This window comes from Lolium rigidum, chromosome 6 (genome assembly GCF_022539505.1).
Source record: "Lolium rigidum isolate FL_2022 chromosome 6, APGP_CSIRO_Lrig_0.1, whole genome shotgun sequence".
NCBI lineage: Eukaryota > Viridiplantae > Streptophyta > Magnoliopsida > Poales > Poaceae > Lolium > Lolium rigidum.
The window spans coordinates 161165419-161237128 of record NC_061513.1 but is presented as its reverse complement, the minus strand read 5'-3'; the positions used below and the strand labels follow the sequence as shown (position 1 = coordinate 161237128).

General features: G+C 44.4%; 5 protein-coding genes and 1 pseudogene across 5 annotated transcripts in view; 1 reads left to right on the top strand and 5 right to left on the bottom strand.

The window, feature by feature from the left end:
• Window positions 1-19233: 19233 nt before the first annotated feature.
• On the bottom strand, window positions 19234-21348 carry LOC124668022 (WRKY transcription factor 71-like). Its single transcript, XM_047205226.1, has 3 exons — window positions 20773-21348; window positions 19930-20079; window positions 19234-19860 (listed from the first exon to the last, which is right to left on the bottom strand). The coding sequence occupies exons 1-3, from the start codon at window positions 21285-21287 to the stop codon at window positions 19491-19493; spliced, it is 1035 nt and encodes a 344-aa protein (XP_047061182.1). The 5' UTR covers window positions 21288-21348; the 3' UTR covers window positions 19234-19490.
• Window positions 21349-28286: 6938 nt separating this feature from the next.
• LOC124665573 (mitochondrial import receptor subunit TOM7-1-like) lies at window positions 28287-28859 on the top strand. Its single transcript, XM_047202972.1, has one exon. It carries the CDS (start codon window positions 28374-28376, stop codon window positions 28617-28619), a length of 246 nt encoding a protein of 81 aa, XP_047058928.1. The 5' UTR covers window positions 28287-28373; the 3' UTR covers window positions 28620-28859.
• A 2755-nt stretch (window positions 28860-31614) lies between these two features.
• Window positions 31615-41478, bottom strand: LOC124659574 (beta-adaptin-like protein A). The gene is made up of 11 exons (XM_047197423.1): window positions 41392-41478; window positions 40783-41299; window positions 36935-37059; window positions 36658-36856; window positions 36030-36258; window positions 35770-35936; window positions 35461-35670; window positions 34617-34727; window positions 34341-34517; window positions 32750-33193; window positions 31615-32302 (listed from the first exon to the last, which is right to left on the bottom strand). Exons 1-11 carry the CDS (start codon window positions 41445-41447, stop codon window positions 32012-32014), a joined length of 2526 nt encoding a protein of 841 aa, XP_047053379.1. The 5' UTR covers window positions 41448-41478; the 3' UTR covers window positions 31615-32011.
• A 2906-nt stretch (window positions 41479-44384) lies between these two features.
• On the bottom strand, window positions 44385-45197 carry LOC124667062 (avenin-E-like). Its single transcript, XM_047204393.1, has 2 exons — window positions 45008-45197; window positions 44385-44776 (listed from the first exon to the last, which is right to left on the bottom strand). Exons 1-2 carry the CDS (start codon window positions 45195-45197, stop codon window positions 44385-44387), a joined length of 582 nt encoding a protein of 193 aa, XP_047060349.1.
• Window positions 45198-60945: 15748 nt separating this feature from the next.
• Window positions 60946-61594, bottom strand: LOC124663480 (annotated as a pseudogene).
• A 7517-nt stretch (window positions 61595-69111) lies between these two features.
• LOC124663479 (gamma-gliadin B-like) overlaps window positions 69112-71710 on the bottom strand; it is a 3266-nt gene continuing 667 nt past the window's right edge. Inside the window, exons 1-3 of the mRNA XM_047201177.1 lie at window positions 71639-71710; window positions 69772-69801; window positions 69112-69530 (exon numbers count right to left, since the gene is read on the bottom strand). The exon at window positions 71639-71710 is cut by the window's right edge and continues 667 nt beyond it. Of these exons, the coding sequence (XP_047057133.1) occupies window positions 69112-69530; window positions 69772-69801; window positions 71639-71710 (521 nt within the window). The remainder of the gene's footprint in view (window positions 69531-69771; window positions 69802-71638) is intronic.

Here is a 71710-nt window from a genome sequence, read left to right as displayed (position 1 = left end):
AGGTGGACTACTCTCCCTTGATCATGGTGATGATGATGAAGACGTTGGAGAAGGTGGCGATCCCTCTGGCAGTGATCACGACGGAGTTTCCCCCTCCAATCTTCTCTGGTGCAGCCTCCATTTTCGTGTTTATGTCTTTTTGTGGCTCTTTTCTCACGAGAACTCTTTGGGGTCATATATATAGTGATTTTTAGGTTAAAATACGTCGGTGGGCGAAAATATGACGCGATTTGGACGATCGACGGTTGAAAGAGTGCAGGTGGCGGGCGCGCCATGTGGGCTCTTTTGGGCCTCATGCCCTTCCAGGCGAGATTCTAGTGCCCAGGGTGCTTCTCCCGATGAAAAAATGACGCTCCAAAAATTTCAGGTCAATTTTACTACGTATAGGTCTCTGAAAGTGAAAAATACACAAAACAGGGTTTTTTGTTCTGCAGAGTTATAAACCAAATAAAGGGGATCATTTGTAAATCCTCATAAATCAATGTAAAACTTGGTATTATCACCATATATGTTTCAAATATGTGGGAATTCAATATAATAAAGGAAAAGTTCTTGTATGCATTTTATATGCATCAACCATAAGCTTGGGGGTGCCCAAGGCACTCCACTGGACTCAACTTAAAACTGTCAGTTTGCACACCCCTAAACCTTATTTTTGAGCAACATTGAATGATTGCAAAAAACTTGCAATGTCCTTTATTAGTTTTGTTTCTAGTTTTGCTTTGAAATAAATAAATCCATCATGACAAATTCCTTGCATTCTTACAAAAGAGCTACTGAAATAAATTATCATATTATTGAATAAAAACAAGTTGCATATTATTAAAAGATGAAGAGGGATGCAAATTAAAAACCTGAAATTTATATTGTGCATAGTACTGTTAGTTTCAAATGCTTTATTGAGTGATGATTTTATATGTGCCTTATTTAGTGATGCTTATTACTAGTATACATAGATGCTTAATTTAATTGCAATTGTTTGATTATGAATGAATAGCAATATGGATACTATTGCAGGCTTCTAGATGTCTTGCTAGCCAAAAAAATGAATTCTCACACAAGCATAGACCTGTTTCCAATTCCACTCAAACCCAAATGGCTATCATATCTACATACATATCTCTTGATATTCCAAGTATAATATGTGTGTTATGCCTCCAACCATTTCAAATATTCCTTTTTCTGTTATTTAAAGCTCATAGGGAAAGTAAGGTGTGGAAGGAAAACACCACTATGCACGGCATGGGTTTGACTAATTATGAGTAACCTTAAGCATATTTACATGGGGATGTCTTTCAACATTGCACTATTATGGTTATTTACCTTGAAGTTGATTGTCATTTCTTGTGGGTTCATTGACGGTTATCTCTTGCGAAATGAAAGGGATTGTCAAGTTAAGGACTAGAGTATACATATTTGTTAGAGAAGAGCAACATGTCACTAACTAGAAGCCATGCCTACATGGTGAAAGTTTCAGCACGAGCATATTCAAAATAGGAAGAATGAAAAGAAAAGGAATATTTACATTTGAAAAAAGAAGTCATAAAATAAAAAAAAGATATATGTATGGAAAAAAGTTAGAGAGGATGCTCAGAAGACTGTTGTCCTTGTTGTCCTAGTATGGATCGCTTAAAATGGTACTTTTTTTAGTTGATTTTGCGTTTTTTACAGGCGGCACGGAGGTACCCCATTCTAATATTTGGTTAAAAAAATATGTGAAAGGTCTATTGACTATCTAAAGTTGAGTAGCAAGAGGTGTAATCCTTAGCACCAGGAGGGTGGGGCAATATTTACTTATAAGAGGTCAAACACATGAATCATAGATATCTCTAAAACAAAGAGATGCATGGTATCCCATCCTTATGAGTATAGTTGACATGAATTGCATATCTCAAAATCTCTCTTTTTGCTCTCTTTACGTTTTGTTTTTATGTAGGACTAGCACATATATTCCCTACTTACTTTTTGTGTTCAAGAGTCAAGAGTATCGAAAGAATCAAAAGATAGGACACTGAGTCTTCCAAAAAATTCTATAGGATTCTCCTAAGCATGCTTTATGGTTCATAATACTTGCCATTCGTGTTTCTTACAATGCAATTTATTGTTATGCATGCTTTGTAGAATGTAAGAAATATCACTCTATACTTCATATTTCTTATTGTCATTCTTTATTGACTGAACCTTGTAAGACTTTGCATGATTACATATAAGTAATGCAATAAACTCCAATGTTCATGTTAGCTTTATCACCTTTATACTCGAGGACGAGCATAGGTTAAGCTTGGGGATCGATGTTGATGCATATAAAGTGCATACATGAACTTTGCACTTTATTGCCACATGTTACCACCTATTTGCATATTATATAATGTTATTTGCATGTTTTATATTGTTTTCGAGGATTCTCTAAACAATCCCGCTCCTCCGGTTCTAACTCTGTCTGGCAGAAAACGCCTCTTAGGTCAAGGGGCTGGAAACTAGAGCAGGTGGCGCGCGCACCACCTTAGGGCGCACCACTTATGCTCGTTTCCACCTTTTCCGTCCGATTCGCTTCAACTTGTGCCCACGGACTTCTTTTGACCTAAAAACCACTATATGTACGACCCCCATGGTCTCGTCGAAGCTACGGCGGTGGAGATCAGAAATACATAAAAAGAGAGTCAGCAGGCCACCATCGACGGAGATCGGAGGGGGGGAACGCTATCGGAATCGCCTCCGGTGGACTCCTCCCCACTCTAGTGTGATCATCTTCATCAACACCATCATCTCTATCACCATCTTTAGCAGCACCATCTTCATGTACCCCTTGAAATCTTGGCAAACATGATGTGTGATGCAATATATTGTTTTCCCATGATCTATTATATCTCTATGTTTATGTTTGAGTAGTGACTTGTTCTTGGCAATTGTTATATAGTTTTTTGTTTGTTACATACAAGTATATGTTATCTTCTATGATGATCTTTTGTACTGATATATGAGTGCACACATATGTTGGGGAATGCATGAGGTTATCACCGTTGCATGATGATAGGAGGAGGGACAGCTGGAGCTTGACAGAAACCATGTCCCAATTCTTAGATTCATGTTCTATTAATTCATGGTTAGTCAACGGGGTATAACTATGGGGACCTTTAAACTTATAGCGGTGGTTGGATTTTATGTCTTAATAATTCCCTTATTTGTTCTTAATTGGCCTTGGGATCAATCACTAGTGGTGTAATTGCTCATGTTTATGGTTACACCTACCTATGGCTCCTCTCTAGAAGAAACTATAAAAATACTATCTTTGTGATTCACTAATTATGACAACCACACAAATGAAGTAGCAAATTGCTAGAACACTTACTCCCTTGAGTTACTCCACTTCACTTCATCTCACTGTACTTTACTGCAATTTACTTTTCTTGCATTAGTTTTACTCATTGCATTTTAATTTCAGCACATATAGTTTTATAGTACAAACCTCTCCATCCACACACAAACACACTATAGATCCTAGCTTTGCATAGAAGGCCATATAAGTGGGTTATAGGGATTTAGAGAATAGATAGTTCCAGGAGGATCCTAGCGGCGATCGTAGCAAAAGCAAGGAAGGCGGGTCACATTGAATGGGTGGTGGACCATCTCATTCCAGGGGGAGTGACGCATCTGTAGTATGTGGATGACACTATGGTCCTGATCAAACCGACATTCTTTGGGATCGTGAACCTCAAGACCATTCTCTTGTGTTTTTAGGACATGTTAGGACTCAAGAACAATTTCGATAAGAGCGAGGCGGTGGTCAGAGGGGTGAACACGGAAGCTCAGCATACAATGGTTGATTTGTCAACTTCAAGTTGTGTAGCTTCCCCATCAAGTAGGCTTCTAGTTAGCGACAAGCCGCTTAGGGTGGCGGACTGGAGCTTCCTCCCGGAGAAAGTGGGTCATAGGGTTGACCCATGGCAGGGCCTGTTCCTGGCCTCGGCAAGCAGACTGGAGCTGACCAACTCATGCCTCTCGAGCTTGCCCCTGTATGCCATGAGCGTGTACATGCTTCATGATGGTACTCACAAGGCAATGGATAAACCCCGCTCCCGCTTATTCTGGGAAGGAACCGGGAACAATCGTAAGTATCACATGTTTGACTAGGCAACAGTGTGTAGACCTAAAGCATTCGGCGGTTTGGGGATCCTGAACACAAAATCCATGAACATTGTGCTCATGCTTAAATGAATTTGGAAGCTTTATCAGAATGTGGAAGGACTATGGGCAGACCTCGTTCGCGCTAAATACCTGCATGGTTGGGATCTCTTCTCTAATGAGGTGCCGGCACACGGTTCCCAATTATGGAATGCCTTACAAAAGATCAAATGGTATTTTAAATTGAGGGGCAAGCATAGGATGGGTAACGGGAGAAACACCTACTTCTAGCTTGACTGGTGGATGGGACCAGGGCCACTACATGCTAGATTCCCCCGTCTATTTTCTTGTTGCGCTATGTCCACGATGACGGTACTAGATGCACGTGTCTTGGATGGGTATCCGGGGGAGTGGCGCATCCGTTTTCGGCTCCGGATAGGGTTGGTAGATCGGGTTGAATGTGATAACCTGTGTAGGGAGGTGTAGGCCCTGCCGCTCTCCACCCTCCAGGATTCGATCTCGTGGTCCCTTGAGCCCTGTTGGATGTTTACCCCTAGATCGGTCTATCTGGCCCTATCGCAGGGAGCGACGGTGACTTGTTTCAAGGAGGTATGGAAGACTCGGGTTCCCCCAAAGATTAAGATCATCATGTGCTAGCTGATCAGAGGCAGGCACCCTTCGGGCGAGCAAATTTCCAAGAGGCATGGCCCCTCAAATGGGCTTTGCTCCCTATGCCTCGAAATGGAGGACTGCAACCACATCTTCTTATCTTGCCCCATGGTGAGGCTTATGTGGTCTGGAGCTAGGGAACTCCTACACTGTGATTGGAACCCTGCAGGGGTAGGGGACTTTCTTCCGCTTTCCCATGTCCTCTTCAGCCCCTTCCATAGGCTAGTTTTGTTTACCTTTACGGCACAATGCTGGACTTTGTGGAATGTGAAACAAAATTGCTATTGAAGGCAACTTAATTGGGAACTCAGGTGATGTCTTTTATAAAATGCTTATATATATGCAGCAGTGGAGGGTTCTGGTCAGACAGAGGGGCAGGGAGATGCTGGACGTGGCGGCGGCCGACGTCAGGAGGCTGTACGCACGGGCCACGACTGAGCAGGAGAGATCCCCAACCCCTATGCACTAGGACTTCGCCTTGTGGGTGGTGTGTGTGCTTTGTACCGTGTGTGTGTTTGTTTCGAACTTGATCCAGGGGTGATCGAAACTTGGTTATGTGGGGTGTGTGTCTAGACATGATGATGTATCACTATGTTTGATGACGTGGGTGGCTTTATTTATAAAGCCGGGCCAGAGGGCCTTATGTTTAAAAAGACCCCACGACGTCTGCTCACGCCGCCTGAAAAAAAACTATGACGCCCACCAGCGGCGAATCTCGCACAAAATCAGTGGGGTGCCAAGCTTATAAACTTCCCTTTTATGCATTTTATTTAGACAATATTTTTCGTTTTGTGCCTTATATTTAGTCACTATTAGTTCAAGTAATACTAGATAAAAGAAGTTTTATGCATTTGGAGGGGGTGCCATGGCGCCCATGGACCCCCCCCCCCTAGATACGCCAGTAACGCCCACTCTACCTTGGAGGCAAGGTGCTACAAGAGGTCAAGGCACCCTGACAACTACGACAACGCTCGATACACCATAGGCGCTCTTTGCTGAGTGTGTGTCGCTCGAGCGAGGACACAAGCGATTCGCTAAGCGGATACTCACTACCCAGTACCCCGATACATCATGGATCTATGGAATTGAGAATTATAAGGGCGAAATCTTCCCTGGAACCTCGATCTCTTAGTATCTTACTATTTGCATGGTGGTCGGAAGGTACAAAGATGTATCCATATGATGTTTCCCCCTCTGTCCGACAAATTCGGCTCACGCATAGCTAGAGAGCTCCCCCACCCCCCCACACACCCAATAAAACATCCATTGCTCTTACGACTTGATTGGATACCCAATGGAACTTAGTATACTGCATCCAAGAGCCATAGGAGTCTCTCTCAACTATGTTAAGTGCTTCTCGAGGAAGCACTTAGCATAGTCGAGAAGGACTCTTCTCGGAGTGTCCGATTCGAGCATCATCGTCGCTTTATCCAAAGGCTGCAAAGACACTTGGTTGTGCCAACAACTCGTCATAGTCACTCGTAGGCACCGCCTGGGCGCTATTTAAGACTGCCAACAAGTATGGCACCGCATACGAAGCCCTCAAAAGCATGACCCCGAGCGAAAAGATCCTCCCAGACGCTTAAGCCGGAAAGGGTTGAACATGATACGAAGATAGGGGCGGTACAAAGAAGAAGAAGCCACGCATCAACGACAAGGACATGAATAGGAAAATGAAAAGGGGGAGCGTGGCGTCCTTGGGAAGCACCGTCACCAAGTTGATCTATTCCCCTCCTCCCATATAAAGAAAGGCCTCCTCCTCTCTCAAACACACAAGTCCATGTGTTGGCTCCTCCCCCTCGCCCACCCCATGGAGTTCTCCGCATAGACGTTGTAAGGTTGTACCACTCTTGCCGTTACCGCAATGCCCTAGATGGTCGAATGTTGACCTATTGAACCGTTGTATGCATGGATATCGGGGAGGAGTCGACCTTTAGATCCTTGGAGGGAGAAGGACTAAGACCTCGCGGCTGGGAGGGATACACACCAAGATGCGAGGGTCGTCGCGTTCAAAATCTTCATCGAGTTCTTCCGATTTTTCTCGGTGAGTTTACATCTAGATCAAATCTCTTTATTGCATCATCTTGATTGATTGTTCGTGTAACACGATTTCTTTTTGTTTTCTACGCACACAACCCAACAGATTGATGGAGATGCACTTTGGGATTGCATGTTGTTTATTGGGCCAATAGCTCCTATGCGACACAGTTGAGTGAAATTCTCCACGGTGCGATGTTGTTGGCTCAAATAGCTACCATGCGTCGTTTTTTATGCTTCAAATAGCTCGCATGCGATAGGCAGCTGACGCGGGTTAAGAAACTTAGTTAGGATGCGATTAGGTTAGGACAAGTGAGGGTTATAACAAGTGGGGTCCACCTGGTCCATGTACGGCAGAGTCAACCGTTCACGAGTGAGGGTCCCGCATGTCTCAACGGTCTGCTCGACTCGCACGTGGTGAACTGGGAACGGCGGCGAGCGGCGGCGCCCTGGGCTTCTTCTCCGACAGCGGCCCTTTTTCATCTCAGCGGCGGCGGAGCGTCTATCTCGGCGGCAGCGGAGCTATTGCAGGTGAGTAATTGCAAAACCCTAGTCTCATACCCCTGGATCTTGGCCTGATTTTCTTTTTTGTTGCCGATTTAGAATCTGCGTATCTGGGCGGATCGAGAGGAGCGCGGGCTGAATCGGATGGAGGGACGAGACTGTGCTTCAAATCGGTAATACGCCCCTTCTTTTAATGTTATCGTTATCGATTTGGGGCCGATTGGGGATCAATTGCTTACGCCGCCGCTGCCCACCATTGACAGGGGAGATGCTCGCGCCCGATTCTGCCAGCGACATTCGCAATTAGAGTCGAATTTTTTCCATGTAAAGCCAAGTTGAGTGATGGAAGCGTCCAAGACATTGCAAATAGCACCGTGAGGTTGGCTCTTGATCTTGAAGATGTTGATCCGCAGGAATTGGAGGGAAAGGAGGAGGAGGCCGTGCGCAATCTGGTGGAGAAGATAGGGGAGAAGATTGTTTGGGGTCCGTAACAAGAGGTGTCTCGTGCTACGGTTTGACAACTATAAGGGTGAATATGTGAGAATTGAAGATGGAGAATCTATGGTTGCTGAAATTGATCGTCAAGAAGGGTGGGAAAGCAATCAAGTAAGTTTTCATGCAGAGCTTATTGATCTACAAACAAATTCTAGAGTAGGTTATGTGCCATCAAAGATGGCTGCACAGATGCAAGATGATGAGTGGGCTTCACAAAGGAGGGGGCAGATGTTGGCATTGCTCATCGAACCGACAATACTAGCTGAAGATATAGGGGCCGATGCGAGATGCGAGAGGAGGGAAACCATGGTGCTCAAAAGATTGTTGTTGACTCGGAATGTAGTAGAGTTAAATGAAAAAACAGATTTAGTCATTGCACCAATATCCGACATTGAAATGGCCAAAATGTTTGGCATTCCAGTTGATGATAGAGATGAAGGCCGTGCAACCGAGGATGACAGTTCTTTGCCTCGCGATGGTAACACAAATGCAGGCCGTGGAAATGAGGATGAAGAAGACCCGATAAGACAAAGCTGCAGATGATGTGGATGATGCAAATGACAATGAGCCGGTCTCGTTTGTATGAAAAAGAGAACCCAAGTAGTTGAGGTTGGAAAGTTGTGGCCAAATATGAATGAGTTTAGGATGTCTTTTAGGACCTATGCAGATGAAAAAGAGTTTGATGCCAAGACTATGTGGACCGATAGGAAGAAATTTTATGCTAGGTGCAAAGGCTATGATGGTGGTGGAAATCCATGCAAATGGTACATATCTGCCGTACTACAACCCGATGGCAAGACAGATCAGTGGTAAATCAAATACCAAACCAAGCATACATGTATGACCACTTCACAGAGAGTTTCAAATATGACAAACCAGCTTTGGATTACGTAGAAGATTACTCCTATTTTAGCAAAAACTCCAAACACTACCGCAAAAAGGCTTAAAGTGGACTTGGAGAAGCTATACCCCATCAAACTGAAATATACCACGAGTTTGGAAGGCAAAACAAAGGGCAATGAAATCATTGTATGGTGACCGGGCAAATACATTTAGGATGTTGTATAGCTTTAAAGCCGAGGTGGAGAAGAGGTCACTCGGAAGTGTGGTGGAGATAGATACGGAGGTTACAGAGGATGGCGATGTTTACTTCAAACAAGTTTTTATGTGTTTGAAGCCTTGCATAGATGGATTCAAAGCAGGATGTCGTCCATATTTGAGCATAGACTCTTCTTTTTTGACTCGGCAAGTGGAATGGTCGGCTTGGCCGCATGCAATGCTTTGGATGGACACAACTGGATGTTCCCAATTGCAATTGGACCGTTTCAATCGGAGACAGAGGCAAGCCGGACATGGTTCATGATGCAACCGAAAAGATGCATAGGGCCGTTTCACCTTTGGCCATCCACACGGATGCATGTAAAGGGCTGGAAAATGCCGTAAAAAATGTTTTCCCCTATGCCGAGCGAGAGAGTGCTTTGGACATATGTGGATGAATCTGATAAAAAAATTTAGAGGAGATGAATTTGGGCGCATGTGGCCAGCAGCAAGAGCTTACTGGACTACGTACACATTCCTACCACCTTGGTAAGATCATGGAAGCTTATGCCGACAATGAATTTGCCTCCTGGTTGAACACATACCATTCTCTATTGTGGTACGAGATCAGGTTTTAATACCGCAATAAAATGTGATCACATCAATAACAACTTGGCGTAAAGTTTCAACAATAAAGTGAAAGATTTAAAAGATTTGCCTCGTGCATGACATGGTGGACCAAATAAGGATCATGATCATGCGTTTGTGGGACTTGAGAGGAAGACTTGGTGATATGTTGGAAGGGGACAAGCTTCCAGACAGTGGTACAGACAGGTGGTCAACAAGAGTAGAAACCTTTCACATCTATCCGCTGAGAAATCCTCCTTATTTGATGCTGAAGTTAAATATGCAAGGAGTGTAAAGAGGCATGTGGTAAACATTGAGTTGCAGGAGTGCACTTGCCTAGAGTGGCAACACACCGGAAAACCATGTGAGCATGCCATAATTTTTTTGGCATCTAAACCCAGGTTAAATATGCACCCATATTTGCATGAGTATTACTCAGGACAAAAGTTTAAGGCTGCATATGCAACTCCAATTCCAGCCTTGATCGACCAATCTCAGTGGCCCGAGGTGGATATAGAATTTACACCGTGTCCCCCTCTCGAGTAAAAGAAAGGTCGGGAGGCCCAAACAGAGCAGTATACAAAGCTTGGTTTGAGAAGGGGGTTGTAGTAAGAAGGGGAAAAAGGAAAAACCAGAAAAGCCTAAAAGGGCTCAAAAAGGTAACAAAAACAGTGCAAGTTGTGTGAGGAACTTGGGCATAGAATTGGTTCCCCAAAATGCCGTTACACTCTCGTACAACCAAAGTATGTTAATGTTAATTCTCCAATTTATGTACCTTGTTTCATTTGCTTATTTCAGTATCTAATTTATATCCTTGTTCAGGAGGAAGCGTGGAGAAAAAGCCCCACCTCTTGTTGTTGAACAAGTGTCGGCCAATGAAAAAGCCAAGACTCAATGGCTATAGAAAGAAAAGAAACAAGCTTGGTCAATGCACCAGTGCTGATGAACCTGTTTCGCAGCTACTTCGTTGCCTCAACCAGATTTGACTATTGAGTTGCCGCATGAACCTCGTTCCGGAGGTTATGATGAATTCCGAACCTGTTCTAGAGGTTGTGCTCAATTCCGAAGCTCAGGAGGTTATGCCCGATGTGCCTGTGGCTGCCGATGTGCCCGTGCCTCGGGAGGTTATGCCTGTGCCGCGATTTTCCTATGGCTGCCGATGTGCTTGTGCCCGTGCCGGATGTGCAAAAGATGAGGGGGCCTAGTGGTTGCGGCAAAAAGTTCAGGAGTATGAACAAACTATGCTATGGTACTCGCAATGAGAAGTGGTAGGAAGAAGCGAAGAAATAGTTTGATGTAATGGTTTTAAACTTATGTGCTATGGTGTGGAAACTTATTATTTGTAATTTGAATAGATTTCAAATTTGAACCAATTTCAAATTTGAACCAAATTTGAAAGTTGACATCATTTTTGATGTTGCAATGCTATTTGAATGTTATGCACTAGTTTATGCACTAGTTTGTTATAACTTGTTAATCAATTGGACAATTTTGTGGAGTAACTCATTTTCATCACTTTAATGAAAGATGTGTTCAAAAACGGCCTCCGGTGAGGGTAAACGACCCCATTTCTAAGCAACTTTTTTTTCAACCTTGTCTAAATCATCTTATGTTACTTGAGTTGTTGCTAGATGATATAAGAAGACAATGTGAGCAGGATTCATATTTTTTTGAATTTTTTTGAATTTTTTATCCTCATTTCAAATCTAGTCAAAGCTATGGTTTGACTAGCATTAAAACATGGTCAAAACACAAAATTGAGAAATGAAGCATGGATCCTTCTTATTTACACCTAAATGAACCTATTTCCAAGTTTTGGTTCCATTCCATGATTCAAAGTTCAAACCCTTCTCTCAAATCCTCGACTTCGTACTGCAGCAGTTCAAGATATCACACTCGTACACATGATTTTTTCGTTACAATGTATCTACACCATGTTTATCAACTTGAGTTGTTGCTAGATGATATAAGAAGACAATGTGAGCAGGATTCATATTTTTTTGAATTTTTTTGAATTTTTTATCCTCATTTCAAATCTGGTCAAAGCTATGGTTTGACTAGCATTAAAACATGGTCAAAACACAAAATTGAGAAATGAAGCATGGATCCTTCTTACTTACACCTAAATGAACCTATTTCCAAGTTTTGGTTCCATTCCATGATTCAAAGTTCAAACCCTTCTCTCAAATCCTCGACTTCGTACTGCAGAAGTTCAAGATATCACATTGTACACATGATTTTTTCGTTACAATGTATCTACACCATGTTTATCAACTTGAGTTGTTGCTATATGATATAAGAAGACAATGTGAGCAGGAATCATATTTTTTTGAATTTTTTTGAATTTTTTATCCTCATTTCAAATCTGGTCAAAGCTATGGTTTGACTAGCATTAAAACATGGTCAAAACACAAAATTGAGAAATGAAGCATGGATCCTTCTTACTTACACCTAAATGAACCTATTTCCAAGTTTTGGTTCCATTCCATGATTCAAAGTTCAAACCCTTCTCTCAAATCCTCGACTTTGTACGGCAGAGTTCAAGATATCACACTGTACACATGATTTTTTCGTTACAATGTATCTACACCATGTTTATCAACTTGAGTTGTTGCTAGATGATATAAGAAGACAATGTGAGCAGGATTCATATTTTTTTGAATTTTTTTGAATTTTTTATCCTCATTTCAAATCCGGTCAAAGCTATGGTTTGACTAGCATTAAAACATGGTCAAAACACAAAATTGAGAAATGAAGCATGGATCCTTCTTACTTACACCTAAATGAACCTATTTCCAAGTTTTGGTTCCATTCCATGATTCAAAGTTCAAACCCTTCTCTCAAATCCTCGACTTCGTACGGCAGAGTTCAAGATATCACACTGTACACATGATTTTTTCGTTACAATGTATCTACACCATGTTTATCAACTTGAGTTGTTGCTAGATGATATAAGAAGACAATGTGAGCAGGATTCATATTTTTTTGAATTTTTTTGAATTTTTTATCCTCATTTCAAATCTGCTGGCCAGCTAACCCTAACGACCAATCCGGACCGTCAGCTAACTCGAGGACCAACCGCATTCGTCCGATCCGTGCTTCTAGAAGGATTCCGCGCTGGCTGGCGAGCGTGATCCGTGGGAGGACTAGTTCTCGAATCTGATTGGCTGCCATCTATTCTCTGTTTGGGCTGAGCTCGGATCCTTTTGACCGCCGGGCCGAATCGTGTCGCCTCCCGGAGAGCTCCGCGCCCGACCGAGCCATCGAGCGTAACGCCCACGTCGGCATGCATGTCCCATGCAGCGTCGCAGCACAGCTATTGTCTTGTAGAGTGCAGCCTCCTAGTCTCAGCCTTGCCACTCCTTTTAAAGAGTACACATAAAATACTAGGGGAGCAACGGTAAAACCAACGGTAACAAAACTTACTTTATTTTATTCAACTAATTATCGTCCGTCATAACAAAACTGATTTTGTTTTATCCAACTCTTTTTCATGTGTCTTTCTCAAATACAAGCATAACATACTTAGTTTCTTCAAAATCAAATCATGCTTGTGTGTCATTGCCAAATCCAAACATAACAAAACTCGTTTTGATTTATTTAACTCATTTTCGTGTGTCTTTGCCAAGTACAAACATAACATACTTAGTTTCTTGAAATTAGATCATGCTTATGTGTCATTGCAATATCCAAACATATGATAACTCATTTTGATTTATCCAAATCATTTTGGTGTGTCTTTGCCAAATACAAGAATAACATATTTAGTTTCTTGAAAATCAAATCGTGCTTGTGTGTCATTGCCAAATCCAAACATACCAAAACTCATTTTGGTTTATTCAACTCATTTTTCGTGTGTGTTTGCCAAATACAAGCATAACATAGTTTCTTTAAATCAACTCATTTTCGTGTCTATTTTACAAACTCATTTTATTTTAGTCGATTCATTTTCTTAATACTCTACTTTAAGTGCAAACGGTCATGTACAAACATACACAAGCAAATCGAAGGGCATCTTTTTTCAGCCCTGCCCGCGTAGTACCGTAGCTATTTATTACGTCTCAGACCCGTGTCGCCCGTCGGTGTCGTAGTGCGGGGGGAGGCGTGCTCTCTTTTCAGCGGGCGCAGCACACATTGGCGGGCAGTGCAGGCAGACGTGCCATCGTTTCGAGCAAACACGGGCATGCAAACGACCACGGGTCATGCTCATCCATTTAATTTTCTCACACGCCCCTCCCCTTCTCCTTCTCTTTCACACGATGCCTCCGTCCACTCCCCTTCCTCTGGCTATTTAAGGGCACCCATCGCCTTCCTCTTCGCCACTCACCACTACTCTCTCCTTCTCTCAAGCCGCAACCGTCCTATCCGTGCCCTAGCCCTAGCCACCACCAAGCCCATGGCGTTCACCCACCCAACTTACCGTCTCCCGGCGACCGTCCCGGAGCGCGAGTTCCCGGCGGGAGTCATTGTGGAGAACCAACTCCGTGTGTGGACCATTTCTAGGTGGAGGATCTGGTAGGGAACTTGCGGAGGTATTCCTCTCGCAAGGCTACCGCCACCTCAACCTTCTCGCGGCGCGCCGCCCATGTTCCACCTCGACGGGTACTTCGACGGCGCGGGCAACGGTCAACTCCAGATCGGCCTCACCGTCCGCTTCGTCAACCCCCACGACGCCTTCTTCCTTCTTGGTAAGGTGTTTTGGTGTGGATGCGAGTTCATCGCATTCACAACCTACAACATCTTCACCAATTTCACCGCAATCTTCCCCTCTCTCGGGAACATGCACTCCCTCCCCTACAACTTCCACTACCCGCCCACCACCCCCATCACCATCGAGGAGGAGGAGGAGTGACCACCGGAGGAGCCAAGCCAAGGAGGAGCCAAGCCAAGGAGGAGCCAAGGAGGAGCCAAGGATGACGGCGTCGCGTCTTCTTTTAATGTTTTCTAGTTTTTATTATCTATTGTCGTTGTGTGTGTTTTTTATCGTGTGAGTTTGTATCGTGTGAGTTTGTACCGTGTGCTTCCTTGGGCATATATGCCCCACTTTATCTATTCTATTTAATTTCAATGTTTTATGAGTATTCTTATTTAATTTTCATGTGGTAAAACATTTATGCATTTGGTAAAACATTTGTGCATCACATTGCTCAATCCTAACCCTTAAACATCTACAACCGAGAAAAGAGTATCAAATGAAAAACCCAGTGCCGTGCTTTACATTTAACTTAACAGGCCGGGCCACGGGTTAGGTCTCAATCCTTTTTTTCGTTTACGTACGCAACCCGCTTTACATTTAGCTTAACGAGCCGGGCCAGGCCCGGGCCGCTTCTCTTTTCCTCCACTTCTTTTCATCTATTTCTTTTTTATTTTTTCTTTTGCTTCTCATTTTCTGTGCTCAAATTTGAATGTTACTCATTTTATTTACAAAACTTTATAATACAATTTGCTCATTGCCTTATATTGAAGGCTACATAACAATGCACTTTGTTCTTCTATCACAAAAACACCGCACGTTGAACGGTAATTAACATTGCACAAAAAATAAATTGCAACTCATTCTTCACGGTCATCTAGATGGAAATCAAACAGGGGTGCCCTGTCATTCATATCTAACCGCATCGTCTATCGACTAATGATCAGCACATAAGCAATCCCAAGAGCAATTACACAAATATAAAAGAATGCAGCCATCATATTATCCTGCTTCTTCGAACCACGAGTTTCTTTATCCGCTTGTGCATCCGCTTCAGCTCATTCAACTCAGCTACCTTGAATTCTTCCCCATTCCCAACAGTTGAAGCAAGCCCGCCGGTGGTGGGAGCTACAGATTTGTCCAACATCAGCCCCAGGGATGCGCCTTCACCTTGAATCCTATCGATGTACTCGTCCAACCACTCAAAATGCTTGCAACTCGCGTAGATCCTGAAACCAATTCCCAAATCAGAACGATGAACCCTAATTCCCAAATCGGAAATATGAACCCTAATTCCCAAATCGGCTCAAAAAGCAGAAATTGGACACACCAAAATGAAATTGGGAGAGGTATAACCAAGATCTGACCTTCCCCAGCTCTGGCTTGCTGTCGCACTTGACATACTCGCGCCCAAGATTGCCGTGCGTGTCGGACATGGTGACACGCCGCTTCAGGGGTGCGGTACGGGGGCAATCCGGGCACCTCGTCATCGGCACTCTGGACCATACCGCGGCCAGCCGGGATTGGGAGGATGAAGCGCTCGACATCCGCCGCCGCGATTTGTCGCCGGAGCCCGAGAAGAAGAGGGGAGAGGGGTGGTGCGGGCAACGGTCGGAATGGTGGCGTCGGATGGCTCCGGGAGTGGCGGCTCGTTTTCGCGTTGTTAGTTGTGGGTCCCACGCCGTGACGTGGACAACCGGTGGATCCCGCGCTTGAGGCCCCTCGGCTGATGTGTATAAGTTGTGGGACCCGCGCTTGAGGCCCCTCGGCTGATGTGTATAAGTTGTGGGACCCGCGAGGATCACATAATACTACCACTAACCCGTGTCCGGGCCGAGTGTCGCACATAGGCTATTTGGGCCATCTCAGCTGTCGCATGAGAGCTATATCCACCAACAACGTCGCATTCTGGACGCGTTTCTTCAACGACGTCGCATAGGAGCTATTGACCCGTTGTTTATTTCCACTAGGTTGTATGTATGCTCAAGGGCGTGGATTTGGTGAACCTAGAAGCGGACGAACCCTTTTTTTAGTAAAAAACAAAGGGATAAAAATACTAGACAAAAAAAAGCATAAATCTTGTGTGTGGAGAATGTATGCAGGTATGTGCATGTTAAAGTTAATTGAGATCAAATACAAAAATATATGTAGGCCACATATGGTCTTTTTTTTTGCACAAGTAAGTATCAAGATAATATGTACGAAAGTCTTTAAAAAAACTTTAAAATAGAACCTGGGCTTTACTGGCTATTTCGGTATGGTTAATGCATGATATATGCATGAAAATGTCTACTAGTCCCTCTCCATGCTAAGTGGAGACGTGTCAATATATACAATACTACGATATTATCAAAGATCGGTGGTACCCGTACTCACTTGCACGAGTCGTACCGTTTCTTTTTAATTTCTGCGCCTAGTTATGGACAAGGAACTAAGGGCATCTCCAGGGCGCGACGCATTTCGGATGTCTGAAATGTCCGTTTGCGTCGCGCGGCGGACGCGAGACAGACCGTTTTTGTCCGCGCGTCCATTTGTATCTAGAGGTGGCTCCAGCGGCCCGACGCATTTCCGCGTTTGCATCAGTTTATGAAGTTTCCAAACAACAAAATAAGGAAATCAACGAAATCATAGTTATTACATTTAAATTTTGAAAAGTCTACATGAAAATAAGATAGTATTTCTCTATGCATGATCTTCATGGCCAGCCAATGTCCACTGATGCTCAATCAGATCCGTCTGCAGCTGTTTGGAGACGTTCTCGTTAGTGACTTCTACATTGATATTTAGATACTCCTGCCAAGATGAAGCTCCAGGAAGTGGCGCCACCAGCTCACCTTGAAATTCCCAGTGGTTCTCATTGCGGCCATCAGGACGCTCGTTCTCAACGATCATATTGTGCATGATCACGCAGCATGTCGTTACCTCATGCATGGTCTTCAGGGACCATGTTCTTGCCGGGTGACGGACAATTGCCCACCGAGCTTGGAGCACAACAAATCCACGCTCCACATCTTTCCTACAAGCCTCTTGCATCTTGGCAAACCTCCTCGTCTTCTCGGAGTTTGGATTACGGACAGTCTTCACCAATATGGCCCGATCAGGGTAGATGCCATCAGCAAGATAATATGGCTTGTCATATGCATTTCCATTGATCTCATAGCTCACCCGACGGTGACTTCTGCGGCGCTACGGCGGGACGGCGGCGGGTGGGGTTGGGGTGGTGGCGTCGCACTAGGGCAGCAAAGACGGGGAAAAAGAAGTAAATCGAAGCGGTCGATTTCGCTGTCCCTGACATGCGGGACCGGGTAAGAAATGGAGGACGCTCCGCGTGACCGCCGAGCGTCCGCGGAGACGCAAACCTGGCGCATATTTATGCCAGGTTTGCGTCTCCGCGGACGACCCGATCACTATGCGTCGCCCCGCTGGAGGTGGTGCCAGACGCATTTCCGGTCACGGCGGACACAAACGGTCGCTCAGCATCCGTTTGCGTCGCGCCGCTGGAGATGTCCTAACTACTTCATGTCATCATGTGCCTTGTTGTAGATTGGATGATGTGCCTTAAAGTATATGTATGTAGGAGAAAGGTGTTTGGTCAAAAATGACGGCAAACGTATGTGCTGGTACTTGACTGGCAAATTAAACTTTAAGGAATTCGATCAACTTCCTGGAAAACCAAAGACTCACATCTGTCATCTATATATAGAAGGTACAGCTTTAGCGTGGCAAAGATAAACATGCATGGAAGTGTGCTGAGGAAAACAAACTGCGCCCATGACCTCTTATGATTCTATGTGTGCTCTCTCTCTCTCTGATATTCATAGCATTTTAACTTTTCCGAGAAAGATTCCATGGAGCTCTATAAATCTGTACTCCCTCCGTTCTTTTTTAATTGACTCGAATTTAGTACAAAGTTGTACTAAATCTGAGTCAATTAAAAGAGAACGGAGGGAGTAGCTAAGAAGTGAGAACAATCGGATTTTCTTCTATTTAAATTTTGCCCTCCACCAAGTCTAATCAATACGCAGTCCTTTTCCTGCGACAATATGTGATAAACACCTAATTCTTTAGGAAAAATGCTACTACTTCTCAATTTGTTGTGGTTTAACCAAACAATTAACCTTTTTATTAATATTTATTCTTATGTTTTTAGTTAGATTTCACAACCATGTTGCCTATGCATTAAGATATTATGATTTTTCTGAAGCGCATAACAAAAATTTAAGGTTGTCACATAAAATGCGATGTTAACTGATATCACATCATCTGAGCAAAACTGCCACTCGAGAATACACATAGAAAAATAAAACTAGCGAAAATGTAAGTTGTTTTTAACGAAAGATAACTTGAGAATATGCACATATGGTGTTCGACTACAGGATATTTTTGCCAGTTTTTCTATAAACTGGGCAATTAGGGTCACTCTACTCTATCTAATTGAGTTGCAGATATCGACTGCATTTTCCTAGAAATTGCTTAAGTTAAATACATATAATGGTAAGATGTGAAAACCCGACATATATATATATTTCATGAACAAAAACAGCCCAGTGAGAAAATTACAGCCATATATATCACGGGTAGAGCTAATATGCAGGACACACCCATGATTTAATTAATTTATTCACCGCTTAGTTATAAAAAAAATATTCAACCAAACAAGGAAATCACAATGAGACGACACATCCTGTATGCGTACTCCCACAAGAAACCACTGCAGTGCATCAATGTCCAAAACAATCTGAACTCTCTTTCTCGTCATGATTATCGACTTAGATTTGCATATGCATAAAATTAGAGAAACGGACAACAGACATTCAAAATCACTCTTATATACATATAAGCATATCATCTCGCAAAAAAAAAAAACATTCCAAGAACAAGATGTGAGATGGCAACTTTTGTAATTAATTCCTCATAGCAACGAAAGAGAAATGAAATATTCATCTCGTCCAAGGAGTCAATGCGTTACACACATGATATATGCACTCGTACATGTACAAAATGTCTACAATACTCTGTATGAGTAAATTAAGTTGTAACAGCTAGCCCAGTGGTAAAAACAAGCTTCAATCTACCATTCAGTTTGCCCGTGGAAGACAAATGGAACAGAATTAAAACAATGTAAGCACAAGTTCAAGCAGAAATTTTGCAGCTAGCAAATTGATCATTAATACTACCAATACCATGCATAGACCAATTCTCAAGGGTACCCTGGCGATCACATCTGGCGCAAATCCAGCATTGGAAAACATAATATCTACTAAGTCTAGCTAATTAACTAAATGTATCTGCAGGAGTTAATTAGTCATGGGTTGTTGGGCATTGTTGAAGGGAAGAGGTCTTGCAATAGCGCGTAGTCAGTAAAGTGCTGCTGCTGAAGAGCAGCATTAGGAGTTGCCATTGGTGGAGGCAAGTACATGTCAGGACTTGGGTACTGCATGTGCATCATGCTCATCAGGTCCGGATGGAATGCTCCGGGCGGCATGAGGTGTGGCGGCGGCAGCCCGTGAAGGCCAGGCGGCATGAAAAGGTGCGCGGCGCTTCCCCGGAGACTGGCGGGGCTGTGGTGCGTGTGCTGCCCCTCGTACGTTGTGATCACCGTCGACGGATCCTGGTACGACCGCTCCACCCGCTTCTTCACCCCGCACTTGGGTGTCGTGCACCGGTAGTAGCTCCTTCGCGCATATGCAGCGATTAATTACATTGCAAGTGTATAGTCACGAGTAGAATGCATAGATTTGTACCTTGGGTATGCGCTGTTCTTGACGGCCTTCTGGCCATACTTGCGCCAGCGGTAGCCGTCCTCGAGGTGATCCACCTCGCTCTTGGTGAGGAAGGACACGCGTGGTAGCCGCTGCCTCTTCTCGGCTTTCTTCTTGGTCACTTTGTTATTCCTGCACCGGCATATGAAATCATGCAGTTAGCCAGTTTGTAGCAGCGAGGTATGTAATCTAAAAAAAAGTTCGCTAGATATACAGGTATAGATCATATGTCATGGAAGGATCAGCCTGATGTAATGTAAATACGTTTGATGCTTTGTGCAGAAGCATTACGATTTTGGGTCTTTTCTAAAAGAGGCAAATTCTTTAACTGGATCTCCAAACACGAAGCTATCTACTTGGTCAAAGTTTGAAGCTGTGCACGCGCAGCAATTGATTAATTCTAAGAAAGATCTCTTCTAGAATGTACGACTAGATCGTCTTTTAAGTTGAATATATGTGAGTACCACATGATCTATAAAGTCATCTTCAACCAAAACAAAATTAGGAGAACAAAAAGGAGATACTAAGAGGAAAGTATGCATCATGTTGGATCTAACAGGGATCTTGATTCAAAGTGAACCGCGGGAACCCTAAAGAAGCAAATCATAGCAAACCCTAATGCTCACATCATCACGTAGTAATGAAGACAAGAGCATAAACTCTCAATGGAGTAAGCAGAAAGTAAATCCAGTAATTAAGCAACAGTACGACCAGATCTAACACCATACCAAGGCATCCCAGCAGAAATTCACAACTCAAATAATCAAATTAAGCAAGAAATCATGCTGATTCACGTAGAGTAGCACTGAATTGACGAGAACATACGCTTTCTTGGGATTTTCCTCATCATCCTGCTGATCTTTTCCATCCTCCTCGTCCGCCTCCTTCGCCGGGCCCTTGCACCGGTGAGACTTTCCCTCCACCTCCCCGCCGCTAGACGAGAAAGACACCGATGATTTGGGCGTGAGCAGCGCCGCGCCTTCTCCTGCAGCACTGCCGGTACCCTGGCTGTCTAGGTCGTAGCTCCTCACGTCGACCGACAGCTCGTGCTTGGTCGGCACGTCCTGAGTCGGCACGTCGAGGTGCCAAGCTTGCCCGGCGGGGTCCAAGAAACCCTGCAGGTAGCCCGTGATGCTCGGGTACGGCACGATCTCGTCGGCGGAGCTCCCACCGCCACCGATGCACATAGGCTGCTGGCTGAAGAAGCTCTCGATGTCGTTGCTGCTGAACTGGTAGCCAGTGGCGGCATCCTCAGCGCGAGCGAGGTGGCCGTGGGCGTGCTGGTGGTAGAGGCCACCATGACGGTCTTGATCCCCTCCTCCGCCACCACCAGAAGACATGAGGAGAGTGTAGGAGGTAGCTAAGTGTGGAAAGGGAGGAGAGCCGTGGAAGTGAGGAGGGTTTCAGCTTTCAACTGGTCTCGCATTCCGCTCTTGATTTGTTTTTTTTTTATATTGCAAAAGCGTGCAAGGATGATAGGCGCAGGATACGACTTTTATGGAACGGAATATATAATTTTTCAGTGGGTGCGAAGGTCTGAAGATCTACTACTACGTATTCTTGTATCATAGTATATAGAATCAGTCAATTCTTAATCTGTCTACCACTGAAATCACCTTGTTTTAAGATTCTGTTTGCACGTGTTCATGGTGAACCGTCAAAAATAAATTGTAGGCATATACTGCAGATTACTATTGAATGATCAAGATCACTGTTTAGTCGCAAAAAAAAAATCACTGTTTCTAACTGGGGAATTTTTTTTTTTGAAACACAACTGGCGAGATGTTTAGTGTGCACATATAATTCGAGCCTTTGAACAGAGTTCCAGTCCTCTACGGACCTACTGACCTAGTACGTGTAGCTAGTGCTCCAGCAGGCAGGAATTTTGCATACAGCGTGTGGCTTTGTAGAATACACACTGGGGACAGTCTCATATATAGTCTCATTCTAAATTTCCACGTGAATATATGCCCGGGTACCATTTTGAATTAATGGTCGCATGCGTGCGTGTACCTGTGCAGTTTGAGTATATGGACGTACGTACGACATTTACATTACCACGTCTGGTGTGCAGCTGCCAAGCTATATATATAGATTTCACACACCAGGAATTAACCTCATGTGTGAAAATGAACTACCTCACTTTGGCAGCTATAATACACACTCTACGCATGAGGTCGTCCCCTCAAGACGATTCTAGGGGCTAACCCTAAATCATGACGCCACGGCCCTCACTCTCATCGTGGCCTCTAGTCCCTAGAGGCTGCTGCGGGCCGAGGCTGCTGCGGTTGCCTGTGAAGTGCGTGGCGGGGTTTCTCGCTGTAGAGGCGGCAGGGCATCACTTGGAGGGGTAGCAGTTGGTTGCAACCACGTTGCGATGCACAACGTTTGTGTTTAGTCGAGATCAACGGTAGTGCAGATTGAAGGAGGTTTTGTGTGGCAACAGTTAGGCGATCAGCGGCGCGACTGGCCGTGTCATGGATTCGGATTCCGTGTGGTATGAAGAATCTCATGTAATCTTGTTTGCGGAGTCCTCGGGCTTATATATGTGTTAGCAGTGGTGAATTGTTGCAGTGCGAGGCGTAGTTGCCGTCAATATGAACGCATGTGGTGAATCGCGTTGGGCGATCACCATGCCCTGCCCACCTGCTGTCATTGGCGACGAAGGTTCAGGGCTACCGGAGTTTTTGACGACGGGTATTTCTAGGATGTCTTCTTGTGTGGGCATGATTTATTTGTCGTGTGGCAATGTCCACGTCAGGACCAGGCACGTCAACATCATCTTCATTGGGCCAATAAGTGGTGGCGGAAGCACTGTTGACTTTGATTTGTTGTGCTTTTTTGAGTACCCGTTCTTGAGCTTCGGGGTGAAATTCTTAGGCCTAGTCTTAATTGATTGTTTATGGCATTCTTTGGAGTTGCTGAGACATGTTCCTTAGGGTGAAAAGTCCTAATATGGTCTTTAAGTGGTTCGATCCGGCAACAGCGGTCCTTCTGTGTCAGTTATGTTCTTGAAGGTATTGCTTCCTGAGAATCATTCTCAAAGTCCGTGTGTTGGCAAGGGATGATGGGCGGTTGTTGCTGGGCATGGTTTCTTTTATATTTTGCTAATAATACTCCCTCTGTATTATTTAGTTTGCGTTCTAGCATTTATACAGGTCAGTAGTTGCAAACTTTGACCAAAAATATAAGAAAGAAAGAATATCAAATTCTTAATATCAAGTATATACAATAAGAAATATATTTAAGATGGTTATAATACAACAGACATTATATTAAAAACATTGATATTTTTCGTAAAAATCTGGTCAAAGTTTATAAAGTTTAAGTTTAACCAAACCTAAGAAATTGTAAATGGAGGAAGGGATTATGGGTGTGTCAGTGTGTGCAACCTTGGTGTCCTCACTAGGCTCTCGATGTCATTTGGATTAAAAATAAACAGTGTGAAAACATCAGTAAAATATTTATGCGCGAGCGTGCGTCGTCTTCAAAAAGGCGGAGAAAGAATACAGGTAGGTCAGTGGAGCATTTTAAGAAGATCTCGTCGGAAAGTTCACTCTTCACTGAGCCCATCCGAAAGGTTGGACAAGACCGATCCTGGGTCAACAAAACAAGCAAACCCTCTTATCAAACGGCCGGCGCCGCGGCCCACCTAGTTGGAGGTTCTCCCACGGCTCCTCCGTCCCAAGCTACCACCTGGCCGGCCGGTCCCGGTCCCCGGCGAGGGGCATATGTATGACGGTGACCCGTCGTGGCACGAGCGGCGCCCGGTCGGGGTCGGCCGGCACAAGCGGTCGTGGCCGCGCACCTGTCCCTTCAGAGCGCCGGCCGTCAAGCATGCGAGCGAGGCCACCGCGCGCGACGGACGACGTCTCACCGATCTTCGGCGTCGGTAGCACAGGCTGCAGCACGGTCAAACTTTCACGCTCCGGATCTCCGCCGCTTTCCCTCCGCCACAGCCAAATCTTCCACCCGTGCGGGCCGGCGCGCACGTGCGCGATTGCTCCTGCCGCCAACGCCACGATCCAATGTAGCGACGTGGTGTCGTGCGCTCCTGGTGAATTTTGTACTGGGAGGGAATCATCGGCAGCGTCACCGGCGTGTGGACCGATGCCCGGCCAGGCAAGAGCATCCACCGATCCACGGCCGCGTCTTTCCAACGCGCCGGAACCGTTTTGGGTTGTCGTTTTTGGAACACCTCTACCGACTAGCGTTTTTCAAATACTAGCTTTTTGAACAAACATATGATTTACAGTTCAAAAAAAATGACATACGATCTAAGTTAAAACGTTTTAAATTTGATAGAAATGTAAAATTCGATTCAGATTTTGTTATATATTACAGCTTTAAATGAAAAATAATTGAATTTAAACATAAGCTAAACCACCCTGCTCGACGATAATTGGGGTGTGCAACTGCCTAGCTTCACCTTTCTTTCTTTCCTTTCTTTTGATTCTCCAACGCATGCCTCTCCGCTCGGCGGGATCCTCTTCCTTCGCCGCCTTGCGTTTCGTGCCGGCCTGGAATTGCGCATCGAGGGTCGTGAACTCTGCATTTTCGGCCTCATCGAGCACGCGATCGGACACCGACAACGCAGGTTCGGCTAGAGGTGGGCATGGAGGTGTCGGCGATGTGCGGCCTTTACGGCCCAACATGGAGTACATTGTAAGCGGGTGGCATGGCATTGCGGCTTCCAGGTTGTGGCTAGGAAGCAACGGAAGCGAGTGCGATGGTGAGAGCGGCGGAAGCCGGACTTTTACAACCGGAGAAGACATAGGAAAAGGAGGCGGGAAGCAGATGAAGAAAATGGAGAAGAAGGGTATTACGGCCACCGTGTGGGAAAATATGCGGCGGCGACATGTGAGAATTGTATATTGCCGATGAGACATCTCGTCTACCTCGGCCTCAAAAAGTACCGTGTTGAAAAAACTCTTCGTCTCTTTGCTTCTCTCTATTAGTATAGACATGACATGTTGCCACGAGCTCGTATTCCGCGTCTGTAATCAGTCTCATGTGGATTGATGATAGCCTAGTGACGTTGGGCTTGGCGCATCCAAAATCGCTTTGAAGGTTGCATTTAAAACATGTTCGATGGATGCTTCAAGAGCAATCGGCGGACCCAACTATCCCTAAGTCTGGGCACACCAGGCTTCCGGCCAGCAGCGCAACTTAGTTTGATGAAAATTTAGTTAAAAATTGCCAAGCTTGATGAAAATTTTAGATCTGCCACTATCCAAGAGCACCTGCAGCAGACCTCCCATATATAAGCTGCAATGAATTTGCAGGGTTGGAGGGATCTCTTGTACTACTAGAGATGTGTGAATGGGCGGGCGCTTTGTGGCGCCGAGATAGTACGTACGGTGCGACTGCGAAGCGAGGATCCGCGGGCGAATGGTGCCTGCCCATGGGATGGGAATGCGACGGCTCGCGTCTGTTTTTCGTGCGTGCTGCGGGGCGGTGGGCGTTCCGTCGGCAAACCAGACGATGGAGACCGGCGGCGTGAGGTTCCGTGAGCGTGCGCTTATATTTTTCCCCCCGCGATTTCCTATAATATTGTGCCCTTTCCCGATGTGTCGATCGCCTGTCGGTTCAACCGAGGACATCGTGGTTGGGCCGTGACTGGGACGGGCGGGTATATGGTCAGGCTTAATTTTCCTCTGAATTCAAAGGTGGGGTGTGATCGAATATGTGCTGCCCCCACTCACTGACCTCATTTGCGCACGCATGGTTCCTAGGTTCAGGTGCATGCATGCCACCATGTGGTCACGCACGTCACTACGTCACTACGGGGCGGTCCTTCAGTTTGCAAATTTACCCGACTTCAGTTTCCACGTCACACCACCCGAGTAATAAAAACCATCTCTCTTCCACAAAGGGTATTAATACGAGTAACGGAGCAGCTTGCCTTTTAACTTGGAGAATGTCCTAAAAGTTCGAACCTCAAGTCTAAATCCTATCCCTGTTGAATCCTGGTCTAAATTGAATCCTGCACATGTTCTACGTACCAGGGAATGGATGACCCCGGCCAGAAATACCTATTACATTACTTACTATTCAGGCCGGCATGTCATGCTCATCTCTTATCCCAATACATTTATCTCCCAATCCAAAAAAGACAGCCAGGCCGGGGAGGAGCACAACTGTGTCTCAGAGCGAACTTCAACAGACCTCGTAAAAACCGTCCCTTAAACCCGTGTATAAGGCCCGCCGAAAAATGCATATAAGGGGCCACACGGGTTCACATCGAAGATATCCCGCAAATGCAAACTATAAAGGAGTATTATGTTTTTTTAAGGTTGCCATCTGCGGGATTTGTTGGCGAGATTGCCGCGCAAAAACCGGTGTATTTTCAGCACATATGTATGAGCTAAATGTAAATGAGACGACAATATAAAAGAAATTATGAATGTTTTAAACAACACACAATACAACAATAATCCAATTACATCTATAGTTGAAATACAAATAATTAAACAAATAACAAATGGTACGGAAAGCAAATAATGACATTCCTCTAGCAGGTAAAGAAAGGGCGATTGGCCTTGCAAGTTTGAACTATCTTCACAGAGAGCTTGGGCGGGTAGAGGTACCAAAGCGAAGTAATTGCGGATGTGCACATTGTGCTCGGGTGCACCATCGTGCCCGAGCTCGCACGATTCCACGTGATGCATAGATGGCTGACCATGAATCCTCAACGCTTCTTTTCCATCTTCTTCCGATCCTCGAGCTCTTTCATGGCGAGGATAACAATCATTTGCTCGAGATCATTGTCGAAATGAAAATCTTTAATATCCAAGTCATCCGAGGACGACGAGTTGTCAAAAAAACCCCGCTCGAGCTCAACGAAGAATTCAACTACAAAATACCGCATCCAAATATATCAAATTTGGTTCTATGCACGAACTACGAACAAATCAACAAAAAAATAAAAAAATGGGAAGAAATATACCTTCGGGTCCATGGGGAACCAATGGCTGCTGCACGCTATTCGGAGATGGTGATGACGAATCGAGGGACGGGCGGTGACTTACAGCTTGGGCTAGTTGATTCGAAGCTCCTACATCTCCAGGACCCCCAACTCAGAGCTCTGTGCGGCTCCCATGGCGGCTTCGACTTTGCAATGATCCGCATCGCGACGGATCTGTGGCGCACACGGTCTGAATATTGTAGGCGCGACACAAAAATGAAGGGGTGGCCGAAATCATCGGAGGGATGCGGCGGCAGTAAAATGCGGAGCGGAAGAGTTTAATGTTCAGTACACCAGAGGCTCCAGGGAGAAAAGAACTACATGCATGTTCACTCGTTAAAACTAGTTATATGTCGCATGGAGGGGAATCTACTATTCACCTTAATTTTTGAAAAGGTTTTTGGAAATATAAGAGATCTTCTCTCGATGTTTCTTGACGTGGAAACCGTATAAAATTGGTTATTAATGGTGTCTATTTTGTGTAACATGAACATAATGGAGTAATATCGAAGTAGCTGTTGATCAAATCATGAATATGGACATTCAAATATTCAAATAGATGTAGTAAATTACTAGATTTATTTTTTGAAGAAATCCTAGTGGCGCTTTATTGAGATGATAAGAGTGTTACATCACGAAATACATCCAGTACAATGAATCCCGGAGGAACCAAAAAGAAAACTATTCGCACGTATATGAGGCGGACCCACCAAAACATCGCTAGAGACGGAGCCTCCTTATTTTCCACAAATTTTAACCGAAGAGAATAGGAAATACACAACATCCTTATATTGAGCTTAAGGGCATGCTTGACTTAAGGATTTTTGAAAAAAAATTGTAGGATTCTGGCTTGTAGGAATTTTCCTGTAGAGATCATTTGATTCAGAAGATTGAACCCAGGAAAGCTCCTAGGGGTTTTTTCTATACTACAAGCACATAGGATGTCTAGCAAGAGGTTAGATCTCTTGGAAAATTTCTTATGTGCCTATGACAACTATGACATGTACTCAATCTCTATAAAAAATATGTGGTGCAATAAAATGAATTTTGCAACTAATTTATGTGTTTCTTATTTTTTGTAGAATTTCACATGCCATAGCATATTATTCCTGCGTTTTTTTATTCCTATACTTTTAGAATCCTTTAAATCAAACAGAGGTCCTAAGTATTTCCGTTAGTCCCTTCGGGGACATCCGATAAGTATTTCCGTTTGTGTCCAGGCCAGCCCAAGTTCTATAGAACCTCGCCTCAAATTTGTAAATACTTTAGCCCAACAGCACAAAGGCCTTTTAGGGCCCATTAGGTCTCCCGGAGAAATAGTTTGGAACACGAGAAGGACAGGCCCCCACTAAGGAACCAATATTAACCCGAAACAGCGCATCAGATCAAGCACCAGACCAAACAATCCCCCAACCCTAGGGTTCCCGTCAAGCGAATCGGAAGATCAAGAAAAGTCACCATGGCGTCGCGGCCGTCGCTGAAGCCGAAGCCGAGGGGCAAGGGCGGGAAGAGGGGATCGGCCGCGGCCGACGACGAGCAGTCCACCATGGCGGTGGCGGTGCGGCACGCCAAGGAGTGGAGCACGTTGACGATGAAGGCGGCCAAGGTGGCGGCGCACTGGGGCTTCATCCCGCTCATCATCGTCGTCGGCATGACATCGGGAGATCCCAAGCCCTCGCTGTTCTCTCTTCTCTCCCCCGTCTGATCCCGTACCCGGCGGGGTCTAGATTGGATCGATCCATCTCCTTTTAGTAGATTACATAAGTAGTAGATGTTCTTGCTGTTTCTTGAATCGTGGTGGCTGAGTTCTTGATCCCCGTATGGGGATCTTAGATGTCCTGCTATGTGCGTCTAATAATGTCATATGGTCGGATCGATCCTGGATTGGATCGAATCTGGCTACAAACTCTATGGATCCGCTATTAATATTATGTGTGTTGAACTATCTGTGTTATGATTATTATTTGTGCGAGCTACATGTCCTCTGCTTTTGATGCGTCTGACTCGTGTGTTATTGAACTATTCATGATACTTGCAGACCAATTCGCGGTTGGCTGGAATCTTAACTCTGAATATGTTGTTTGCAAGATTGGTTGGAATCTTAACTCTGAATTTGGTGCTTGTGCTTTGTAAGATTGTATGTCTTCCTGTGTTATTATTTGTGAGAGTTACATGCCCTCTGCTTTGATGCGTCTGACTCATGTCTTGATTGAACTATTCATGTTACTTGCAGAACAATTCAGGGTTGGTTGGAATCTTAACTCTGAAATTTGTTGTGTGCAATATTGGTTGGAATCTTAACTCTGAATTTGTTGCTTGTGTGCTTTGTAAGATTGTATGTGTCTGCTTAAGCTCATCGAGTTGCTAGACAATGCTAGCAGATGGAAACCCATAAGCCCTTTGAGTCACTTAATTTTGGTTTTGTTAGGTAGACCACCTTGTACCTTATGCAGAACATTCTATATATTTGTCATATTGGTATTGTCTTCAGCATCATTTAGAACTTAACTTTATGCTAAACTTAACTTGCTGTGAACATCAACTGTTTTGTATATATGTACTTTGAATTCAAACTTAAGTGCGGACACGGTAAACCAAGGCCTTTTCGGGACACAGGGAGCACTCGCTTCTTATTCTTCTCCTACCTGTGATGGGAGCAAAACCACTGCATTTTCTAAGACAAAATCAGGCCGGTGAGAGCATCTCCACCGGTGGCTCCGATAGTGTTTTCGGGGCCCTGATAGTGTTTTCGGGGCCGGGAGTGAAAATGGGCTCGCACTGGTGTGTTCCAAACAGCGTTGGATAATTTTTGAGCCCAATAGAATCACCGGCAACCCCGTGTCGGCTCCTTCGCCAAGGGCGCGAATACAATCGGGCGCGCTAGCGCCTCGCGGCACGTTGACCGCGCCTCGCGGCACGTCAACGAGCGTGGGCTCCGTCTGGTAGCCAGACACACCGATTTCCCACCTCCTACCCACGCCTAAGTCGACTCCCACCCCTCTAGATCGCCATTGTCGTCGCTGCCGCGCCCCCTGTTTGCAATAGGCACCGCCGTCCATCGACACGGCCACCACCCCCTCGACCGGCAGCCGCTGTTTCGCCCAGAACAGAGCTCGCCGCCACCGCGGCACAACCATCCCGCTTGTAAGGTGTTCGTCTGATTGCCGCGATGGACAGCGACGACGAGATGATGGTGCAGCTGTTCACAGAGGAGCAGCACGCTCAGGCTGTTCGGCGGAACAACAGCAACTGATTCTGATGAACATGTTGCGCGTTCGTCAGACTTTCTTCGTCGTGCCTCGGCGCGGCGGCTCAAAGCCAGGCAAGAGGAGGAACATCAATCGGCATCGTCAAGTCAGCGCAATGTTGCTTGATGCCGACTACTTCAACGACGACGCGACTCATTCACCGAAGGAATTTCGGCGCCGGTTTAGGATGAACAAAGAGTTGTTCTTGAAGATTGTCCATGGCGTCAGGGAGTACGACAAGTACTTCATGGCCAAGCAAGATTGCATATGTTTGTGGGGCTTCACCTCAATTCACAAGTACACTGCTGCAATGCGCTGTCTTGCATACGGAGCTCCTCCAGATACAGCCAATGACTACCTACGGATGGTAGAGTCGACATGTACAGAGACGCAAGGATGCCAGGAAGCAGCACGCAAGGATGTTGAGCGTGCTTTTGGAGTGCAGCAGCGTTTCACCATTGTCAGATACCCTGCTCTCACTTGGTCTGAATCTCAGATGTGGGAGGTGATAAACGCATGTGTGATCATGCACAACATGATCATTGAGAGCGAGCGCGACGCACCTGTGCAGGATGATCAACCATTTGATTATCAAGAGCCACTCGCTGAGGTAGAGCATGTTTCCCAAGAATTTGCGCTTTTTTCATATGCACAATAAAAATCGAGATGTAGATGTCCATGCACAACTGAAGACGGATATAGCTGCGCATTTGTGGGCGAGGAGAGGAGCCGCCAACAATGCATGCTTTTATTTCTATTTGTTTGGATGTATGAATAATTTAAGTACTATTTGTTTGTTTGAATGTATGAATAATTTAAGTGCTATTTGTTTGTTGGGTTGTATGAATAATTTAAGTACTATTTGTTTGATTGATTGTATGAATAATTTAATTCTATTTGTGTGATTGTATGAATAAAATGTGATTGATATGTTGTTTTAAAATATTGTAAATAGAAAAAAAAAATTGGGGACCGCCGTTTGGGAGGCACCGGTGTGCGAACAGCGTTCCTAAATGGAGGATGCACTGTCGGCGCCCTGCCGGCGACTATTTAGGGTCACCGGTGGAGGTGGAGATGACTATTTAGGGTCACCGGTGGAGGTGGAGATGCTCTGAGAGATTGTTTGGTTTCATAGATTCCAGAGGGGTACTGGCATGTAGGGGGATTAAATTCCATCAAAATCAAAATTCTTCACAATTCCTCGAAATCCACTCCAGTATAAAAGGCCTGAATGAAATTCTCAATAAAACAGGCCTGAATGAAATTGTCAATGGAATTCGCTGAACCATAGAACAATGGTGCCTTGCCAGTGCAAAATGCCCAGCAGCTCCTTCGGGGACCCTTTGCGAGGGATCTAAGCCCTAGCTGGGTTTAAACCCCAGCCCATGTGTTGTTCTTTTCCTTCTCTTTTCCGCTGCTCAACACGAAAAGAAATCATTTTGCTGGATCTTTAAAAAAAAGTTAAATGTACTCTTCTTTGTTGCTAACTGCATATAAATTATAGAATACAAAATGTATATGTTTATCTATTCTCTCCACACCCAGCGAAGGTGATATTCGCCTGCTTTTCAGTAAAAGGCAACAGACCATTCTAAACCCTCAAAACCCTGAACAAACCAGCCTCTTCACCAGACGACCAAATGAAATGCACTAATGTACAATGCTTAGTTTCCACACACGAAAACCCCAACAACCAGTGTCTGCCCCCCTGCAGAATTTGATGGTACTTGCATGCCACTGGTTGGACTGCCAATTTCATCTTCTCCAAACTTCTGATAGAAAAATGTACCACCAGAAAGGCTCTGCTTGGAGTCCAAGGATTGTGGATTACAGAAACAAATGCACATGATCAAGAAAGCCCAAATTTGGACAACACTGACTGAAATAAAGCAGAAAATGCCTCTGCAGTTGTCCCATCGTCGGCCTTAATTTTGAGCTGAGCCTTCGCTGATGCTGTGTTGACAATACATTCTACAAGGTAGAAAGCAGTAGCCCCATCTTTCTGACCATAGAAAAAGAATTTGTAGTTTGGAGGTTGACCGCCTGAAGCAATGCATTGAATGTAGTTGTTTTGCATATGGCGAATGAGCGACTGGGGATTCATTAAAGATGCTGCTCCTTGTGGACTTAAAGAGCATTCCTGTTAAACACAAAACCATGTAAGATAAGAAATTTGCAAAAGATCAGGAGGGTGAAACAATAGCTCCAGAACATGCACTGTGAATGTCAGATTTATCAATGTGATGACATTCAAGGGAGGCCCCATATACGACACAACAGCAGCAGAGCAGAACCCAGTTCATGTGCTTTACTACTAACGTAAAATCACACCAATCCCAATCCAAGAAAATCATTGACCAAGCAAAATCATTGACCAGATCACTACAAGAGAACTGCTAAATCGTACCCATCTGAGATGAGCTTCATGGGAAGACACAAATTAAACAATGGCAGCACACAATATTTTCATCAAGCAAATGACTTCGCTAAAATCACAAGAAACTTCACCACACAATGGGAGAAGGTCACATGAGTATTTTGCACTGCCTGCTATCAGGAAATGCAAGGAAACTTGAAAGCAACATACCTGAGAAAAGGATAATGCCAGTTGGCTCCATTTCTTCTGGAACGTCCCAGGATCTAGCACAGGCTTTGAGTTGAGGGTTAATGCAGGGGGCGGTGGAGGTGCTGGGGCATCAGGAACACCTAATCCAAGAAGGTCATCAAGACTGAAGTTTGTTTGTGATGGATATGACGAACCACCAGGATTTATTAGTGCAGTTTCCGCTGGTGTTTGCAAACTTAGCAAATCGGAAGGAGCATTGTATGTAGAGGTGTAAGAACCATTGCTGGTTCTTGTACCGTTATCCTCTTTATCTGATGTACTTAGCAGGAGATCATTATCGTTTTCTTGGTATCTTTGGGCAGAAATGACTGTTTCTGGAGCCTCTGCTCCAACAGTTAAATTTGTAAGATCTTCTGAGTACTCAAATGTTCCACGATGTTCCTTGTCGGTGAACATGTATGAGGGCTGCAATGCATCACAGATGTCAGTACTGCTCATATAAATTTTAAGCATTAATGCAGATAAGTATATTTGAGTAGCTGATTTGCTACAAACATATGCTCTAAATTTATCTAGCAGCTGTAAATTACAATAAGTGCACATCATACGATATAAGTTTCATATCTTAGACCAAAAATAAGTGGTGCATTTCTAACCACAGAAGCATATGAACACATATCTTGAAGCTCAAAAAACACAAAATTGACACAGGACATGGTGTGGACTCTTTGGATGCAATAAGGCCAGCCCATGAAACTCTACCCCTCCAGATCGAAACAGACCCCTCCAACCCAGCCACCTTACCTCTGGCCGCCCTTCCCATTGCGCCACCACTCACCTAGCAGCCGCCAGCTCGCCTATGCCATCACAGAAGTGGAGGCCCTGCCCACTGGACGCAATTGTCACAGTATCAGGTTCCTCTCCACTCCCCTATGCCATTAATATATTGTAGTGTACTACTATTAGTAGCCTATTTACTTAGTAATTTTTAGTAGTTAGAGCTCGACTACATATCGACAAGTCTAGCACTGTGAGTCGGTACCCCAGCGACAAGTTGTGACTCAGTGACTTGTAATCCTTGACTAGCTTTACAGTTGAAGCCTGCTACACAGCAAAGCCTTTGCACAAAGGACAGTGTTTAATTTTTGCTATGATGAGTTGTGATGAATTTGCAAATTCAATATCAAATTGGTTCTTTCTAAAAACTAATTATTTCATTGTACTTGTTTTAAACGCTGAAGCATGCAGGAGACATACTGGTTTTTGCTTGGCATTGCAGGTGATTACAACCGATAATGGACCAAAAACCATGAACTATGATTATATTAGTCTATTAGTAATATCAAATTACTGCGTCCAAATGCCTCCACTGAGAGCTATTGGCTACTGGTAAAACGAAATGAATTTCTGATGGTGCAATTACATGCTTTGTTATGGTAAAACATGAACATCGACACCTTCATCACTAACAGACCATCAGATTTCTGAATATATAGGCCCCAAGATGCACTCAATGCTGCAACATACAACACGAGCCAAATTCGACTTGTGTTGGGAATCATAACACCCAAACTTTGCTACAAATATAACTTAATGTCTGAGTTATGTGTACCTTCTGATATACAACTGATAGGCTGTTAAATTCATCAAATATCCGATCTTTGATTTCACTGCTCTGTGTATCTGCAAATACAGAGACAGCTTGCTTGGGAGGGTTTACTACACGTTCAGCTACAGCAGGTTCGTACTGTAAAAGCCTGTAGTAGAAAAGTGCTCGGTCATGAACATCCTGCAATGCAGTGGCAGTTTAGCTGGAGCGATAACTTTTTTTCCGATTTCATTGAGATGATATAAATAATCCAATTGTTACCAAAGAAAATATCCTAACCTGGTGAGTATCAGCTAAACCAGCAGCTAATGTAGCCCCTAATGCCTTCTGTGTCTCTGGAGGTCTCTTAAAGAAACATTTCATCACCGCAGTCAAAAGATGCAAGCGAACCTGAAAAAAAGATACCACTGGAAGAATGACGTGAAGCTCAACATCAAGTAACTACTTGCTAGGTTGTGACAAAGGCCATGGCATACACTCCCTACGTTCCATATTAGTTCGTTAATATGGATCAGAGGGAGTAACTATCTGAAAACTGGAATAGGGTTATACCTTATACCACTATATCATATGGCCTACCAGTTTCAAAAGTCAATTATAAGGACAAGAGGATTGGCATTGATTTTAATGTGCGAAAGGATGTGAATTTCACTCATGAAACCACACTATTTGTTACACTAACTCACTGAGGACATTCAACCATACAGCTTTTATGCCAAGAAGACTGCCATCATTACAATTTTCATTTCTAACTGATTTAGTGCTTTAGCCTTTATTTTAGACATGTATGCTAACAACAAACCATCATATACTAGTACAAGATACAACATCATGAGCACATCATAGGGACATAACATTACCGCTTTTACTATATATATAGTACATGCATAAGAATGACTTATATTCTGTCAACTGTGAGTAATCCTTTAGGATATATATAGGGCATGCATAAGAGTGAATTATATTCTGTCACGAAAGATAAAATTTTAGCCAGCCAGTTAATTTCGTACATAACTTAATTAAGTAATGAATACCATACTTGCTGTGACACAAAATATGGACTGATGCATCTTAAACTGGCGAGAAGATATGAAGAACAAAATTAAGAAAGCATTGTAATTACCTCAGGAGACAGCTCCTCATCCCAGTTATCAACAAGGCTTTCAAGAATGTACGGAGCATCATGCATGTCTTGTGAATATTCACCCAACATCCATATGAGAGCTGCTTTGCCTTTTGGCTCCTGAATATTTTGGCTACTAATATTTCCGACGACAGCTATACAATCATGGCTCCACTGAGGATATTTTCTCAAAAGATCTTTCACCAAGACCTACATTTTAATTTCTACTCAGAGGCCCAAAAAGATGCTTGAATGTAATTCTGCAAGATTACCCTCGCAACGATCAAAAAATAGCAGCAGAGAACTTACAAGAGTCTCTGCAGTCACATAATCCTTGTCCATTTCAAGAAATTGTAGAAGCCTGTCCACGATAGCATTCACATCATACTGCTGTAGAGCTATTTTTCCAACAGCCCTGATAGACTCTCTTGCAATTGGCACATCCACATTTCCAGCGTATTCACACAGCTCGGTTACTAGCAGGAAGAGAAATATCACGTGAACATTTTAGAAAAAAGGAATATATCAACTACTTTGCAAGATATGACATTGTCGGACATCTGGTATACCAATTTCGTATGTGTTGCTCTCATTTGCTATAGCAGTCAACATCTCCAGTTTCAGCTTCTTCACATATGAAGGATCACTAAACTGGCAGTAGAAACTTTTGTAGTCGGTGGAAAATAACATCGGAGCACGCATCACCAAAAGATGCAGATGACATAGCACTGAATATGATTGTTCAGGACTCCCGGCACCTACCAAAGTAAGCAAAGGTGCCTTTATGCGCTCATAAACCTAAAATGGAGGTGCAAACAGGGGTTAACAAGATTTTCCATCAATATTTACTAAAGTGAACAATAGTGACACAAAAAAGGAGAAACCGCACAGTATGTTGCTGTAAGGATGTATACCATCTAAGCATGAGAAATCTATATAACTGAAGTGCACGCAGCATGACAAAATTTGAAGACAAATATTAACTTCCAATAATTCCCGCAAAAAAAACTTCCAATAAAAGAATTTTGCGTTTATGTACATTTAATGGTTAAGTGGAGTCATATTTTCAGTGTATTTGATTGCATAACAATAAGACAAAAACTGCAAGACTTCCAACATTTAGTTTAAGCAGCACTATTGCGCTGCAAGAGTAAGTTGCATAATCTGGGACTATAGTAAGTGCTACAAATTATGCACCTGCTGGTGAACATCAGTCATTGACATCGTCAAGTGGAGAAAAACTTTGATTGTTGCTAAAACAACAGCTCCATTTGCATGCTGAAGTCGATCCTCAAGCAGGTTCATTATGTCAAAAATTTCGTTATTATCAGAAGGCAGGAACTTGGACGCCAGCTCAAGAATATGACACTGTGCCCATTCGCTGAACTCTTTGATTCTGCAAATAATAAAAAAACAATTCCAGTAAATGCACACAGGAAGTATTGCTAACAAAATTCCAAAGGTGGAAACTCACTTGTTTAGTAAGTAAAACACCACTGGCTTGCTATACAGTGTCTCAATCTCCCTTGCTGCTTCCTCCGAATTAGCAGCTTCTAAGGTCCATATCTCCAGCAGTGAATGCAAGCAATTCGCAACCACCTGAAGATTCGGTAATGTAATTAGGCAGCCTAAAAAAGGTAAAAAAAAACAGCATTTACACAAGATAAACAAGTATAATTAGTTAGTTCTACCAAAGGCCAGTTAAATAAACATATCCGATGAAACAGGTCAGGTCTCATAACTTCCTCGAGACAGGACCTCTTTACAGGCAAGCTACCATTCCAACCCCTTCTATAAGACTATATTTGGATTTCGCGGGTAAGAAAATCACAATAACCCCTGTTAGGATGCGAAGTCCTTGAAAGGGTGCAGTCAAACTTATGAAATTTTCATATAAAAAGCTATTCATACTGGTAAGGCAAAAAAAAATTAGATTTTCCATTAAAAGTACTTCCATAATATTCTTTTATAATATTTTCTCCTAACATAACAAGAGGTAACAGTTAGAGGTGTATGTCAAAGACCGTGTCAATGTCAGAAAGGAGATGTATTTATGAATGGAGTATTTTAAATACCACAATTTCAAAGTTGCAGGCATGAAATAGCACAGTTTACAAATACTTTAATTTTTTATAAAAGTCGTAAGAACCAACACATGTCTGCTAATTCCAGTAGTTAGCTCTGTATTTTGTTGTTGAAACCTACAAGCTACTATTCAATGAAATATTTGCACTGAAGTGTTCCCATTGATTCAGTATGTTCACACATCATACAAGGGCAATGAACCCACGGTCTCAATCCTTCATCCGTGCCAATGTGCACATAGACTAGCTGGACGGATTGACAACAAACAATGAAAGCAATATATATTAAGAGGGCTGTCAATGGAGAAGGATGCAGTATTGTGGAAGATCGCTAAGCAAGAAATGGACACACAGGAGGATGCATAAATGAGTGAGTCCTTTTTGCTTTTAAAAGTAGCAGAACGGTCGCCATCCCTCTCAACAACAACAACATCAAAGCCTTTTCCCAAGCAAGTTGGGGTAGGCTAGATATGAAACCCAACAGAAATAGAAGGAAACCAAGCAAGTTGGGTCGCTGTCCCTCTCGCTGGGATCAAATTGGAGATCGAATCTTCCATGGCCATGTTGGGGGAGGAGGTGGGGTAGCCAGCCACAGCAAGCTGGAGATGTGAGGGAGCCGCCGTAGATGGGAAGTACCCGTAAGGAAGACGAAGGACGATGCTCAAGTGATATGTGGCAAAGTTGACATCTATTTAAGCATCAGTATAACTAAACTGTCCGGCATGTGTGGTGATTTTCTTTCTTATTATTTAAGAAACAATCTTTGCAGCAACCTGACAACTTTGCATCCTATGTAAACCCAATTGAGCGAACTGCAAGGGTTTGTATTTATTAGATATATAGGTAAGTTGAGCCTAATCTTAAGTCAAATTCAAGTAATTACAACATCTAGTGAATCTTCTTAGCCCATTTTACAGAACATTAACTTATATCACCTTATTCAAAACAAATAACATAAAAAGGATAATACCTAAAACACGGAGCAGAACTTTAAGCACAAACACATGGGTAATATTCTAATAACCGTGGGCATATATATTGGTTTGAGATGGTGAATGATATTCCAAAGTTTAGAAGGCACACAAAAGGGGCAACAGGCAAAACTGGGCTGCCTGGCACAAGCAGCTGGCTACCCAGCCGAATGAGGACATAAAGAAACCATACTTGAGTAGCTGGGTCTCATGATGGGGTTTGGTTAACCATTTTTCTTCCGAACTCTAAGCTATTGAACCATTTTGTGTAAATGTACTAAATATGTTAACCATTAGGTTATTAGTCATAAATGGTACACATGCCAAAAAAAAATGCCACAACCTTTGCTAAAATATAACAATTCATAAGTATATTTAAAATTTCACAATCTAATGACATGACATAATATAGGCATGGATGGACCAAACACAGCAAGGACCTTGAGTTTGTTGTAATTATCGTGCTTGCCAAGTTACCAACAAGAGCAAACAGTATGGTATACATGCCATCCAAAGACCAAAGATGACACAAACTGTGCTCAAACACAAGACAAAGCCATCCGGCAGTATGATTCAGGAAATAACAAAAAAATAGTATTATGTTATTACTGAGCTACAAATTGGTTCTGTAATCTGTACTAACAAACTAACCTACAATCCTGCATAAGCCTAGATTATAATATCATGTCACACCTTACAGGACACAAAGAAACTCTAGAAGCTTTGATTCCGTGCATTCTGAAGCTGACGTCCTCGCCTTCCCAGGTTCCGGTCTTCCTTGCTTCTTGTATTCAGCACGACCGAAATACTACTGATTTACAAGCTACTGATTCGCGGAAAGAATATACACTTAAGGTAGGGAACCAAATCACTCAAATCAGCCAGGAATTCCAAGTTCCCGAGGACTTTTAAATCACTCAAATTAGTCTAGGACTGAGCTTCGATGGCTCGAAGAAAAAAGGTCATTGACAGCGAGCACTACGGCGAGCCGCGGCACGGCCTATGGTGAGCCGTGAGTGGAGAAGAGCAGAGCTGGTCGGCAAAGACCTGGGCATCAGAGTAGAGCCAGAGGCGGACCATGGTGCGGCGAGGCACGGGTTCTTGGTTGGAGCAGCTGGGTAACCTAAGGTTGGACCGTCGGAGCAAGCGGGTTCTTGGTCGAGGTAGGAGGCAAGGCGGGACCAGACCATGAGGCGGTAGAGCAGGGGCGGCACACTGATGCGGCCCTCGGGAGCCACGAGCAGGTGGAGTAACCTAAGGTAGAAGGGGATCAAATTCCCCCCCCCCCCCCCCCCCCCATTGGGCTCTCTTTTCATTGGTTAAACATAAACAGGAACCAAGTCCCATATTTAGCTGGGTCCTCACTGGTTGCTGTAGGATCAAAGTAACTGTCAATCTGCCTCGATTAACCAACACTGATGTACCACACTCCGTCACAAGCTCTGCTGGTGAAGCAACAGCTGGGGCAACACATGATGGCAGCAGATAAGGTGACTATCTCCTCTTCTGTTATCCTTAAATCAAATCCTAGATATAGAGATCCATAAGGTTTGTTAGAAGCATGGTGCCTCTTCTCCGAATCCATACTCTCATCCAATAAAGCATTTGCGAATTCGACTCCTGATCACAATATCTAATCCAGAATTGAATCAAGATAGATCCAGTGTCAGATCAGCTGGATATGATACAATCTGTTGGCACAACAAAACAATAGGGTGTGTCTAGGTCAAGATGCTACCTATAAGGCTATAATCCTGTATTTTTTTTAAACTGTGTGAATTTGCTAGAAGTTACCAAAGCTGATTCTGTAAGTGGTACTTTCAGTCACAAAATCCTTTGGATAATTTGACAAGTTATTGTAACCAAAAGCAGTTATACCAAAGTTACTAGCATTGGTTATATCAAGTGGTTCAAATTTCCTGTGTGTGGATATGCAGACAGCCCAGGAAAAATAATCATGTTAACTCAATCCATCAAATAATTGTAGAAAGTTCAGCCAACAGGTCGCAATTACTGGCAAGCTATTAACTACATGATCGAAGAAGTAAGATAAAACCAGAGCTTAGTCTACTTCTGTGTAACAGGACATATTACATGCATATTCAGCATTCGACTACAAGTGAGATTAACTTCCAGTTTCAGGTTTAATAAACACAATGGGGGATGAGATCATATTTAGGCGGCATAGCTGATCAATCATTTGCAAGTAACAATGTCTACCAGAATGTTGATTTGATTAAACAGTTTGTGGCGCGAACGAGGCTGACCTGCGCATCAGGGTCGGAGAGCATGAGCGCCTTGAGCGCAGCAGGCAGGTCAGCATCGAGGCAGGTGGTGGCCGATATGTGATAGAGCTTCGCAGCACCCACGGCGGCGACCATCCGAACGTAGGCACTGGGGTCCTTGAGCCCCGTGGTGAGCGGCGCGACGAGGTACTCGACGAGGTTGGGGACGCGGAGGGAGCAGAGGCTGCGGAGCGCGAGGCCGCGGATGGTGGGGTCCTGGTCGCGGCAGTCGCGCTGCAGGAAGTTGATGGTGAGGAGGGCGAGGTCCGGGTGCGCGCGCGCGTGGACGCCGACGTAGAGGTAGCACATCTTCTTGAGCACGACGTCGGAGGTGGCGGAGCAGAGCACCATCTCCCCGAAGGCGGCCGACACGTCGATGCCCGCGGTCATGCAGGAGATGACCCGCTTGAAGACGTCCCGGCGCTGGTCGTCGGCGTCGGCCGCCCGGCTGCCCGCCAGCTGCCGCAGCTGCTGCTTCAGATCCGACACCTCGCTCTTCCTGCACGTTCAGGCTCAAATTGGGCACAATTTTGGTCAGCTAGGATCCGGGAGGCGAGAGGTTGTGGGAGCGGGAGGAGGACGGTGGCGTACCCGGAGGGTTGGGACGGGGAGGCAGACTTCGCCTGCGAGGGCGCCGTGGGAGCCATGGCCGCCGGGGATCGGCAACGGCGGAGGGGCTTGGATCTGGGCGCGCGCGCGTGGGGAAGACGACTGCTAGTGGTGGTTTTTTGTCCGGTGGGTACTTGGATCTGGGCTAGGAGGAGTACCGGGACACTGACAGTGGGGTCACCAGGAGTGAATACGTTTTGCCACCTGTGATTACGAATTGGGGGAAAACGGTTGGACTAGTTATTTGCCCCTGCCAAAGGCGTCCTCCCCCGTCAGACGCCGCCGCCGCTCGCCATAGCCCATGGCGACCGGAAGGACGACGCGCCGGTGGCTGAAGCAGACGATGCGCGCGAGGTCTCTCCCGGGGAGTGATGGATCTGAATCGTCATGTTCGACTTCGCCTTAATTTCTTCGTGACCGGTGAGCCCCCATCTCAAGTACATGTTGCTATTTCTGGCCTCCAAATCTATATACGGAACGACTGTGTCGTCGGTAGGAGTTTAGCAGTTAGAGGTTTTTTGCTACGGAAATCAGGAACTCGACTGTAGTTGTTCTAATCAGTTGGTTTGTCGAGTTGTATTATGAGATGAAGCGACCGCGGCCTCGTTATAACTGTACCATTGGTTGATGGTATGTTTGATCTTTGAGGTTGGGTTATGCACGACTTTCTTAACCATCACGAACGACACATCATGACTACCTGAACTGGTTGTAATGTATAGCCTTATTGCCTGAAGCAGTGTAAGCATTACGTTTTGCCTCAGTGAAAAAATATATCATAATAGTACAACACATGTAGAAACTCTTTACCAGTTCATAACTAACCTGAACAAGTGTCTAGTAAATTAATTCTCCCTTTCCAACGACTTGATGTTGCCTTGTACACGCGTGATTCTGAACAATGCCCTACAAAGTTTAGCTCGAGTTGCGTAGACACATAATTTGCCATGTGACCGGCCCGGTGCCCTGCCACACCACCATCTGTTCCTCAGTTCTTGTATGCCTACTCATGAACCTGGTGAGTTGCTCCTAGACCCCAAATCTCATACGAATATGAGGTTGATTGTCCATCCCAGAGATCAAGCCATTAGGCAACAAATTTTTTTAGAAGGTAGCACTATTGTAGACAGAACACTGGACAACTTCAACCCTAGAGGACAATATATCCTCCCCCAAGCAGCCATTGGTCTGGAACAAGTATTTATATTCTTCTGGACTTAGCCATGCAAGTATTAATATTCCTCTTCATGTAAAATTAAATAATCACATGTGTCGTGTGTACATCTTTGGATGTTAGTTACCTTTCTTTTCTCATGCACGTATGTTTATTCAAGCACACCCATTATCACCATCACCTTATCAAGGTGTACATACTGCACATGTGATTATTTGATTTCATTAAGAAATTTTAATCCTTGGGGACTCAGTGCAGAACAAGTGGTTTGCGTACATTATGTGCGACATTATTGTCGCGTCGGTGTGGACACCATAATGGTAAACACTGGGCTTATAATGCTTGAGCGGTTGCAAAATATTTGAAATGTATCAGCCACTTAAAATTCATCCATATAAACATTTGTTGCTCAGTACTACCTCCGATTCAAGGAATAAGGCGTCCTCGTTTACGTGCTTTTCGTTTGACTAACAATTACTTCAAATATATAAAGATTGTTTGTATGAAATTAACATCATTAGAAAGTGTTTTTCAATACGAATCCAGCGATAGTAATTACATATAATATAATCAAGATTTTATTGCTCAATTTTTATGGTCAAAGTTCGTCTTGGAATACGCGTGCGCCTTATTCCTTGGGACGGAGGTAGTAGGTGATACAAAGTGGTTCTGCAATATGTAGCAAAGATGCTCGTCTAGATCTTCTGATGATGACTTGTTCTCTAATCCAAGTACCCATACAATTAACACCTGAAAGATTATTAGATGTTTTGTTATGGTAAAATGAAAATATCACGCTGGTTGCCTCAAATGGCATATTGGCATTTGGAAATTGTTTACTGAGATGATTGTAGAATGACGTTCGGTTGAACCAGTGAGATGCTACTTCACATTAAACAGAATTTAGTCATCAATTCATGCTTCCTTCCTATCCCATGTTCTATTCACCAAATATTCCTTTGCACTACTTATCAGTTGTACACTTGTAGTGCACCTCCGTTCATGTAAGCACACCTTTTTTTTGTTTGGTGTTTACACTTTTCAAACTACAACACCTACAGTATTTATGTTTTTTATTACATACTTCTTGTGATGCCTATGGTGAAATGTGCATTGCAACGTGCATTCATGCGCAGTAATTAGTATTTTGTATAATCAAATTTACTTATAAAGCTTCGGATGATGATGTTACTACTCCCTCTGGTCGGATTAAATCGACGCGGAGGGAAGCTAGAACTAGTGTATCGCGTGAACAGACTGACGTCAATTAAATAGGAACAGAGTAGTACATACTAATCTATCTCAACCTCTTAAAGCTTTAGTTGTTGCCGATGTACTCTAATGAATTAAGCTGCCCTGATCTTACCATCAAACGTAATTTTAGCTATTTATAGTTGAGCATCGCAGATGAAGCCTTGCCGGACTATATCTATTGAGAACCAAATGCAGATAGCCTTGATCGTTGCAACTCATAAGCCTTGCCATTAAAAATTTAATTTGCGTACTCCTTTAATGGTACTTCAACTCAACCCAATGTTTGCACCCACTCCGTTATATTCTGATTAGCGTAAGATTGTGGCTTTGATTGAACATCTGAATATGCCCGTAAATGGAACAGGGACAAACACAATATTATGCAGTCAAGAACAATGTTTGTCTTTTATTCCCAAGTTTCGACTAGTAGTGGCCGGGGATCATACATTTTAGTGCATGCCACTTTATTTTTCACCGTTACATCGATCGGTCCATTGACGAAATAACGATGCTCCATCCATGTAGTACTAGAGCTCTTGTAGTTTTCTCAAAAGCCACTGATGCGGCTGAATGGGACGGTGGAATAGTACAGCGGGACCTGCACATTGCACATTGCTGGCAGGGTTTGCAACGCATACGTCAACTGAGCCTGGAACTGAGCTATCTGCTGAGGTTGGATGAAACCCTGGCCCACCTGTTGTGGCTGAGGCTGGAAGGGTTGTTGTTGTTGCTGCTGCACGATGATGGCGTGCACAATGCTAAATATGGCAGGGTACCGGAGCTGCTTGGGGATCTGCGCTAGCTGCTGGCAACATTGTTGTTGAATCACCTGGCAGCTGCTCTGTTGCAAGATCCACGACCAGAGGATTGACCTTATCGTCACTGGTTTGCACTTCTGCACGAGAAACTCTTGGCACTGGTTCAACTGTTGTTTTGTAATTTGCTGGAAAGGCGGTTGTTGTTGCTGGATCCATGGTTGTTGTGGTTGCGGGAACGACTGTTGGGGTTGCGGAAACGGTTGTTGTGGTTGCGGAAACGGTTGTTGTGGTTGCGGAAACGGTTGTTGTGGTTGCGGGAATGGTTGTTGGGGTTGCGGGAACGGTTGTTCAGGCTGCGGAAACGGTTGTTGTGGCTGCGGAAACGGTTGTTGTGGCTGTGGAAATGGTTGTTGTGGTTGCGGGAACGGTTGTTGTGGTTGTGGAAACGGTTGTTGTGGTTGTGGAAATGGTTGTTGATGTTGTGGAAACGGTTGTTGTGGTTGCGGAAATGGCTGATCTTGGCATCTAGGATCAAGCTGTACAGTGGCATTGGCCATGGTCGCCACCACGGCAAGGAGGGCAAGGATGAGGAAGATCTTCATGATAGATTTTGTGTTGATTATTGCTTGCTTGGCTTTGATATTTTTGCTCTAGGTGTGTCAAGGATAGATGATGGAGGAGAATCTTCATGTTGTGGGCCTATTTATAGCTGCTCTAGGATGGTTTATTTTTATCTTTGCATTTGCTTTCCTTAAAGTGCTTGGATGCTTATCTAACTGATCATTTCGCTATGTTGTGTTTGGTAGCACTAAATACAAATGTAGTTTTTGAATTGATCATCAAAGTTGCTTTGCTCTTGCACGTATCATCTGTCACACATGAAAGTTTGATGATTAGCAATGACTCATCTTATTAACTTTACATATCACACACTGATCTAGGTATCGTCATTTTCTGGTTGTAATATTCTACATGTTAACCATATTGACATGGTTTGTGTGGAACTAATTTGTAATTTTGTGTGTGTTGTTAAGATAGATCAAACAAGTAACATGCATGCATCATATGTCTCACATGAAAGCGTGATAATTGGCAATGACTCATCTTATTCACTTTACATGCCACACACTGATCTAGATAGCATCATTTTGTGAAACTAAGTTTGTAATGTTCTGATGTTTGATTAAAAAAAACTACCAGTGTATCCAAGTGGTTAGACGATCACTTGGGTTAGTGTTTCTTGTTGTGGTGTGCGTAATACACGGACATAGTAGATGACCCGTATAACTAATGGTGTAAGCGTACTCATCGACATACCAATAATGTATATGTCAAACAGTTTACTGTTTGAATCTTGTTCAACTGCACCATTATACACAATATTACGAGTTGTAACCTGCCAAAGGAGAATGAACAAGTATGGAGAGTTGTATTTACTTTTGTTTCATTATGCCTGGAAAGTAAGCCTTTGATATACGGAATAAACAAGAATACACATCGTAACCCTTAGCTGCTTTTGACAGTTAGAATCTGATCCTGCATTTGTATTCGGGCACTATCTGCTCTGACTACGAATTGGAAGAACTATGATCGCAGTTTCACTACTATCTGTTAGCATCTGCTCAGATTTCACCTCTACTGAGAACATGAACATGTCCTACTAGCTGACTTTAAGGCCGTGGGTATAAGATTGGCTTGTAAGAAGGAGACATCTGAAGATCTTTCAAAAGGACCTGAAGCCCCTGTGTTTGTTAGGAAGTTCACTTATGCTACTGGCTTGAACTTTAACCGACGTGCCTTCACTGTGAATAAGGTTGGACTACTGTTATTCAATGTGTGTCGTCCAGTTTTTTTTTTCTTTCTTTGGACATATTAAGCATATATAGATTTCCTGATTTATTAGGGATAAAGGGCAACATATCCTATGCATCCGGCTGACCGCCGCATGCCTTGTGTGGTCTCCATCACTGCTGTCGTCGCTGGCCGCCGTGTTGCGCAGTCGCCGCTGGCTACCGCGTTGTGTTTTTCAGCTGTCCGTCGCCGCTGCAACCTGTATTGCATACTCGCTGCTGGCCACTGGACGCTGCTGATCTGATCTTCGGCCACCACGTCAATTCATCAATCGCCTGAAGAGGATATATTGCAAATTAAAACAACTTAGTATGCCGGCGGGTGTGTTAATGCAAACTAGTAAGGGTTATCAAGTTATGCGTACGATTTGGATTAGCGGGCTATATATAGCCGGATGCATGGATACACAAAATAGCCGGATGCATAGGATATGTTGCCGGGATAAAGTTGTGCTGGAGCAGCAAATCCTGTTGTAATAAACCAGCGCAGCGTCATCAGATTTGATAGTTGTTAGTCTATTTCGTAGACAGGTTCAGATAGTGTCTATTAGCAGTTTTCAGTTAGCGTTTAGCTGCTACAAGCTTCTAACAACTTGGAGTGATTCTTGTGCGTGACACGATTTGGTTGTGGGATGGCGCGACCATTGTGGATCGTGGGCTCGTGCCTTTGCTTGTAGTCCAAATAAAAGGAATGAGAATATAACAAAAAAGTCGCAAGTTGTGTGCGACGCAAATACTGTCTCCCTCGTTCTATTCTCTGAATTCAGGATCAATTGTAGGGCACCTCCAAATAAGTATGGGATTTCTATTTTCGTGCCCTCGGGTTCTTAGTTGTGCTCAGTTTTCCCCAGTCGCTTAGTTTTTTCTCAGTTTTTTCCAAGCCCATGTCTGAAACCCCTCACAAGGAGCTCGGATGGGAGGAATTCCGTTAAGTTGACCGTTAGTGGGGCCGCTGTTGGTGCCCCGCAGTGGACACGTCCCCACTTATCCAGATCATCGTGGGACCCACAACTTGTCCATGTTAGCGCGTCGGACCCACAGCTTATCCAGGTGACCGTTGCAAAATGGGAGCCCGAGCTAGCCCCGCGCCCGTGCCCGTGTCATTGTTTCACCTTTCTTTCCCCGTGCCCCATTGTTCTTCTTCTCCGCCAGCGGCAGCCCTTCTCCAGCAGGCGGGTGTAGTTTCTCTTGGACCTCCCGTTCTTCATGGCCGCAGTATGGACCCGTGCCTTTGACAAGATGCCCTGACTGCCCACGCCAGGAGCCTCTGAAGCGGTCGATCTGTAAGACGGACGATAACGGCAACCGTGGACGTGAGTTCCTTGCATGCAAGAGCTTGCCATATAGAGAGGGAGATAAGGTTAGATCTCGCTCCAATTCTCTGTTTTCTCTCGATCTTCTTATTACTCCCTCGAATTTTGGATTTAGGGTTCACGTTGTTGTTTTCCGATCCTGAAGAAATGCAGGCATTTCGAGTGGATCGATGTGTACGTTGAGAGGCTTCAATTGCAGGAATCAATTGGCGCTATTGGGGAGCACAATTTGGGAGGAGGGACTTGCTGTAGAGAATGCGGCGGATAGAGGAGCCGTTCCGATTATGCCTAATGCTCCCAATGCAAAACTGGTGGAAGTGAAGGGAAAACTGAAGAAAATGAACAAATAATGCATTCACCGAAATCCCACAAATATGTATGTCTCATGTTTATACCAGAATTATACCACTTTTGGGACGTTTCAAATAACCAAAACTATATCCCAAACTATATTCCCTAAAAGAAAAGGAATGGTAAAGAAAGTTGATAATTGGTAGAGGGGTGACAAATAATCCATTCACCGAAATCCCTCAAATATGTATGCCTCGTGTTTATACCAAAATTATACCACTTTTGGGCCTTTTCAAATTACCAAAACTATATCCCAAACTATATTCCCTAAAAGAAAAGGAATGCTAAAGATAGTTGATAATTGTTAGAGGGGTGATAAATAATCCATTCACCGAAATCCCTCAAATATGTATGCCTCATGTTTATACCAAAATTATACCACTTTTGGGACGTTTCAAATAACCAAAACTATATCCCAAACTATATTCCCTAAAAGAAAAGGAATGCTAAAGAGAGTTGATAATTGTTAGAGGGGTGAGAAATAATCCATTCACCGAAATACCTCAAATATGTGTGCCTCATGTTTATACCAAAATTATACCACTTTTGGGCCGTTTCAAATTACCAAAACTATATCCCAAACTATATTCCCTAAAGGAAAAGGAATGCTAAAGATAGTTGATAATTGTTAGAGGGGTGATAAATAATCCATTCACCGAAATCCCTCAAATATGTATGCCTCATGTTTATACCAAAATTATACCACTTTTGGGACGTTTCAGATAACCAAAACTATATCCCAAACTATATTCCCTAAAAGAAAAGGAATGCTAAAGAGAGTTGATAATTGTTAGAGGGGTGATAAATAATCCATTCACCAAAATCTCCCAAATATGCCAAATATGTATGTCTCATGTTTCTACCAAAATTATACCACTTTTGGGACGTTTCAAATTACCAAAACTATATCTCAAACTGTATTCCCTAAAAGAAAAGGAATGCTAAAGATAGTTGATAATTGTTAGAGGGGTGATAAATAATCCATTCACCGAAATCCCCCAAATATGATATGTATGTTTCATGCTTCTGCCAAAATTATACCACTTTTGGGACGTTTCAAATTACCAAAACTATAGCCTAAACTATATTCCCTAAAATAAAAGGAATGCTAAAGATAGTTGATAATTGTTAGATGGGTGATAAATAATCCATTCACCGAAATCCCTCAAATATGTATGCCTAATGTTTATACCAAAATTATACCACTTTTGGGCCGTTTCAAATTACCAAAACTATATCCCAAACTATATTCCCTAAAAGAAATGGAATGCTAAAGAGAGTTGATAATTGTTAGAGAGGCGACAAATAATGCATTCACCGAAATCTAGTTTTTGCGTGAAAAGTAATGGCTACAAGAAATCGGTGATGGTTTATCATTTTTGCGTGAAAAGTAATGCCTAAAAGAGTTTATAATTTTTAGCACGTGAAAAATAATACAGAAAACCAAATTGCTGAATCCGGTGGCAAACCGAGTATTTAGCATACATAGAGGGTGGAAGCTAGCCGCCGATAGGGAGAGAGGGTGGTGGCCCCGATCAGAGAGAGAGAGGGGTTATCCTGCCCGTTATATCATACGATCAACGGTCGGTGGGCACGATCCGCATGGCAAGGGCTAGACCAATTAGGGCAAGGTTGGGCGTCCCCTATGAGAATTTGTGAAGGGAGAGGGCAAAACTGAGTAGTATAAAAAACCAAGGGCACGTGAGTAGTAAACAGACTAAGGGATTCAAATATGAGATATAAAAAATGGAAAATGCGTGTTTTGTACAAGGAAACCCATCTTGGCCTACCTCAAACTATTTGCAATACAAATATACGTGAGTGTGAAAATTGTGGCCTCGTTCACATAAAATATGTTTTGGGAAAGCTGTTTTGGGAAGGGCTTATTGTGGAAAGCCATGCACCTTCATAGCTACTAGGTGATTTGAGAAGTGGCAATTTATGGTAAAACTTGATTTATCTATGATTGTTATGGTTCCCAACGTGGCAGGTCGCGTAAGAAGACTCCATGAGTAAGTGCCACTATGGTTTTATCTTTTTTGAAATTTTTTGCACATTAAATGACTCATTTAACTAGCTTAATCTTATTTGTTGACTCTCTGTTGACCAGCCACTTGATGGTAAAACTGAGTATATTGCACTAGCCAGTATTAGCACTCAAGGAGAAAACTGAGCACACAAAAAATGCTAGTATAAGACTCGAGGGTATACATGAGTATATCTAAATTTCCAGGGTTAGACTCGAGGACGTGTGTTGCGGTGCAGAAGTGGAAGACGTGCAATTGTTGACGCGTAGGACGCGGGTCGCGGTGCAGAAGTTGAAGAAGTGCAATCGTGGACGCGTGTCGCGGTGCAGAAGTCGAAGACGTGCAGACGTGCAATAGTGGACGCTTAGGACGCGGGTCACATTTAGGATCCCTCGCCTTTATAGATGCCTCTCCCTGTTCGCCTCCTCGCATTATCACTGTCATTCTCACTCCCTCACGCAACGCCGCCTCTCCTGTCCCATCATCTTCTCCACAACCGAAGAAAAAACCCCTAAGAAAACCGTCGACGATGGAGAAGAATGAGATGCCCATTGTCGACGCTTCCGACGTTGCCGCCGGCGCATCGGCCGCCGCCCCCGTCCAGGCCCCCATCGCTGCTTCAAACATAGCCATCGGCGCATGAGCCGCTGGCGTATCGGCCGCTGCCGCCGTCCAGGCCCCCGTCGCTGCTTCCAAAGTAGCCACCGACGCATCGGCCGCCGCCCCCGTCCAGGCCCCGTCGCTGCTTCCAACGTAGTCGTCGGCGCATCAGCCGCCGGCGCATCGGCCACCGCCCCTGTCTTGGCCCCCGTCGCTTGGGACCTGTACGAACTAGTGACGTACGTCGCGCCGGAGAACCCCTACGACACCAGCATCGTCGACGACGAGCCGGAGGTAACCCTTTGTTCCCTTGTTCTTATCTCATTGCAATCCCTTTGTGTTAGATCTAGCGTTATTAGGGTTCGGCTGTTCCTAGTTCAATCCTTTTGTGTTAGATCTTGTGTTATTAGGTTAATTTGTGTCGATGATGATGAATATTTGGGCACAAATTGATTCAGGGTTTGGTCAGTGAACAATTGGTGTGTAAAAATTTGTTGTGCATGATCTTTGGTTCACTGACTCAAATCCTGGATATAAGTGTGTCCAATGTAAGTGAGGCTACCTCTTTTTTTCGTGCTCATATTATGATGCATGATCTTTTGTTCACTCTTTGTTCCATCATCGTTGCAGTTGACTCCGTGTTTTTTGCACGATCTTTGGTGCTACGTGACAGGTGCAGAGCAGCGACGTCGACAGCGACGACGAGTCCTTCCACACCAAGACTCGTCACGTCCTCAGGAGGCTGCAGTCCGGCCATTACGATGGCCACTTTGCTCGAGGCGTTTACAGGTGCCCCATCTGCAACAGGAAGCTCCGCGCCAACGACTTCAACTGCCTGGTGAACCATGCTGAATCCATTGACAGATGCGATGCTAGAGTTGAAACGACCGTGAACATGCATGCGTTCATGGCCCAACACAAAGCACTTGGGATTCACCTACGCAACCTCCAAGCGAGTCAAAGGCGCTACCTGGAGGCGTTGAACGTGCCTACTGCACTCTTTGTATGTGACTGCTCTTTCTGTAGAGCAGCTTAAATTCATGTAAAATGTAGCTTATGTTGGATCTATGGTAGTACTGTTGGATCTGTCGTGAATATATCTATGCTATGTTGGCTACTGTATGCAACTTATCCTATATTTTCTCTGGATTTGTGCCCTTAATTTCCTACCTCATTGGGTAAAAACGAAGGCATAAAGAAATGAATGGCGTTAAAAAACAGAAGGAGAAGCTGGTCTAGATTTGCTACTAATTTGGGCAATCAAGAATGAATGAGGTCGAGCAAGAGAGAGGAAAAAGGTTAATTAAAAACTGCTAATCTAGGCGAAAGATTAGAAACCTCGTGCCCACGTCCCGGACCCACACGGCTCCACACGCTGATGACGTGTATTTCACACGTTCGTTGGGCAACCCCAAGAGGAAGGTATGATGCGCACAGCAGCAAGTTTTCCCTCAGAAAGAAACCAAGGTTTATCGAACCAGGAGGAGCCAAGAAGCACGTTGAAGGTTGATGGCGGCGGGATGTAGTGCGGCGCAACACCGGAGATTCCGGCGCCAACGTGGAACCTGCACAACACAACCAAAGTACTTTGCCCCAACGAAACGAGTGAGGTTGTCAATCTCACCGGCTTGCCGTAACAAAGGATTAACCGTATTGTGTGGAAGATGATTGTTTGCAGAGAAAACGAGTAAAAACAAGTATTGCAACAGATTTGTATTTCAAGTATTAAAGAATGGACCGGGGTCCACAGTTCACTAGAGGTGTCTCTCCCATAAGATAAAAGCATGTTGGGTGAACAAATTACAGTCGGGCAATTGACAAATAGAGAGGGCATAACAATGCACATACATGGCATGATAAGTATAGTGAGATTTAATTGGGCATTACGACAAAGTACATAGACCGCCATCCAACCGCATCTATGCCTAAAAAGTCCACCTTCAGAGTTATCATCCGAACCCCTTCCGGCATTAAGTTGCAAAGCAACGGACAATTGCATTAAGTATGGTGCGTAATGTAATCAACAACTACATCCTCGGACATAGCGCCAATGTTTTATCCCTAGTGGCAACAAGACACAGCACAACCTTAGAACTTTCTCGTCATCGTCCCGTGTGTCAATGCGAGCATGAACCCACTATCGAGCATAAATACTCCCTCTTGGAGTTAAAAGCAAAAACTTGGCCGAGCCTCTACTAGTAACGGAGAGCATGCAAGATCATAAACAACACATATGTAATAACTTGATAATTAACATAACATGGTATTCTCTATCCATCGGATCCCGACAAACACAACATAGAGTATTACGGATAGATGATCTTGATCATGTTAGGCAGCTCACAAGATCCAACAATGAAGCACAATGAGGAGAAGACAACCATCTAGCTACCGCTATGGACCCATAGTCCGAGGGTGAACTACTCACTCATCACTCCGGAGGCGACCATGGCGGTGTAGAGTCCTCCGGGAGATGAATCCCCTCCCGGCAGGGTGCCGGAGGAGATCTCCGTAATCCCCCGAGATGGGATCGGCGGCGGCGTCTCGCATAGGTTTTCCGTATCGTGGTTTTTCGCCTCAGGGGTTTCGCGACGGAGACTTTAAGTAGGCGGAAGGGCAGAGTTGGGGGCCTGACGAGGGGCCCACACCACAGGGCGGCGCGGGCCCCCCCTTAGCCGCGCCGCCATGTGGTTTGGCCACCTCGTGGCCCCACTTCGTATGCTCTTCGGTCTTCCGGAAGGTTCGTGGCGAAATAGGCCCACGGGTCTTCGTTTCGTCCAATTCCGAGAATATTTCGTTACTAGGATTTCGAAACCAAAAACGACGAAAACGACAGAACCGGCACTTCGGCATCTTGTTAATAGGTTAGTTCCAGAAAATGCACGAATATGACATAAAGTGTGCATAAAACATGTAGGTATCATCAATAATATGGCATAGAACATAAGAAATTATCGATACGTCGGAGACGTATCAAGCATCCCCAAGCTTAGTTCTGCGCGTCCCGAGCAGGGAAAACGATAACAAAGATAATTTCTGAAGTGACATGCCATCATAACCTTGATCATACTATTTGTAAACATATGTAGTGGATGCAGCGATCAAAACAATGGTAATGACATGAGTAAACAAGTGAATCATAAAGCAAAGACTTTTCATGAATAGTACTTCAAGACAAGTATTAATAAGTCTTGCATAAGAGTTAACTCATAAAGCAATAAATCAAAGTAAAGGTATTGAAGCAACACAAAGGAAGATTAAGTTTCAGCGGTTGCTTTCAACTTGTAACATGTATATCTCATGGATAATTGTCAACATAGAGTAATATAACAAGTACAATATGCAAGTATGTAGGAATCAATGCCAGTTCACACAAGTGTTTGCTTCTTGAGGTGGAGAGAGATAGGTAAACTGACTCAACATAAAAGTAAAAGAATGGTCCTTCAAAGAGGAAAGCATCGATTGCTATATTTGTGCTAGAGCTTTTATTTTGAAAACATGAAACAATTTTGTCAACGGTAGTAATAAAGCATATGAGTTATGAATATTATATCTTACAAGTTGCAAGCCTCATGCATAGTATACTAATAGTGCCCGCACCTTGTCCTAATTAGCTTGGACTACCGGATCTTTGCAATGCACATGTTTTAACCAAGTGTCACAATGGGGTACCTCCATGCCGCTTCGTACAAAGGTCTAAGGAGAAAGCTCGCATTTTGGATTTCTCGCTTTTGATTATTCTCAACTTAGACATCCATACCGGGACAACATGGACAACGAGATGATGGACTCCTCTTTAATGCATAAGCATGTGGCAACAATTATTATTCTCATATGAGATTGAGGATGTATGTCCAAAACTCGAAACTTCCACCATGAATCATGGCTTTAGTTAGCGGCCCAAAGTTCTTCTCTAACAATATGCATGCTCCAACCATAAAGGTGGTAGATCTCTCTTACTTCGGACAAGACGGACATGCATAGCAACTCACATGATATTCAACAAAGAATAGTTGATGGCATCCCCGAAACATGGTTATCGCACAACAAGCAACTTAATAAGAGATAAAGTGCATAAGTACATATTCAATACCACAATAGTTTTTAAGCTATTTGTCCCATGAGCTATATATGGCAAAGGTGAATGATGGAATTTTAAAGGTAGCACTCAAGCAATTTACTTTGGAATGGCGGATAAATACCATGTAGTAGGTAGGTATGGTGGACACAAATGGCATAGTGGTTGGCTCAAGTATTTGGGATGCATGAGAAGTATTCCCTCTCGATACAAGGTTTAGGCTAGAAAGGTTATTTGAACCAAACACAAGGATGAACGGTACAGTAAAACTCACATAAAAGACATATTGTAAACATTATAAGACTCCATACCGTCTTCCTTGTTGTTCAAAACTCAATACTAGATGTTATCTAGACTCTAGAGAAACCAAATATGCAAACCAAATTAGCAAGCTCTAAGTATTTCTTCATTAATGGGTGCAAAGTATATGATGCAAGAGCTTAAACATGAGCACAACAATTGCCAAGTATCAAATTATCCAAGACATTTTAGAGTTACTACATGTAGCATTTTCCAATTCCAACCATATAACAATTTAACGAAGATGAAACTTCGCCATGAATACTATGAGTAGAGCCTAAGGACATATTTGTCCATATGTTACAGCGGAGCGTGTCTCTCTCCCATAAAGTGAATGCTAGGATCCATTTTATTCAAACAAAATAAAAAACAAAAACAAACCGACGCTCCAAGCAAAGTGCATAAGATGTGACGGAATAAAAATATAGTTTTAGGGGAGGAACCTGATAATGTTGTCGATGAAGAAGGGGATGCCTTGGGCATCCCCAAGCTTAGACGCTTGAGTCTTCTTATAATATGCAGGGGTGAACCACCGGGGCATCCCCAAGCTTAGAGCTTTCACTCTCCTTGATCATATTGCATCATACTCCTCTCTTGATCCTTGAAAACTTCCTCCACACCAAACTCGAAACAACTCATTAGAGGGTTAGTGCATAATAAAAATTAACATGTTCAGAGGTGACACAATCATTCTTAACACTTCTGGACATTGCATAAAGCTACTGGACATTAATGGATCAAAGAAATTCATCCAACATAGCAAAAGAGGCAATGCGAAATAAAAAGGCAGAATCTGTCAAAACAGAACAGTCCGTAAAGATGGATTTTATTAGGCCACCAGACTTGCTCAAATGAAAATGCTCAAATTGAATGAAAGTTGCGTACATATCTGAGGATCATGCACGTAAATTGGCTTAATTTTCTGAGCTACCTACAGGGAGGTAGACCCAGATTCGTGACACCAAAGAAATCTGGAACTGCGCAGTAATCCAAATCTAGTACTTACTTTACTATCAAAGACTTTACTTGGCACAACAAAACATAAAACTAAGATAAGGAGAGGTTGCTACAGTAGTAAACAACTTCCAAGACACAAATATAAAACAAAGTACTGTAGCAAAATAACACATGGGTTATCTCCCAAGAAGTTCTTTCTTTATAGCCATTAAGATGGGCTCAGCAGTTTTAATGATGCACTCGCAAGAAATAGTATTTAGAGCAAAAGAGAGCATCAAGAGGCAAATTCAAAACACATTTAAGTCTAAAATGCTTCCTATGCATAGGAATCTTGTAAATAAACAAGTTCATGAAGAGCAAAGTAACAAGCATAGGAAGATAAAACAAGTGTAGCTTCAAAAATTTCAGCACATAGAGAGGTGTTTTAGTAACATGAAAATTTCTACAACCATATTTTCCTCTCTCATAATAATTTTCAGTAGCATCATGAGCAAACTCAACAATGTAACTATCACATAAAGCATTCTTATCATGAGTCTCATGCATAAAATTATTACTCTCCACGTAAGCATAATCAATTTTATTAGTTGTAGTGGGAGCAAATTCAACAAAGTGGCTATCATCATATATAGGAGGCATATTGTAATCATAAAAGAAAATTTTCTCCTCAATGCTTGGGGTACTAAAAAGATCCTGCTCATCGAGCCAGCTTCCCCAAGCTTAGAATTTTCCATAGCATTAGCAACAATGGTGTTCAAAGCATCCATAGTAATAACATTCCCATTAGCATGCATATAAAGTTCCATGGGTTTTTTAATTCTCTCTTCAAACACATCATGTCCTAATTCAAGATAAAGTTCATAAAGATCTCTCATATTTTTGTAGTTTTCCATTATGCTTAACTAGTGAAATAAAAACATGCATGATATTAAGTAAAGTAAAACAAGTAACTAATTTTTTTGTGTTTTTGATATAGAGTGCAAGACAAGTAAATAAGGTAAAACTAGCAACTAATTTTTTTTTGTGTTTTGATATAATGCAGCAAACAAAGTAGTAAATAAAATAAAGCAAGACAAAAATAAAGTAAAGAGATTGAGAAGTGGAGACTCCCCTTGCGGCGTGTCTTGATCTCCCCGACAACGGCGCCGTGAAAATATGCTTGATGGCGTGTATTTCACACGTTCGTTGGGCAACCCCAAGAGGAAGGTATGATGCGCACAACAAGCAAGTTTTCCCTCGGAAAGAAACCAAGGTTTATCGAACCAGGAGGATCCAAGAAGCACGTTGAAGGTTGATGGCGGCGGGATGTAGTGCGGCGCAACACCGGAGATTCCGGCGCCAACGTGGAACCTGCACAACACAACCAAAGTACTTTGCCCCAACGAAACAAGTGAGGTTGTCAATCTCACCGGCTTGCTGTAACAAAGGATTAACCGTATTGTGTGGAAGATGATTGTTTGCGAGAGAAAACGAGTAAAAACAAGTATTGCAAGCAGATTTGTATTTCGAGTATTAAAGAATGGACCGGGGTCCACAGTTCACTAGAGGTGTCTCTCCCATAAGATAAAAGCATGTTGGGTGAACAAATTACAGTCGGGCAATTGACAAATAGAGAGGGCATAACAATGCACATACATGGCATGATAAGTATAGTGAGATTTAATTGGGCATTACGACAAAGTACATAGACCGCCATCCAACCGCATCTATGCCTAAAAAGTCCACCTTCAGAGTTATCATCCGAACCCTTCCGGTATTAAGTTGCAAAGCAACAGACAATTGCATTAAGTATGGTGCGTAATGTAATCAACAACTACATCCTCGGACATAGCGCCAATGTTTTATCCCTAGTGGCAACAAGACAAGGCACAACCTTAGAACTTTCACGTCACTCGTCCTAGGTGTCAATGCGGGCATGAACCCACTATCGAGCATAAATACTCCCTCTTGGAGTTAAAAGCAAAAACTTGGCCAAAGCCTCTACTAGTAACGGAGAGCATGCAAGATCATAAACAACACATATGTAATAACTTGATAATTAACATAACATGGTATTCTCTATCCATCGGATCCCGACAAACACAACATAGAGTATTACGAGATAGATGATCTTGATCATGTTAGGCAGCTCACAAGATCCAACAATGAAGCACAATGAGGAGAAGACAACCATCTAGCTACTGCTATGGACCCATAGTCCAGGGGTGAACTACTCACTCATCACTCCGGAGGCGACCATGGCGGTGTAGAGTCCTCCGGGAGATGAATCCCCTCTCCGGCAGGGGGCCGGAGGAGATCTCCCGAATCCCCCGAGATGGGATCGGCGGCGGCGGCGTCTCGATAGGTTTTCCGTATCGTGGTTTTTCGCCTCGGGGGTTTCGCGACGGAGGCTTTAAGTAGGCGGAAGGGCGAGTCGGGGGCCGACGAGGGGCCCACACCACGGGGCGGCGCGGGCCCCCTTGGCCGCGCCGCCATGTGGTTTGGCCACCTCGTGGCCCCACTTCGTATGCTCTTCGGTCTTCCGGAAGGTTCGTGGCGAAATAGGCCCCCGGGTCTTCGTTTCGTCCAATTCCGAGAATATTTCGTTACTAGGATTTCCGAAACCAAAAACAGCAGAAAACAAGCAATCGGCACTTCGGCATCTTGCTAATAGGTTAGTTCCAGAAAATGCACGAATATGACATAAAGTGTGCATAAAACTTGTAGGTATCATCAATAATATGGCATAGAACATAAGAAATTATCAATACGTCGGAGACGTATCACACGCTACGGCCCCCGCTCCGCTCGTATGACCAAACACGGTCTCGTCCTGTCCCACGTGGTCCCTTTCCACCAGCCCCACGCGACACGATCCCACACGACGCGGTCCCACACGTCAGCACGGAACGTTCAACTAAATGCGAATCCTCCCGTCCGAGCTCCTTCTGTGGGTTTCAGACAAGGGCTTGGAGAAAACTGAGAAAAAATTAAGGAGCTGAGGAAAACTGAGGAAAAACTAAGGAGCTTGAGGAAAACTGAGTACAACTAAGGACCCGAGGGCACGAAAATAGAAATCTCAATAAGTATTTATGTGCAACCTAATTAACTATATTTATTTTGGAGCTTGTTTCACATAAACTAAAATTAGAATTGTAGGTAATTAATTCATGTATAAAATTTGAAACTTAATTCAGTTTAAGATGTAAATCGATCAATTTGTATAAATAAAAGTTTGAAACTCTAGGTTGGCAACAAAGATGCTTGTTGTGTGACGAGATACACATATCGTCCAAAATTTATGATACGTACTTACATTAATTATTAAAGTTCAAGCTTCAGTTTTATCGGCTCATGCTCAAAACTAATTCCATACATAGATGCGCAAATCGTTATCACAAAAATACTATGATGCAAATTTAATGTTTGGTTCACATTTATATTTTCGGCCAGAATTTTTGACATATCTTGTTTTTTTTGTGCGAATAGACTTGTCTAGTTAAATTACCTACAATTCACAACTGAGTTAAATAGTCCCATGCTCAAAAATAGATCCATATATAGATGCAAATCGACATTAATCCTCAAACATACGAGATGGTAGTGCCAGAGTTTGAATTGTAAGATTTTGAGCTTGTTGTGTACTAGGCAAAACCCTACTACTAGTTTAATTTGTTATATTTTTAGGTTTGGGCTACATTAGGGAAAATTGCAGGTTCTTTTTTTTAAAACTAGGCAACAATGTTTCGTACCTCTGACTATAAATAAACGACTTAGATTTATCAGAATTTGAATGTATCTAGATACTATTTAATGTATAGATAGGCAACATTGTTTCGTACCTCTAACTATAAATAAACGAGTTAGATTTATCAAAATTTGAATGTATCTAGACACTATTTAATGTATAGATACATCCAAACTTTAACAAATCCTGGACATGTATTTATAGACGGAGGCAGGCTTGTGTTTGTCGGTCGAGGAAAAGTGGGAGAAAGAGGGATCTCACCGAACGAGAGGTAGGGAGGGCACTCACGGGACCGCTGATATTTATGGTGAGAAGACATGTCTCACCATTTTTAGGTGATGTTGAGTGGTGTGCAGGGTTATGCACAGGTAGTGCAAGCGAGCGAGCCGAGAGTGAGAGAGATTTTTTTTTTATCAACCGAAGGGTCTAGAAGGATCCAGACTTTCCAATAATATCAGATTACAGTTTATAACAAGATACACAATAACAACCAGGAAATTACATCTAAATTCCTCACTCTTACACGGAGGACCCCAGACTGAAAGCAAGAAATACGATCGCGTCCTTAACAGCCACCAACCAGATTAAACCTCGCTGCAGCCGGGGACGAACCACTCGTAAGTGACCTGGTGTAATGAGTATATAGAAATAAGTTGCCTATGGATTTTGCTTCCGTACCGTGGGAACCACACGTAAGTGACCTGGTGTAATGAGTGGTAGGCCATTCATAAGTGACCTGGTGTAATGAGGATATAGAAATAAATTTCTTATGGATTTAAGGGTAGGAAGCCAAGTTTTAACTCATTTACATTACAATCTTTTTGTGCAACATTTTCCGAGAAGCTAAGTTAACTCATCTATGAGTTGGTATATTTTGATTCTATTCAAATTTGCTTCAAATTAACTTGATGGCCATACCAAAACAATTGCCAAATACATGCTCTGCATCCAAAAGCACCACACATGATGAGCCCCGTGAGTTTGACATAAATTTGAAATCAAGCCAAAAGGTGCTTAAAAAAGCCAAAAAAGGCATGAAGTCATCATTTGTGATCTACTACTTAGGGGAAATACCAAACATGTCATACCAATGCTATTTAGAGAAGATCCCTTCAAACAATTTGGCACCATACTGAAGTTACCCTGCTTATTTTTTTGTGGGGGCATCAGGGTCGGAGAGCATGAGCGCAACAGGCAGGTCAGCATCGAGGCAGGTGGTGGCAGATATGTGATACAACTTTGCAGCACCCACGGCAGCGACCATCTAAACGTAGGCACTAGGGTCCTTGAGCCCCGTGGTGAGCGGCGCGACAAGGTTTGGGATGCGGAGGGAGCAAAGGCTGCGAAGCGCGAGGCCGAGGATGGTGGGGTCCTGATCGCGGCAGTCGCGCCACAGGAAGTTGATGGTGAGGAGGGCGAGGTCCGGGTGTGCACGCGTGGACGGCGACGTAGAGGTAGCACATCTTGAGCACGATGTTGGAGGTGGTGGAGCAGAGCACCATCTCCCTGAACTCCACCGACATGTCGATGCCCGCAGTTATGAAGGAGATCACCCGCTTGAAGACGTCATGGCGCTGATCATCGGCGTCTGCCGCCCGGGTGCCCGCCAGCTGCCGCAGCTGCTGCTTCAGATCCGACACCTCGTTCTTCCTGCACACTCAGCTCAAATTTCCCACAATTGGTCAGCTACGATTCGGGAGGCGAGAGGTTTTGAGAGCGGGAGAAAGGACGGTGGCGTACCCGGAGGGTTGGGATGGGGAGGCGGACTTCGCATGCGAAGGCGCCGTGGGAGCCATGGTCGGGGGTCAGCAACGGCGGAGGGCTTGGATCTGGGCGCGGGTGGGGAAGACGACCGCTAGTGGTGGTTTCTGTTCGGTGGGTGGGTACTATGATCTGGGCTAGGAGGAGCACCAGGCCTTTTTTTACTTGTCTGGTATTTTTGGGGTTGGGAGGGTAAAATACCGGCCCATGACCGAATCCCAAAAGTTACCGGACGGCCTGTTTACTTCTCTGTTTTTTTTGGGTACTTTCCGGCCCATCCCAGATCTTCCCGACCCGGTAAGCTCGGACATTTCCTATACACCGACCAGGTCGGCGCGTACCGCGCGCCGCACCCCCCCCCCGCGCGGTACGGGCCGGCCTAGTCAGGTGCCGGCCTTTTCTTTTTCTTTTTTCTGTTTTCTTTTCTTTTCTATTTCTTTTTTCTGTTTTCTTTTGAGATTTAATTTAGAACTTTAAATTTGGAAAAACTGTATATATTTTCACAAAATTTAAAAATAATATTTTTCAAAAATATGTAGATTTTTAATTGTTTAAATTTTAGAAAAATGAATTTTGAAAAAAAAGTTCAAGATAGAAAAATGTTCAAATTCGATTTTTTTAAAAAAATTGTTAGATTTTGAAAATTGTGCAAATTCGAAAATCGTTCAATTTCGAAAATATTGCAAATTCGAAAATTGTTTAAAATCCAAAATCGTTCAGTTTTGAAATTTTTTCAAATTCGGAAATAGTTCAAATTTTAAAATCGTTCAAATTCGAAAATTGTTCAAATTTGAAACTGTTCAGAAACAGAGAAAAAAAATTGAGAAAGGAAAAAAGAAAAACAAACCGGGCCGGCCCAACATACTTGGCGTGGGTGTGCGGTGGCCCGTCCGCACCGACCTGGTCGGCGGACAGGACCTCCCGTAAGCTCGACCCCGTGTATTCGGTCGTGAAAAGGGGAGACGAGAGATGGAGGCGACAGGCGGCGGGGACTGAACGAGCGAACTGCAACAGCGACGACGAGACCCTGCTCCGGCGATTGGTTCCCTGTAAGCCCTCGCGCCTCCTCCCTAGCTAGGGTTTCTTGGTGTCGCCGCCATTCGCGATGGAGCTCTGAGAGCTGGCAGCTCCGACGGCCATGGGGTGCAGGCGCAGGCAGGATTGGAGAAGAGAAGGCGATCGATTCGGTCCGCTGCTAGATGTCCTTACGACCCCGTGCCCGTGCGACATGCCTGTGCGATGCGGCCGTACGTACGGGCTGCCGGCTTTAGCGGCCCCCTGTCCGACCTGTTGTCGGCGGCGGCGGCATGACGCTGCTGTTCCTACTCTATTCCACCTAGCGAGGAGTCTTCATGGAATGGTTTTCTGTCTTGTTTCTGTCGAGAGAGCCTGAGATGATCTGACTGGAAAGCAACCTACAACAAGGGGAACAACTTCTGAAAGTTAGGCATACCGGTGATGTGGTAGTTTCAGTCAGTTTTTGAATTGCATTCTTACATTTCTTGTTAACTTCCTTTGTTGGAACAATAAAAAAGAAGATAGGACATTTTGTTGGAACAGTAAAGCACACATGGTTTACATGAATGATTTTTTAATGCACAAGCTACTTGTTAGTTTACTTCTTGTTAGATTATAGATAGAGGTTAAAATGAGAGATGTTGCTCAGCAGCTTATGTATGCATGGCCCTCCAATTGTTTCTGTAAATGTTTTGTACCTGTACATGTTTTAGCTAATCAACTTCTAGTTTGAACTTTGTAGTACCATGTATAAGCGTGACTGTTGTTATTGGAAGTTATTCTGGATTTCATTGTATGGCCGAGAGCTTTTGCATCTCCTGTAGAGTTAAATTTACTGGATACCTGAAATTTACTAGCTATGGCACAAAAACTGGAGTTAAATTGGTCTGGATTGCCAAGTGGTATTCCAAATAGGATGTTAGCTCCTGCTTCTACTTAGCTGGCAGTAATTTGATGCCTGCATACTTGAGAATTAAATGTTTCTTATTGGTATAGTTGCGAAGTGTGTTCAGCCGAGTGTGTGATCAATGTAAGTAGGAATTTTTTTACACACATGCAGTAGATCAGAATTGATATTGGTGAATAAGTAGGAGCTATTATAAGAAGGAAACCCACGTCATGAGTTCAAAATAGGCAGAGAGACCAATTGTTGTTCTCACTTCTCACTTATGTACTTGTTGTGCCTATTCTGGAATTATTCAAGATGAATTCAGATTTTGCAGTAGGTTGGTCTCATACATCAAATTTTAATGTATTTTCTTGATAGATACCTGCACCTTGGCCTATTATTGGATTGGATCAACCACCTCCATCTTGGGAACTTGTGAGAACGCCTGTTTTTGGTATGAATCATATTTACTGCCTGTACTTGATGTGAAACCATGCAATCTAGATCTTGTATTCTTATTATCCGCCTTTAATTGCTATTGTTTTAGTGGAGAAATTAGGGGAAATGTGGGGATGTGGGGATTGGGTGAAATGGGGAGTTTCACTAATTCCCCTCCCATCCCCAAACCCCGAAGGTGTGGAAATACCCTAGGAGTAAACAAGGCCTGATAGTGGGGTCACCGGGAAAGAATACGTTTTGCCACATGTGATTACGAATTGGGGGAAAACAGTTGGACTAGTTATTTGCCCCCGCGAAAGGCGCCATCTCCCGTCAGACGCCGCCACCGCTGGCCACGGCCCATGGCGACCGGAAGGACGACGCGCCGGTGGCTGAAGCAGACGATGCGCGCGTGGCCTCACCTGGCGATTGACGGATCTGAATCGTCATCTTCGTGACCGGTGAGCCCCAACTCAAGTACCTGTTACTATTTCTGACCTCCAAATCTATATACGGAAGGACTGTGTCGTCGGTAGGAGTATAGCAAATTGAGGTTTTTGCTATGGAAATCCGGAACTCGACTGCAGTTGTTCTAATCAGTTGGTTCGTCGGGAGGTATTGTGAGATGATGCCGTGTTGTCTGGCTACTTCATACTTGTACAGTTTGGTGATGGTTTTTTCTGCATCTTCATGGAATGTCTGATGTTTTACGTTGGGTTATGTACCCCTTTGGTAGCCATCAAGAACAATACATCATGATTGTTGTGAATGAAGCAACTAGTATTCACAGTGGGCCAAAGGCCAGTACATGTACAAGGGTACAATATGCAGGGAAACCCCTCACACTATGGGCATATACTGTATAGGGGACTATACACCACTAACCCCCCCCCCCCCCCCCAAACTCATGGTGGATCAACAACACTGAGTTTGGAGAGAAAGAAACCATGCTGTGTTTCGGTGCGGGCCTTCGTGAAGAAATCAGCAAGCTGTAGCTCAGAAGGCACATAATGAGGGGCCACAACCTGTTCCTGCACAACATGACGCACGTAGAAGGCATCAACACCTATGTGTTTGGTGTGCTCGTGCTTCACCGGGTCACGCGCAATGCTGATGGCACCAGTACTGTCCGATAAGAGAGGAGTCGGGGCATCAGCAGAAACACCAAAGTCCGCAAGTAACCAGCGTAACCAAGTCACCTCAGCCGTCAAGAGAGCCATCGCTCGCAACTCAGCCTCAACACTCGAACGAGAAACCGCAACCTGCTTCTTGGTCTTCCAAGCAATGAGAGAGCCACCAAGAAAGACACAGTAGGCAGAAAGAGACTTGCGATCCTCAGGATCACTAGCCCAGGAAGCATCTGAGTAGGTCTGGAGCTGTAAGGAGCTAGAGCGAGGAAAGAAAAGCCGACGGGAGATAGTGCCACGAAGATAGCGAAGAACACGAAGAAGATGACTATAGTGGACACTAGTGGGAGCAGCCATGAACTGACTCAGAATGTGAACTGGGTAGGAGATGTCAGGACGTGTGACAGCAAGATAGACAAGACTCCCAACCAAGTGACGATAGCGAGTCGGGTCCGGAAGAGGATCACCATAAGTGGAACGGAGGCGGACATTGAGCTCCATAGGAGTCTCGACAATGCGCTCGTCACCAAGAGCGGCACGAGTGAGAAGGTCCTGAATATACTTCTTCTGGGAGATATAGAAGCCATCGGAGGTAGAGGAAACCTCAAGCCCAAGAAAGTAGCGGAGAGGACCAAGATCAGTCATGAGAAACTGATCGCGAAGACGGGCCTTGACAAAGGCAATGTACTCAGGGTCGTCACATGTGATGATCATGTCATCAACATAAAGAAGCAGAGTCCGACCACGAGAGGATGTGTGGACAAAGAGCGCAGGGTCATGTGCGCTAGGGACGAAACCAGCAACGGTGACCACAGAGGCAAAACGCTGAAACCAGGCGCGCGGGGCTTGCTTAAGGCCATAGAGAGAGCGCCGGAGACGACAGACCATGCCATCGGGAACAGAGTAGCCAGGAGGTGGCTGCATGTATACCTCCTCAGTCAACTCACCGTTAAGAAAAACATTCTGCACATCAAGGCGACGGACAGACCGGTGACGAACAGAAGCAACGGCAAGAAGAGTACGAACAGTGGTCATGTGAGCCACTGGAGCAAAGGTCTCGTCATAGTCACGGCCATGCTCCTGCTGAAAGCCGCGAGCGACAAGTCGAGCCTTGTAGCGCTCAAGAGAACCATCGGAGCGAGTCTTGATTTTGTAGACCCACTTGCAGGTGATGGGACGAACAGAGGAAGGAGGAGTGACAACATCCCAAGTGTCAGTACGCTCAAGAGAAGCAATCTCCTGAGCCATCGCTAGCTGCCATTCGGGATGAGCAAGGGCATCCCGATAAGAGGTCGGCTCAAGGGCAGTAGAAAGACCGTAGTGAGTGGGAGAATAGCGATCAGGAGGAGGACGAGGACGAGCACGAAGATGATGAGTCGGCTCGGACGGAGAGGGCATCGCATCAAAGGTAGAGGGCATGTCAGGAGAAACAACATCATCCTCACGTGGACGACGGGAGTAGTGAAAAGGGTAGGGAGGGACGACCGTAGTCGACGAAGGTGACATGGGAGAGGAAGGTGTGGAGGGTGGGGACGGTGGTGAGGGAGGAGAGGGAGGTCTGGCGGGTGGAGGTGAAGGTGGTGAGATACTCGGCGGAGCAGGGACCGGAGGCACAGAAGGAGGTGAGTCGGGGAACATGAGAAAAGAGATATCAACCACCGAGAAGGAGGAGGAGGAGGGACGCGGGTAGAAAGGACGGGACTCATCAAAAGTGACATCCCGAGATATGCGCATCCGACGACCAATAGGATCCCAACACTTATATCCTTCGTGCTCAGGGTTGTAGCCAAGGAAGACACACTCAACAGATTGAGCACTCAGTTTGGTGCGTTCGTGTGGAGCAAGAAGAACATAGCACACGCAACCAAAAAGACGAAGGGTCGAGTAATCAGGAGTGTGACCAGTGAGACGCTCAAGAGGAATACCACCCTGCAAGGCTGTGGAGGGCTGAAGGTTGATGAGATAGGTGGAAATAGACACAGCCTCAACCCAGAAGTGAGGAGGAAGAGAGGCAGCGATCATCATCGCACGGGCCGTCTCAAGCAGGTGGCGATGCTTGCGCTCAGCCACGCCATTTTGGGCATGGGCGCCAGGGCAGGAAAACTGGGCAAGAGTACCCTGCTCAGCAAGAAAACCACGCAACAGCTGGGAGATATACTCACCGGCAGAATCAGCCCGAAAGACACGTATAGGCGTGGAAAACTGAGTATGGACCATGGCAGCAAAACGCTTATATATCGAGAGAACCTCGCTGCGAGAAGTCATAAAATAAATCCAAGTGTGGCGAGAGAAGTCATCGATAAAAAGAAAATAGTAGCGGTGGCCCCCCTTGGAAGCAAAAGGAGCCGGACCCCATACATCAGAATGGACCAAATCAAAGGTAACTGATTCTGTTTACCAAGCCTACAACCCTGACAACCCTGAAGCGAGACATCTCCTGAGACAGGCCCCAGAAGACCTCGACGAAGTAAAGATGACAAGCGAGAACCACAAAGATGACCAAGACGATGATGCCACTGCTGAAAGGAGGCGGTGGTGGAAGCAGCAAGCACACATGGAGCGGTCGAGGAAGTGGTGGAAGAAGGAACATGAAGCCAGTCAAGCTCCCAAAGTCCCTGGGAGTCACGGCACCGAGGGCCAGCCCCAACCAGGGCCCGAGTGTGAGTGTCCTGAACAGAACAAGAATCAACATCAAGAATGACCCGACAACCAGAATCAGTGAGTTGAGCAGCGGAAAACAAATTCATGGTAAGACGGGGAACATGAGAAACATCAGGAACGGAAAAGGAGGAAGTAGAAAGAGTGCCATGACTAGCAACAGGGAGAGAAGTACCATCGGCAGGAAGAGGAAGAGGTCGAAGAGAAAAAAGAGAGGAAGAATCAGGAGACATGTGAAAAGAAGCTCCAGAATCTGGAACCCACGAAGATGTACCTGACTGTGGAGAGGAAACAGCCGCGGAGGCAGCAGGACCCGTCGAAGCAGAGACGGAGGAGGCAAGAAGACGCTGAAGTCTCGCTATATCCTGCTCAGTGAAGCCGGTGGTGACAGGCGCTGAAGGTGGAGCACGAGGAGGCACACCCCGCTGCTTCTGGTAGCAGTCAGACTCAAGGTGACCAGACCTCCGACAGTGAGTGCAGAACCGAGGAGGGCGAGAGCGACCCCCACCGCGAGAAGGGCGGGCTCCTCCAGAAGCAGCAGGTACTGGTGTAGGAAGAAATGGCGGTGCAGGAGCAGTGGGAACTCGAGCAGCAAGAACAGAGGATGTCCCAAGCAGTCTAGCAGCACGCAGACGAGTCTACTCAGCACGAAGCTCAGTCAGCACCTCTGAGATAGGAACACGGCCTCAAGCAAACAACTGAGCACGACAAGGCTCAAACTCTGGACGAAGTCGAGACAGGAACTCATGGATCCTCTGGAAGTCCATATCGGAACGTATGGTCCGACAACACTGGCAAGTACCACAGACAACACTGCGAAGGGAGTCAAGCTGGCGCCAGATCGCCACACTCTGGGTGTAGAACTCATCGACAGTGGAGTCACCCTGCTGAAGATCATGCTCAGACAAGTACAGAGAATCTCCAGAGGGCTGATAACGCTGACGAAGGTGAGACCACATCTCAGCGACAGTAGCAAGGCCCATAAACTCAGAAGCAAACTGTGGCTGAACACTCTGCGAAAGAACGGCAGCAGCTCAAGCATCCTCATCACACCACTGAGTAAAAGTAGTTAAACTATCACGGTAGGAGCCAAGAGCCTTTGAATAGGCAAGTACCCGCTCCTCATATGCCTCATCGGCAGCAGCCTCGGCAGACTTGGCTGCATCTCGATCAGCCTGAGTAGCATCCTCAGCAAGGGCTTGTGTCACAGACGGAGGAGTAGGAGGCACATGAGCAGTAGGGTGCGGCGGACAAGAGACCTCGCCAGTAAGAACACCCCACAGCCGAAGAATGCGCATGTGAATGCGCATAAAGGCAGCAAACTCTCCATAGTTGGTACCATCAAAGATCACTGGGCACCGAGGAATACTGATATAGCCAGACGTGGAGGACGCCATCCTCCAGGCAATTTTTTTTTTAGATCTCAGATCTGGATCTGGCCCGATCCAGATTTTCGTGGCCGGCCGGAGCAGCGGCCGGAGCAAGCACGGCCGGGGCGGGCCGACGCGGATGCGGCCGGCAGAGGCACGGCCGGGCCCGAGGCGAAGGCGGCCAGCAGCAGGTACGGCCGGGGCTGGCCGGCAGGCGGCGCGGCCGGCAGAGGCACGGCAGGACCCGAGGCGAAGGCGGCCGGCAGAGGCACGGCCAGGACGGGCCTGCAGAAGACGCGGCCGGTAGATGTGCCGGCGGGACGGCCGGGGCCGGGGCCGGGCACGGCCGGTGTTGGCGCCGGCGAGATGAGAAGACGGCCGGGATGGGCCCGAAGACAGCCGGCCGGCCGGCAACATTGATGGCCGGAGGCAGCGGATCGAGGCAGCGGGAGCTCCAGATCAGGCTCCAAAACTACGAAAAAGGCTACAGAAAATAGATCGGGAGAGGAGAAAGAGGGTGGAGCGGATCGAGCACGGAGTTGCAGCGTGCAAAGAGCTAAACCAGGAGCTCTGATACCATGTTGTGAATGAAGCAACTAGCATTCACAGTGGGCCAAAGGCCAGTACATGTACAAGGGTACAATATGCAGGGAAACCCCTCACACTATGGGAATATACAGTATAGGGGACTATACACCACTAACAATGATTACCTGAACTGGCTGTAATGTATAGCTGATTGCCTGAAGCAGTAAGCATTACAATTTTCACGTTTTGCCTCAGTGAAAAAAAAATCTAATAGTACAACACATATAGAAACTCTTTACCAGTTCATAATTAACCTGAACAAGTGTCTAGTAAATAATTCTCCCTTTCCAGCGACTTGATGTGATCCTCAAACGTGCCAATGCCCTACAAAGTTTAGCTCGAGTTGCGTCGACACATAATTTGCCATATGGCCCAGTGCCCTGCCACATCACCATATGTTCCTGTATTCCCTACTCATGAACCTGGTGAGTTGCTCCTAGACCCCAAATCTCCTACAAATATGAGGTTGATTGTCCATCCTAGAGATCAAGCCATTAAGCAACAATTTTGTTTAGAAGGTAGCACTATATGTAGACGACAACTTCAACCCTAGAGGACAATAAATCCCCCAAGCAGCCATTGTCTGGAGCAAGTATTAATATTCTTCTGGACTTAGTCATGAAAGTATTAATATTCCTTCATGTGAAATCAAATAATCACATGTGTTGTGTGTACATCTTTGGATGTTAATTACCTTTATTTTCTCATGCACGTATGTTTATTCACGCACACCCATTATCACCATCACCTTACCAAGGTGTACATACTGCACATGTGATTATTTGATTTCATTAAGAAATTTTAATCCTTGGAGGACTCAATGCAGAACAAGTGGTTTGCGTACATTATGTGCGACATTATTGTCGCGTCGGTGTGGACACCATAATGGTAAACACAGGGCTTATAATGCTTGAGCGGTTGCAACATATTTGAAATGTATCAGACACTTAAAATTAATTCATCTAAGCCTTTGCTGCTCGGTAGGTGATACAAAGTGGTTCTGCAATATGGAGCAAATATGCTCGTCTAGGTCTTCTCATGATCGATCACTTGTTCTCTAATCCAAGTACCCATAAAATTAACACCTGAAAGATTAGTAGATGTTTTGTTTTGGTAAAATGAAAAAAATCATGCTGGCCGCCGCAGATTATTAGATTGTAGAGTGACGCTCGGTTGACCCAGAGAGATGCTGCTTCATAATAACATAATTTGATCATCAATTCATGCTTCCTTCCTATCCCATGTTCTATTCACCAAATTTTCCTTGGCACTACTTATCAGTTGTACACTTGTAGTGCACCTCTTCAAGCTACAACACCTATAGTATTTATGTGTTTTATTACATACTTCTTGTGATGCCTATGGTGAAATGTGCATTGCACGTGCATTCATGCTCATTAACTAGTATTTTGCATAATCAAATTTCCTTATAAAACTTAGGATGATTATGTTACTTCATACCGATCTATCTCAGCCTCTTAAAGCTTTAGTTATTGCTGATGTACTCTAATGAATTAAGTTGCTCTGATCCTACAATCAAACGCAATTTTAGCAATTTATAGTTGAGCATCTCGGATGAAGCCTTGCCTGACTATAATCTATTTAGAACCAAATGAAGATAGTCATGACCATTGCAACTCATAAGCCTCACCATTAAAAAGTTAATTTGTGTACTCCTTACTTTAATAGTACTTAAACTCAACCCAATGTTTGCACCCATTCTGTTGTGTTCTGATTATTCTGCATGCATAAGATTGTGGCTTTGAATGGACATCTAAATATGCCTATAAATGGAACAGCGACAAACAATATTATGCAGACAAGAACAATGTTTGTCATTTATTTCCAAGTTTGGACTAGTAGTTGCCGGGGGGTCACACATGTTAGTGCATGCCACTTTATTTGTCACCGTTACATTGATCAGACCATTGACGAAATAACGATGATCCACCTATATAGTACTAGAGCTCTTGTAGTCTTCTCAAAAGCCACCGATGCTGCCGAATGGGTCCGTGGAATAGTACAACGGGACCTCCACATTGCACATCGCCGGCAGGGTTTGTA

What these genes read in the sequence shown, in the direction of transcription:
- LOC124659574 (XM_047197423.1), bottom strand. Translation starts at nt 41,447, where the DNA reads ATGGCTCCCACGGCGCCCTCGCAGGCGAAGTCTGCCTCCCCGTCCCAA. An exon ending in TCTCCGACCCTGATGCGCAG is followed by an intron (nt 37,060 to 40,782) that starts GTCAGCCTCGTT and finishes CCGAATCTTCAG; the next exon opens with GTGGTTGCGAATTGCTTGCA. An exon ending in TATCAGTTGTATATCAGAAG is followed by an intron (nt 33,194 to 34,340) that starts GTACACATAACT and finishes GATGCATTGCAG; the next exon opens with CCCTCATACATGTTCACCGA.
- LOC124667062 (XM_047204393.1), bottom strand. Translation starts at nt 45,197, where the DNA reads ATGAAGATCTTCCTCATCCTTGCCCTCCTTGCCGTGGTGGCGACCATG. An exon ending in ACAACCGTTCCCGCAACCAC is followed by an intron (nt 44,777 to 45,007) that starts AACAACCATTTC and finishes CTTTCCAGCAAA; the next exon opens with TTACAAAACAACAGTTGAAC.
- LOC124665573 (XM_047202972.1), top strand. Translation starts at nt 28,374, where the DNA reads ATGGCGTCGCGGCCGTCGCTGAAGCCGAAGCCGAGGGGCAAGGGCGGG.
- LOC124668022 (XM_047205226.1), bottom strand. Translation starts at nt 21,287, where the DNA reads ATGTCTTCTGGTGGTGGCGGAGGAGGGGATCAAGACCGTCATGGTGGC. An exon ending in GAGGAAAATCCCAAGAAAGC is followed by an intron (nt 20,080 to 20,772) that starts GTATGTTCTCGT and finishes ATGCCGGTGCAG; the next exon opens with GAATAACAAAGTGACCAAGA. An exon ending in AAGAACAGCGCATACCCAAG is followed by an intron (nt 19,861 to 19,929) that starts GTACAAATCTAT and finishes ATATGCGCGAAG; the next exon opens with GAGCTACTACCGGTGCACGA.